The sequence below is a fragment of the Budorcas taxicolor genome, chromosome 19 (assembly GCF_023091745.1).
Source record: "Budorcas taxicolor isolate Tak-1 chromosome 19, Takin1.1, whole genome shotgun sequence".
In the NCBI taxonomy this organism is placed as follows: Eukaryota; Metazoa; Chordata; class Mammalia; order Artiodactyla; family Bovidae; genus Budorcas; species Budorcas taxicolor.
This window is the reverse complement of record NC_068928.1, coordinates 43,194,007-43,265,273: the sequence shown is the minus strand read 5'-3', so window position 1 is coordinate 43,265,273 and position 71,267 is coordinate 43,194,007. Positions and strand designations below refer to the sequence as shown.

Sequence of the window (71,267 nt, the reverse complement as noted above, 5' to 3'; positions counted from 1 at the left end):
GGGGCTAAGGGTCAAGGGAGCAGTAGGTTGGCCAAGTTGTTACAACAGCATCACAGAGAAGCTACCATCTAGCTGGGTCTAAGATACAATAGGTAGACTCAAGGCAGAGAGAAGAAAAGGAAGGACATTCAAGGCAGAAGGAACAGCATGTGTTAAAGCACGGAGGCACGACAACGTCAGAGCATGCTCAGGTCATCATGGCTGCCTGGGAATAAAGGGCACGCAGGTGGGCTGGGGGCTGTGTCAGAGATGAGGAAGCCTCAAATGATATGGCAATAAAAATAGCTACTCTTTCTCAAAAACTTAGTAAATGGCAATCTTTATACAAGACCCTTCCTATTTATTGGTTTTTCCCTGGTGGCTTAGACAGTAAAGAATCTGCCTGCAGTGCAGAAAACCCAAGTTTGATCCCTGAGTTGGGAAGATCTCCTGGAGAAGGGAATGGCTACCCACTCCAGTATTCTTGCCTGGAGAATTCTATGGACAGAGAAGCCTGGCAGGCTACAGTCCATGGGGTCACAAAGAGTCAGACACAACTGAGCGACTAACACTTTCACATTTTCACTTCATATTTATTACCTCCTTGAATCATCATGTTTGCTTGAAGAAACTGAGGGTCAGAAAAGTTAAGTGATTTGCTCAAGATCACACAGCTAGGAAACTGGCAGAACCAGGACTTGAACCAGAACCCATGTATCCACCACCGAAGCTGCCAGAAGTCACACGCATGTCCTGCCAGTAATTATCTTCCACAAGGACTTGTGGGATTCCCTGTCTACTCCATCTTCCCGTTCCATGGATAGTGACCTCCATAGTTCATTGGTTGTGGCTTGTCTTACCCTTTGCTCAATCAGGTCACATCAAGGAGGCTCCAGCAGAATTCATTCCTTTGCATCACGGTATTAAAAAGTCACTTTCCTATTACCACTTCTTAGTTCTGTATTCAAGGAAGAGGAACTGCCCACAGAATCTTTTGTGGGGAGGGGGGATTCTTGAAAGGAGAAAATACAGCCTCCTGCTTTGGTTGGGTCCTTTCAAGGTACTTCCAGACAGAGGGACAGATGCAGAGGGCATCTATCATGCTGGTTTTGTGCTAACCCAGCCACCTCATTTAATAGCATCATGACCGCAGGCAAGTGGACTTAACCTTTGTGCCCCAATTTCCTCATTTATAGAACAGAATATAAAACAGACTCAGTACAATTTAACGCACATCCAGTGTTGTTACCTCTGTGCAGAGCATGGCCAGAGCTGTGAGAGCAAATCTGTAAGGGCCAGGAAAAGAACAGGTCTGCCCTGGTTGAGGAATCAGGAAAATTTCTTCGATAAAGTAGAAATTGGGCCCAGCTTTCAAGAACATGTAAGATTGTAAAATTCTGATGGGGAAACATCAGTTCAGGTGGAAGAAATAGCAGATGTCAAGGACTGGAGGTAAGAGAGGGGAGAGCCCTTTTGCACCGCAAAAGAAGTCCTGATCATCTGACAGTCTCTAAATCTCTTTCTTCCCGATGCTTCCTGACAGCTGTGTGTTTGAACATAGAAAGATCAGAGAAGTTTCTTTCATTGACAGGCTGGTCTTATGAGTTGGGTGAGGGTAGCAGCCCCTCCATCCTGAGGCTTTCTCACCCAGGCTGACATCTGCATGAGACTTCACAGTACTGTATAAAGGTGCTAATGTCCAGTCCTGCCCTGGAAAAGTCCAAACTGGGGGCTGAAGGGAGGAAGCCATTTCCTAGGCGAGCCATGGATCTAAGTCACCACTCTTCTGCTCACCGTCTGTGTGGACTTAGACAAGCGGCTTCACAGCTCTGGTTTCCATGTCTATAAAATGCAGATGGTAAGAACTGTATCCATTCCCCAGCATCCCAGTGTGCCCTCACACTCTTTGTATTGTCTTGAGGAGTAGGAGACCCAGGTGCCTGCCCTTTGGGAACTTCCTCTTTCTGCCTCCCATCCTGTAGAGCCAAGGGGCCTCTACAGCTCAACGCCCAGGGATGGGGGAGGCAACCAGAGATTTTTGGTTCCTCTAGGGCACTCAGGAGAATGTAATGAGCAATTCCAGGTCCTGAGGCCCATGACTCTCACTGGGTCTGACTACTCAGAGCCTCTTCTCTAACTTCCCTCTCCATTCTATGAACTCCCTTTTGCCCTTCCAATAAGTTTCTAGTTGGCTTAAGTTCACTGGATCCCAGGTCAATGACTTTCAGTCAAACAGTCCTCCTAACATAGCACTTTTATCCAACTCATAGATTTTTCATAGAGATTAAAGATGAACACACATGGCTGGCACAACACAAGGGGGCCATAGATGGTTGTTGTCACCATGCGATTCTCAGTTAATCTCCATAATAACCCATGCATGAGGCAGGGGAGATATACCCATTAGACAGACGAAGAAACAGAGGCTCAAAGAGATGAAGTGGCTATCCTGAGTTTCCTCCCTAAAAGGTAGAGCAGGGACTCAATGCCAGAGTGTCTGATTGCAATGTCGCTATGCCATACACTGTCCTCCACTGCCCCTGGGCTCCTTCTGTGCTGGTATACCTCACCAAAGTATCGATATTACCCATAAACTGAAACTACATTGCTTTCCAGGATGCCTACTGCAGCTCAGGTATTGGCCCTGCAGAGCTTGGCAGGCTCCTAGAACATTGCTCTGGTTGGGGGGTGGGGGGGTGCGGCGGCCAAGCCCTCCACGTGAGTGTCCTGCAGCCCGGGGCTTGTCCCTGCTGTCTCAGGTAAAACTTTGGAAACTTCAACCCTTAATTACCGCCTGGCATAGGGCACCCAGTGGTTTCCGGGTGGCTTGTATTGACTCGCGCAGTCTTCATTGGACATGGGTCTGGGCTAAATTTAAACCCTGTCACAGACAATTTAACAGTTTTCTGTGGGGGGGTAATTTAATGGTAAACCATAATTACCGATACAACTGATACCTTAATTCCCAAAACAATCTGTGGAGGTGTGTGGAATTCAAATCAGTCCAATTAGAATTTCATCTTCTCATAATAAAATACAGCATAATTGCTAATTGCCTCCTGGCTCACCATATTTTAAGGCAGAAATTTGGGGTTGTTTTTTAATATGGCTTTTATTTTAAAGTGTTTGTTTTCAATTTTGGACCATTGCCCATGAGAGGAAAAAGATCCAGGTCGCTGTACTCGGGACTTCTGTGGAGCCTCGGTGCTTATTCCTCTGGTAAGAGAAGAGGCCTAGGAGAGAGCCAGGTACACACAGGGCTCCACAGATATCAGAGGTCCAGGTCTTAGCAAGGCTGAGGGAACCTCTGTTGATATAAGTCACTTGAGTTTTAGGGCACTTATGAGCTGACAAAGCAACCTGATGAGCACTAGAGTCGGACATGCAGAGGTTCAAAGCCAGACCATAGGATGTGGGGCAAGTTATTTACCCTCTGAGTGACTCAGGTTCAAGATCTGTAAAACTGGTATAATTGACCTTCCTTATGGAGTCGTTGTGAAGACTGACATGGCATCTGGCACGTAGTAAACCTTCTAGAACTGGTAGCTGTATTATTATAAATTCATTCATTTCTCCACTCAACACATACATGCTGAGCTCTGTAGGTGCCAGGCATGGTTTAGGTGCTGATATAGGATATAACAGGTCTTCCCAGGTGGTGCAGTGGTAAAGAATCCACCTGCCTATGCTGGAGATGCAAGAGACTTGGGTTCGATCCCTAGAACAGGAAGATTCCCCTGGAATAGGAAATGGCAACCTGCTCCAGTATTCTTGCCTGTAAAAGCCCATGGACAGAGGAGCCTGGCAGGCTACAGTTCATGGAGTTGCAGGGAGTCAGACACAACTGACCACACAAACCCCCCCACACAGGATATAACAGTGAAAGTACCAGGTCACACTACTGCCCTTGTGTAACTTCCACTGTAGTGAGAAGACAGCTGGTGGGGAGCAAATAAAGATAACACAATCTGACCCCTGCAAGAATGATGACTTGAGTTCACACAGTGTAGTCAGGGAAAACCTCACTGAGGAGGTGGTATCTGAGGTTATCAACCCTCCCTAGAAAGCTGAGTTTACAGATTAGGAAATGGAGGCTTAGAGGTGAAACCCTGGGTGGCTTGGCAATCCCCCCAAATTTAGGAAAGATGAGATGGGAGGAGCAATTTCTTAGTGAAAAGGAACTAGGTAGTCAGACTGCAAAGGCCACGGAGAGGTGGTGAGGACCCAAGGTGCTAAAATCTCAGCTGGAAGGTGTCCTCAAGATCACCTGGAGGTCACTGAGGAGGAAAAACTGCTCAGGCAGTGGAGTCTGAAAGACCTGGCTTCAGATCCTGGCCCTCACCACCCAACTAGCTGTGTGGCCTGTGACCACTGCCTCATCTCTGCCAGGCAGCATCCATTCCCCTATAAACTGAGAACAAGAAGGCTGTGTCACAAGGTAACTGCAAGGGCTTGTGTGGGATCATGCATGTCGAGAACAGGGTACATACTGGACACTTAAGAAGTTCCAAGTCTGTCCCCGTATTTTTTAAAAAATTGTTTATTTACTTCTTGCTGAGCTGGGTTTGTGTTGCTGCTCGTGGGCTTTCTCTAGTTGCAGCGAGTGGGGCTACTCTTCGTTGCCGTGCATGGGATTCTCATTGCTGTGCTTCTCTTGTTATGGAATGCAGGCTCTAGAACACAGCTCCAGTAGTTGCGGCACCCATGTCATGTGGAATCTTCCTGGACCAGGCAGCGAACCCATGTCTCCTGCACTGGGAGGTGGATTCTTATCCACTATACCACCAGGAAAGTCCCTGTCCCCCTACTTTTAAAAACTTAGGCCCAGAGAGGGGAAGTGACTTGTCCAAGATCACACAGCAAGTTGTGGCAGGGAGTAGGCAGGTTTTGGCCTGGTGTTCCTCTCACCTTTCCTGACAGCCTAGAGGCAGCTTCTCAGTGGCCCAGGAGAGGGTCTTTACGGGGCAATTGCTGACAGGCAGAAGGTCAGAGAGAGTTTCAAGGATGGGAGAATGAGGATTTAGCTAGGAGGCAGCCCAATCTGACATGTATCAGAGTTAGTACAAAATAAGCCGCCCTGATTTTGAATTCGGGCATTTGCTGGGTGTGTCAGAGACACCAAGGAGGTGCAGCGCCATCTTCTGGGTTTGGAGGAGGTTGGAGGGATGTGGGGGGGACTGGTCTGGAATGGAGACATAATGCTCCAGGACGACCCCCTTCTGCTGAGAAGCCCTCTGGCATTCCCAGACGGGCTCTCCCCTCCCCGAATGACAAACCCACTTCCCAGCTGAGATGCAAGGAGCCTCCAAGATTAAAAACCTGGTCACCCACTGGTTGTGGGGCAAGTGGCTCCTATTACGAGAGGGCTCCAGGGGCCTGGGAACCCAGCAGGGTTTGGGCAGGTGCCTGCTGACACCGTTTTATCCGGGGCCAGGGCCATTCACTGCCCACATGGAGGTGGGGGCCTGGGGGATCCACCTTAGCCCCCTGTACCTTGGCAGTAATTACCACTCGGGCTGGCCACTGCCAAGACCACCCCCTGGATGGGAATCGGGGTCCAGGCAGAATAGGGCTTGGCCTACTGCTTGGGGGCTCCCCTTCCCACAGCTGGGGCCTGGGAGAGGGGGATGGGGGACCAATTCAGACTTCCAGCAGTCCATGGGAGAAGCAGTGAGATTGAAGGACACGGTCCCTAGAGACAGGGGCTGAGAGGCTGGGAAGACTTGGGGTTTCAGACACAATTTTAGCCAAGGGACTCCCTCACCTCATGCTCCCATGGCCTCAGAGGCTTTTATGAATATAATTTTTAGACTCCCAGGTGCCCTCCTAACTTCTGTAATGGCAGATGTAAATGAAACACTGAACAAGCCCAATTCCTAGTATCATCAAAACACGACTTGATTTTTGTCCCTCATTTTCCTTTCAATTTTCTCTCATGAGAGAATCTCCCTTCTCTCTGAATGAAAACCCTGCAGGCCCATGATTTTTCTGTCCACTCTTAGGTAAGAGAGAATTCTAAGGTCACTTTAAGTCACAAACATAATCTCAGTTCACATGCTGGAATTTCTGGGTTCTGTGCAATATTACTGTAGCAGGAATGGCCCCCTGGAGTAATGTTAACTAAAATAAGACAGTGTCTACATTTGTTTTCTGACACATTCTCACATACTCACTCATTCTGCAAACTCTGATCCAGGGTCCATATGTGGTTGGCACTGGCTGGGAATGCTGGAATTCTGGAATTTCTGGAATGCTCCAGAAACACAGAAGACAGCCTCAACTGGCTGTTCAAAGACCTGTGCTCAGTCACGCATCTCACAATGACCAGAAGTTCAAAAACACCCAGAGTAAGGGAACCCCAACTCTATCGGTTGAGGCAACAATCAGGAAGCAGAGTGCCCTGTAGTTTAGAGAATACTTCAAAAGACCACATCTCTTTTAACTTTTGGCACTACCCATTTTACTGATGGGAAAACTGAGCCTCAGAGAGATTAACTATCATGCATAATAACACTCTGTTCATAAATCGCAAAGTTTAAACTTGAACCAAAGTCTTCTAGCCCCAGTTTTGGACTCTCTCTGCCTCACCACCAGCCTCTGGAATATTTAGGGCCATGATCTGACTCTCTCTTTTGTTACCTGTGTGGGAGAAGAGCAAGGCAGCGCACTGCGGTCTGAGAACTAACCGAGGAAGAAGGGCAGGTGCGCTAAATCCTTCTCCACCATCAGCAGAAAGCAAGCAGGGCTCAGACTGTCACTGTGACCAGGGAAGCCAGAAGGTGAAACTGAGAAACCACGTGAGCCCTTCAGTGCCATGATAGTTTTGGTGAAAGGAAGAATGTAGGGAAAAACTAAGATTTGGAATAGTTCAAAAGAGTGAAAACTGTTTGGAGGTTGAAACGGACGGTGGCTGTAGGAGTTCTTGGCTCACATTCAGTCTCCCAGACCCCCATCTTTAGGAGAGGTTTTCTTTTCCTAAGATTTCAGAGAGAAGTCCCGGAATAGATCCTCATTGGCTCTGGCAGGTCATGTGTCCCTCCCTACACCAGCCACTATGGCTGGGGGATTCTGTGACCTGATTGGCCAAGCCTGGTCACGTGATTGGTCTATGGCATAGCAAAGCAGGGTCAGCTTCCTTTAAACTCCCTGTAAGGGAGGGAAAAGGCTATTACCAGAAAGGGGAAAGAAGAAATAGGAAATTCAATAGGAAAGAGGGCTTTGTATGCCAGATCATGGATTTCTACTTTATAAAGTGACAGTAGGAGCTAAAAGATGCTTTGACCCCGGGAAAAGGCATTATCAACAGGGAGGTGAGTCCCTCCTGATTATAAATCATGAGTAGCAGCAGTGAAATTGTTGCTACTCATGACTTAGAATCATTAGGTGTCAGTTAAACATACATAGTATCTATTAATGGAAACCACTTAGTAATATGGCATAATGGCTAAGAGAATAAAACTTGGTTTTGTCACTTACCAATGACTTTGAGGAAGTTTCTTAACTTCTCTATGCCTCAGTTTCCTCATCAGCAAAATGGGTATAATAACAATAGCTCTTCCTAGGTTTGTTGTGCAGATTAAACGGATTGATACATGAAGGAGGGAGTGTTTCCGCTGTTCCCAGGAGCCAGGACACCTCAGAAGGTTCTGGAGAAGCCTCTGGCTCTGGCGGCACAGACCTGCCCAGACTGGCCTGGCAGCAGTAGCCAGCCTGAGCAGCGACCCACTTGCACACTGCCCTCCTCAGCCTCTCTCAGCTGACAAACAGGAAGGTGGCAGGGCTGCCCGGTTGCCCGCGCCGCCCCCACACCCCTGAGTCTGGCCCCAGCCCTCGCCTCTACTCGAGGCTGTGGTGAACTTGGATGATGCTACTCTTGCCGCAAACCACAGTCCATCACAAATTGTCCTGTGGTGAGTTGCAAGCACATTTATAATGGATGGAATCAGGGGGTGAGAGCTCATTGCTGAGTTGTTTAGTAAACAAAACTCTGGGCCCTTGTGTGGGGAGTAGGGATGCTTGAGAGAAAAGGACAGGACAAAAAAAAGAGGGAACCAGCTCCCTCCGAGAATATTTGAAAGGCTCCACCTGTCAGCTTTTGTTTTTGTTATCAAACTTATTTTGAAAATGTTCAGTCCTAAAGAAAAGTTGCAAGAATGTTGTAAAACGTCCAAATGCCTGTCACCTAAATTCTCCCATTCTTGGCATTTTGCCATATTTGCTTTTGTTCTTTCTTGCTGTGCATACATATATCTAATATAATAAAATACACTGGTATTCTTCTTAGTCTTTTATTTTGCTAAACCACTTAAGAGTAAGTTGCAGTGATCATGATCTGCCCCCTCCTCAAATACTCCAAGGACATTTTCCTACATCCCTACAGGAAAATACTCGATCTCGAGAAGTTGAATACCAACACAATACTATGATCTAATTTCCAGCCCATTTTCTAATTCCACTGATTGTTCAATACCATCCTTTATAGCAGCTCTTTGTTTCAATCCAACTGAACAAACTGTTCAATAGTCAAAGACCCAGGAAACAGATCCTCTTTGCCCCTTGCCTCACGGCCGGCCAGGACCGGCAGTCATATAGGAGGAATGAAGCTATGATCAGAAAACAAGGCCAAGCTTGGGAGGGCAAATGGGGCCAGATGTAAGACCTGGCTAAGCTTGGGCAGCCCTGAAAGCTTCTTCCAGGGGATCCCGGAAGATGGAGGTGCCTTGGGGGAGGAGAATACTGGTTCTCAAAAGTATTGGGAGCCTAAGGGAAACAGGAGGCTCTCATGCCTCCTGTGACAGCACCAATCCCTGGGCCCAGGTTGGTGGGCAGGAGGGGAGCTGTGTTAGGGAGATGGGGAGACAACCAACATTTAGGCACAGGAGCTGGCAGGAGATGGGCAGCCTTGTCATCTGAATGCTAAGCGGCTAGTTTATACATTCCTTCAACAAGTGTTTATTGCACCCTTGCTATATGCCGAGAACTATTCTAAATGCTGGGGATAAAACTTGGATTTTGCCCCAGCTCCAGCCCCTGTTTATGTTCTATTGAAAGATGTGACAGTTTGGGAATTTTAAAAATATATTTATTTATTTGGCTGCACTTGTCTTAGTTGCGGTGCGTGGGATCTTTATTGTGGCATCCAGGATCTAGTTCCCTGACCAGGGATCAAACCCAGGCCCCCTGCACTGGAAGCTTGGAGTCTTAGCCAGTGGACCACCAGGGAAGTTCCCGGGGGATGTGACAGTTTGAAGTATGGTTATGGAAACAGTCACTCCCCTCCCGCCCTCCCCCACCCACCACACCCATACATCCACATACTTGTTATGAGGGGTATATATTTCCTTACTTTGCTGATATTAGACATAGCCATGATGTTTCTTTAGCCAGTAGAATGTTAGCAGCTTGCTCCTTGGAAGAAAAGCTATGACCAACCTAGACAGCATATTAAAAGCAGAGACATCACTTTGCCAACAAATGTCCATATAGTCAAAGCTATGGTTTTTCCAGTAGTCATGTATGGATGTGAGAGTTGGACCATAAAGAAGGCTGCGTGCCAAAGAATTGATGCTTTCTAACTGTGGCACTAGGGAATACTCTTGAGAGTCCCTTAGACAGCAAGGAGATCAAACCAGTCAATCCTAAAGTAAATCAACCCTGACTATTCACTGGAAGGACTGATGCTGAAGCTGAAGCCCCAGTACTTTGGCCATCTGATGCCAAGAGCTGACTCATTGGAAAAGATGCTGGGAAAGACTGAGAGCAGAGGAGAAGGGCGTGACAGAGGATGAAATGGTTGGATGGCATCATCAAAACAATGGGCATGAGTTTGAGCAAGCTCCAGGAGATAGTGAAGGACAGAGAAGCCTGGTGTGCTGCAGTCCATGGAGTTGCAGAGTCAGACATGACTAAGCAACTGGACAACAACAGCACTGTGAGCATCCTTAAATATCCTGTGACATTTAACTTGGCTTTTAAGTTCCTGCCATTTGCCGCCATGGAAAGGCTAAGTCCCACTGGTCCAAGGACAATGAAGAGTTACTTGAATCTCCACAAGACCTACAACCTGGAGCTGTGCTGCCTAGAGGCCCCACAAACTCACAAATAAGAAAAAGAAATGCTGTTGTTTTAAGTCCCTGAGTACTGGGGTGGTTTGTTACACAGCATTGCTTCAGTAATAGCTGACTAAGATGGGCAGCAACAACAGAAGCCAGCCAACATGTAAATGCGCCATGTCAGGGGCTGATAGAGACAGGAAGAAAAGGAAAGCTGAAGAAGAGGAAAAGGGCAGTGGGTGCCGCGGAGCTAGGGCAGCCAGGGAAGGCTCTTTGATAAGGGGACTGGGGAAAGGAAGTGGGGATGAGTCATGTGGCTTTATCTAGGGGAGGGGATTTCAGTCATAGGAAATGGCAAGTGCATAGGTCCCAAGGCAGGACTGAGCTTCCTGGAGGAGCAAGTCTGAGGCTGGAGGAGCAGGAGGCAACGGAAGGGCAGAGTGGGGGTGACGCAAGACGGCTCAGGAAGGGTGCTGGGGCCAGACCCTGTGGGAAGGATGTGGACTTTTATTCTCATCATCTAGTATAACTAGTAAGCTGTCTGATGAAAGAGCTCGAGAACACGTGCAAAGGCAGAGGGGTTGGGAAAGTCACTGGCTGAGCCCCCTGCTTTGAGACCTGCAAGGAAAGGACCACTGTAGGCCACAATCCAGCCAGTGTCTGGGGGCCTTTTCCCAGCTTCATCTTCCCGATTTTCTGTGAGGCTCTCCCTACCCTTTGCCTCAGTGACCCTTCCCTACGCTTACTCCCCTCTTACACCTCCAGTGCCTTCTCCACTCCTCCAGCCTTTCACTGGGCCTTCCGGACACCCACCCCTCCACTTCCTGCTCCCCTCAGTCACCTCTCAAGGTGGGAATGACTCCCAGCTCTCCAGCCCCATCTTCTCTCTGGGACCCTGGGCATTCTGTCATGAGCTCCCTACTTAGCTGTGTCCCCCAAGGCAGCCTCACACTCCAGACTTGGCCTAAACTGAGGCCATCCCCAGGGGAGAGGCTCTCAGAGACTGTCTGAGACCTAGGAGATCCGTAGATCCCCTCCCCACCCCCAGAGTCCATTTAAGTTCACAGCTCAGCACCCCAGTTCCATTTTGATAAAATGCCAATTTCTAAATGTCACTCCTTAGCCCCCACCTTGGGTGGCTGCTCTCTCCCGGAGATGGAGAAACCCTCCTGGGACCAGCACTGAATAGGCTCTCCAGTTGGGTCTCAGGTCATCTTCGTTCCCTGGGTAGACCCTCCACTCCAGCCTAATGGGACCCTCTCCTCCGTCATGACCTCCAGCACATTTTCACCTCTGTTTTCACCTTGCCTTGAGCGCAACAGGTATTTACTGAGGGCCTACTGCGTGCAAGGCACTGTCCAGGGTGCTGAGGAGCAGAGGGGTACCCAGCATAATCCACCTCCTCCTTCTTGGAGCCTACAGCCCCTGGAGCCCCCCAGGGGGCCCCCACCACCCTCCCTGATCTTTTCCTTCCCACCTCTCCCTCCAGGTGGGGCCACTCAGAGCCTCAGTGACCAAGTGGCTTCTCCTTCCACTTGACTGCTTGGCACTTAGGCATATCTTGCCTTGAGTCTGACTGTTCCTTTAGATGAAAATTTCCTTTTTAACTGTAAAAGTAATGCATGTTTTTACTTTGTTTCAAAGTTTTTAGTTACGGATTCAATTTCCTTAATTGATATTAGGCTATTCAGATGTTATTCTTTGAGTTAATTTTTATAATTTGTCTTTGATATCATTCAGCTTAATTAAGTTGTCAAGTTTGTTGGCAAAATAAGTAAATAATGCATACTCATCGTGGGAAAGTGGAAAATACAGAAAAGATAGAAGAAAAAAATCTTATTATGTAAAAATAGTTAAAGCTTCCCTTTAAAACAGACATTGACTTCCCTGGCATTCTGGTGGTTAAGATCCAGGCTCCTAATGCAGGCTGCACGGGTTTGATCTTTGGTCAGGGAACTAAGATTCCACATGCCACATGGTGTGGTTAAAAAAAAAATCAGATTATCTGGAACAAAAAAGAAGTCTTTAACAGTTGCCTTCCACACCCCTTCCTAACAGAGAAGGGCAGCCTCGATTTCCCCAGTGGGAAATGGAGCCTGGGTTGTTGTTTAGTCGCTCAGTCGTATCTGACTCTGAGACTCCATGGACTGCAGCACGCCAGGCTTCCCTGTCCCCCACCATCTCCCAGAGTTTGCTCAGACTCATTTCCATTGAGTCGGTGATGCCATCCAACCATCTCATCCTCTGTCACTCCCTTCTCCTCCTGCCCTCAATCTTTCCCAGCATCAGGGTCTTTCCGATTAGCTGGCTCTCCGCATCAGGTGACCAAAGTACTGGAGCTTCAGCTTCAGCATCAGTCCTTCCAGTGAATATTCAGGGTTGATCTCCTTTACGATCTCCTTTAGGTTTGATCTCTCTGCTGTCCAAGGGACTCTCAAGGGTCTTCTCCAGCACCACACCGAGTTTCTTGAGCATGTGGGACCCCACAGTAATTTGGGCATGAGCTGTGATGCAAACAACCAAACCAAATCCTTTTCTGGGAGCAGGAAGAATTTTCCAAGGGTGAGAAGAGAGAAGAAAGAGCGTAAGAAAATTGAGTTCTTATTGGAAAGCAGGGAGCCTCACAGAGGGGAGACCCAGCATCCAGAAGTTCCAAGAGAGCATGTTAAAATGGACAGCAGAGCCCTGAAAAGGCACCAGGAGGTCTCGGCCCCTTCCCCACTTACCTCCCCACTTGCCAATCCTCACCCCTTCTGACATGCAGTGCTTCCCGCGAGACTGGGCATGGCCCCCACGTGCTGCAGCTAAAGAGTCTGTACGCTGCAACAAAGATCTCGTGTGCCACAACTAAGACCCAATGCAGCCAAAGAAGGAAAGCAAGAAAGGGCATGGCCACACTTCATAGGGAGTGGCACGTGCCACAAATCCCTCTGTGAATTGCAATGTCCAGGACAAACATGAGGGCTGCTCTGTCCTGCGCATGTCCAGCTGAACTGTGCCCCACCTCTCAAGGACAACAACCACATTTATTCATATTTCTTCTCTGTGTGCCCTCATGCCCAGTACTGGAGAGGGTGGGAACACCAACACATTTATTATGCACCTGCTGTGTACTAGACACCTGCTGGAGTCTCACACGGATAGCTAGAATGACCCTTGGAGCTCAGATCCACCTTCTGCACCGATGGGGAAAATCAAGGCTCTCCAAGGTGACCTGACGCTCCCAGGTGGTGATGGAGCTGATGCCCAGGCCCTGAGAGATGGGGGAGAGAGGGAGTGAATGGAGTGAAATGGGGTAGCGATCAGCATGAACAAGAGTGGATCTATAATGAGATTTAACCTTGACTTTGCTCAGCACTCATGGCAATACCTCTGTCTCTCCAAGGCTCTCAGGACTCTCCAAAGAGCCTTGGATGTACAGGGCACAGCGGGCAGACCCCGGGCCCTGGTATGGACTTGTGCCGGTGGGCCTTACCATAGGCTTCTCAGCTTTGCCAGTCTGCTCCAAGAGCTCCAGCCTGTCCCCAGGGTGCAGGATGCCACCCCCAGCCACTCTGGCCCAATTTCTTACAGGCTGCTCTGGGATGGCGTCCCAGTGCCCTATAAATAGCATCTCTCCTGGGCTCCAGACGGCCAGTTGGCAAACACTGTAATTTGCTGAAAAGTTTGGAATGTGTCTAAAAATGAAGAAGGCAAATGAGACCAGCCTGGGGCGGGTGCGACCAGTGTATCCATTTCAGAGAAGGGCTGAGACGCTCTCCTGCGCCTTGCCAACAACTTCATGAGGGTGCCACAGGCAAGGTTTCGGGCAGAGGGGACAAGTGTGAGTCTAGAGAGTCTGTGTTATCATTTCCGGCAACAGTGGCTGCCTCTTGTATTGGCCTCACCCCTGACCTTCCTGCCCAAAGAGGGAGAGGGGCTGCCACCACTGGGAGGGGACTGCCATGGCTTAACCTTTTCTTGGACTAAATTGAAGAGGGCATGGTGAGCACATAAGGATTATGAGAGCCAGAAGGAAACCCCCCAGATAATTTCATTCAACTCCCCCAGCTGAAAAACAAGGAAGTGATTTGACAAAAAGCAAATTGCAGTAGAACCAGATTTAGGCTGAGGTCTCTGGGATCTCAGTTTGGTGCCACGTCTTGGGTTCATGGCCTCCTGAGAGGGTCCACCTCTCTTAGGGATGGGGGAGGGGTGCAGGGGAAGGGTTGGGGGCTCCCTGATCACACTGAACGTTGACAAGTCTTTTTGATGTTCTGGTTTGATCCTCATTGCACTCCTGGATGGCGCAGCCACTATGCTTCTCATGGTCCCAGGGATGGAGATTCATTCTCATCTGCAAACCAAAGAAAGGCCAGAGGGGAACTCACCACTCTGTCCTCAAGCCATGATCAAGGCGTTCCCCCTCTTCAGGTAGAACTCAACTCCCTCAAAAGCCGTCTTTTATTAGCCTTCATGCCACCTTCTGGGCTTCCCTGTGGCTCAGTGGTAAAGAACCCGCCTGCCAATGCAGGAGATGCAAGAGACGCAGGTTCGATCCCTGGGTCAGGAAGATCCCCTGGAGAAGGGAATGGCTACATGCTCCAGTATTTTTGCCTGGAGAATCCCATGGACAGAGGAACCTGGAGGGCTACAGTCCACGGAGTGCAAAGAATCACGATCTCCTGGGGTTTTGACTTTTCCCCAAAGGAAGGATCAGAGGACTGAGAGAAGTGGTAGAATGAGAAACAGGAATTCTGAGCTGGAGCCCCCAGACCCAGCGCACCCTGACTATGTCACCTTGGGCAAGTCACCTCCCTTCAAGGAGCTTCAGGGAACCCATATGTAAAACTATAGTGACAACCAAAGCGTCCATTGATGGAGGCCATGACCATGTGCTTTACGTGCATCGTTCTCTTTGTCCTCATATCCACTATACACACAGTGTATATTCTTATCCCATTTTACAGAGGAAATCGAGGCAGAGGTACAACAATATACAACCAAGTATATTAGTCAAGACCACATCTTCTAAGTTCAAAACCCACTGCACTGCTCTGAGGTCCCTTTTAGCTCTAATATTTCTGTCTTTGGTGGCTCCGAACACAATTTTGTTCTTGTTTAGCCATTGTGTCTGACTCTTTTGCGACTCCATGCACTGTAGCCTACCAGGCTCCTCTGTTCCTGGGATTTCCCAAGCAAGAACACTGGAATGGGTTGCCATGCCCTTCTCCAGGGGACCGTCCTGACCCAGGGATCGAACCCAGGAGTCTTGCACTGGTAGGTGGATTATTTACCAGCGAACCACCAGGGAAGCCTCAAACACGATGAAGTGAAGTGAAGTGTTAGTCACCTGGTCGTGATCGACTCTTTGCCACCCCATGGACTGTAGCCCGCCAGGCTCCTCTGTCCATGGAATTCTCCAGGCAAGAATACTTGAGTGGGTTGCCATTCCTTTCTCCAGCCCAAACAAACACAACAGAAACTAGTAATAGCTCGGTTGGTTGCTCCCAGCTCTTGTCTGCTGAGAGTCTTTGTTTGAGGCAGGGCAGGCTGGCAGCGAGGACAGTTCACATCCATGGAGAAGCTGTACTTTGAGAAGGAACCAGGACATCGAGGCCTTGGTCCTTCGGGGAGGGCCACCATTTCTCCGCAGAAGGCACCTGCCTCCCTGCCCGGTCACACGGTGGGGAATTGTGGCTGAAAAGCGACATCTTGTGGCCAGTTTTAGAACTGCACTCCAGCAGGACAATTTCCAGCGTGGTTTAAAAGGACAATGAAGAATGAGGGGAAATATTATAAATATTAGACTTGGATGGTCATCTAAGATCTTTGTAAAGTTTTTCAAACACAGGCCTCAGGGTCTCATACCAGACTTAGAGAAACAGAACCTCAAGGTGAGAAAGGGGGGAATCTGGTTTTTAGGCTCAGGGAATTCTACAGCAGTCTAGCTGAGAAACAGGTGCCAGAGGGCTGGTCAGAAGACCTTGTCCATTGCAGCACCTCCAACTGGTGTCTCACTCCTGTCTGAGCCAGTGGAACTTTTTAGGCTGCTGGCAAAACTAAATCCATTGGGTCCTATTTACAAAAGTAAATCTACCTGCACCTTAAATTTGATTTGTTGTTGTTGTTCAGTTGCTAAGTCATGTCTGACTCTTTGGGACCTCATGGACTGCAGCACGCCAGGCTTCCCTGTCCTTCCCTGTAACCCAGAGTTTGCTCAAACTTACGTCCATTGAGTCCATGATTAGGAAATAAAATGGCAGCTAATAGGCACTGCCTATTGGTCCAGTGGGTAAGACTCTACACTCCCAATGCAGGGGGCCTGGGTTTGATCCCTGGTCAGGGAACTAGGTCCCACATGCCCCAACTAAGAAACCTGGAGCAGTCAAATATGTATATGTATATGTATGTATATATATATATAAAATGGCAGCTAATAAAGAAAATGTTCATATGGAATTGGTTATTTTAGATCAATTTCAATGAAGTTTAGTCCAGGAGCAGAAGATACAAACATCTTTCTTTTCTTTCTTTTTGACTGCAGTGGTTCTCAGCCAGCAGAGACTAGCTCAATGAGTCCCTCAAACACTAGCAACAGAACTCACACTGTGGTTTATGCTTTCCAAAGCACTTTTCATGTTATTTACCTAATCAGTTCTTCCCAATCACCATAACCTCCCTTTAAACAAATAAGCCTGAGTCTGAGGCTTGGGCGGTTATGACACCTCAAGCCACAAAGTGCGTTGACAGGAGCATCTGTGTAGGGTCCTCATGTGACCTGCTGCCACTCAGTTCCCCCCTTGCCCCCTAGTCGGGACTGTCATCCTGCCCTTTCCCCATTCAGGAAGCTTCTCTGGCTCCCCAGCAAGTTCAAGTGCACATAGGCCTGGTATCCAGGCCCACCCAGCCTGGAACCATCTTCTCTTTCCACCTGTATCTCCTGGCTCTTCCCAGCTGGCTCTATCTCACCCTCCCCGCCTCCCTGCTGGTATTCGAGCTGTTCCCCTGAGAGCGAGCACCCCCTGGAGGGAAAAGAACGAGGGGAGGAGTAGAAGGAGTCCTCTTCGGGGTGGGGGATGCTAGCAGTGGGTCCCCTTCACAAGACCCTCCAAACCCTCACAGCCGGCCTCACTTCTTCAGCCTCTACCAGTACCTCCTCCTCCAGGAAGCCTCCTCAGCCTTGGTTGAATATCCACTGTCCAGCAGTACAGTCACAGACTCTCACTGCCTTCCCTACGCATACCTCACACATACACCCACCATTTTCCCCTTTCTGCCCAGCACCTTAAACTTTTTGAGATATTTCTGTTCATCCCTTCTGCCACAAGAGGGGGTGGGTAGATAAGAGAGTGCCAGCATCCATGCTGGAACCCACTGTGAATTCATGAACAAAATGGGGGTGACTGACAGAGTCCCCCTCCTGCCACCTTACATGCTGGGGGGCATCAGCAGAAATCACTGCAGGCTACTGTGACCGCTAAAGGCGCTCACTGGTCAGCACTACAGAGTGACCACGGGTCTGCTTTCTGGCTCCTGGAGCGAAATAACAGCATCACTCTGGGGTCAGGAGGGCCAGCTTGAGTGGAAGGCTGACATGAAGAAGGGCCAAGGGGACTGGAGCACTGTGGCCACATGCCACTCTCATGCCATCCTCAGGGCATGAACGTAATGTTTTTCTTTTTTGGCTGCACCCCGAAGCATGCGGTATCCTAGTTCCCTGACCTGATCAAACACATGCCCCATGCAATGGAAGTGTGGTGTCTTAACCGCTGGACTGCCAGGGAAGTCCTGGAACCAAATATTTAAACCCACATCTTGCATCTTACAGGTGAGAAGATGGACGGTAGAGGGGCAGCAATGAAATTCTATGGCAGTCCTTTCTGCCTTTAACACCAGAACTTGGCCCTGAGGCTGGTCTTCTCAGTCCTCATGGTGCAATAGCATCACGGGTGGGCCCTTTAAACACTTCCAAGTCCCACTGTGCACCCAGACTCTCTGTAGGTGGGACCCAGCTGACCATATATTTCAGGTCGCCAGGGGATTCTGGTGTGCAGCCAAGGGAAGAGTGGACACTGAGGACTGAGACAGCCTTTGCAAGCTGTCCCTACATCTCACTGCGAGGCTCCTTGTCCACCTGAGCCAACTCTTTCCTCATCTGTGAAATGGGAATGATTGCAGTCCCCTGGGTCGATGAGTTGACGCGCTTCCTTAATGAACACTATGACCTGCACGCTTGGCTCCCTTTACTCTGCTTTATGGCAAAGCCCTTATCACCTGCAAACATACTATATATTTTTAGATGTATCATATTCACATTTTTCTGATTAGCATCCCCTACCTCCGCTAAGCATCATCCACATCAGGGCCAGGATCTTCGTCTTTGCTTCATTTTGTCTTTTGCTGGACCCCAGTCATCAAGCAACTCACATAGCACTTGGCACACAGTAAAGGCCCGATAAATATTTGTCGAATGAATGAATGAATCACTGTGCTTGGCACCAAGGCTGGCCTCTGCTAAATGTCACTGGCATCACTGCAGCTGCTGTGGTTGTGGTCACAACTTTCCAGCCTGAACTGCTCACGTCTTTAGCTGCATCCAACCCTGAAACCACCCAAGACTTCCCTGGTAGTCCAGTGGTTAAGAATCTGCCAGCTAATGCAGGGGGCATGGGTTTGATCCTTGGTCAGGGAAGATTCCACATGCTGCGGGGCAGCTAAGCCCATGTGCCACAACGACTGAAGCCGCATCCCTAGAGCCCACGCTCCGCAACAAGAGAAGCCACGGCAATGTGATCAAGAGGAGCCCCTGCTTGCCGCAACTAGAGAAAGCCCATGCGCAGCAATGAAGACCCAACACAGCCAAAAACTAATTAATTAAAAACAAATAAAGTCATCCAAAGTCAAGCTGACTGTCCCTTCTTCTGAAACTTGCCTGTGTGCCCTGCTCCTCAGACCTCCCCATCCTGGACACCAGCTGGGAGAAGCGACAAAGTGTCAAGATTTCATTTGTAATTCTTGGCTGATGAAGTGTCAGAAATATTGGAAAGGCAGAGTCATAAATCTGATCCTAATATAGCATTGAGCTTATTAATGAAGAATAAATCACCGAGGGAAACCTCCCCGGAGTGCTTCGCCGGGGCCTGCGGGGAGGATGGCATATTTATGTGCAAGCGTATCAGGTCTTTTACTTTTTCAGATATATGGCCAAGGCAGATTTGTCAGGGCAGTCGCCTTAACATCCACCAATTATATTTTTTCTAGTAAAAATTAATCTCTTCTGTAGAAACCTCCTAAGCATTTATTGGATTAGGACCACATCCAAATATTAAAAATTAAACATATACACACATGGAACAGCACGCACCACTGTGGGCCTTTGGCAGGTCTTGAAATAGAATGACTATACCCCGGCACCCAAGGTACTCCGCCAGTGAAAAAATCAGATTGAAGGGGCTGGAGAGGTCCACCTTCATTGCAATCAGGTGGGGAAACCAAGGCCCAGACAGGGGACATGCCTTACTCATGGTCATAGTCAGCAAAATCGGCCCAAGGCCAATAAATGAGACAAGAAACTCTGGTCTTTATTCCAACCCCTAAAAGATGTCCACATCCTAAGGACTAACCACTGGCCGTCCAGAGGTTAGGACTCCACTCTTTCACTGCCAAGGGTGCCGGTTCAATTCCTGTTGGGAAACTAAGATTATGTTGGGAAACATGCAAGCCACATCAGTGCAGTTCAGTCGCTTAGTTGCGTCTGACTGTTTGTGACCCCGTGGCCTGCAGCACGCCAGGCTTCCCTGTCCATCACCAATTCCCGGAGCTCGCTCAAACTCCTGTCCCTCGAGTCGGTGATGCCATCCATCCTCTGTTGTCCCCTTCTCCTCCTGTCTTCAATCTTTCCCAGCATCAGGGTCTTTTCCAATGAGTCAGTTCTTCACATCAGGCTTCCCCATGCAAGCAGCATGGGTGGCTGAAAAAAAAAAAGTTCAGAAGATGCCCTAATCCCCTCATTGCCCTAATGAGCATATGTTACTTACTACATGGGAAGAGAGACTTTCCAGGCGTGATCAAACAAAGGATGGGGAGAGTATCCTCACTGGGTGCAATATCCAAAGGATCCTTGTAAATGAAAGAGGGAGGCAGGAGAGTTGAGAGAAGTAAGAACAGAAAAGAGGTTAGAAAAGTGCAGGGGCTTCTAGAAGCCAGAAAAGGTGAGGGAGTAGAGGCTTTTTCTTTTTATTTAAATAACCAAGGTTTATTTCTCACTCATGGTACGTGATCTTCTTGGGCTGACTGGGGATTCCATCCTATGCCTTCATCGTTCTTCCTGCGAGCTCAGTTGCTCAGTTGTGTCTGACTCTTTGCGACCCTGTGGACTGTGCCTGCCAGGCTCCTCTGTTCATGGAATTTCCCAGGCAGGAATACTGCAGTGCATTGCCATTTCCTCCTTCAGGGGATCTTCCTGACCCAGGGATTGAACTCACATCTCCTGCGTCTCCTGCACTGCAGGCGGATTCTTTACAACTGAGTGACTTGAACGACAGCAATCACAAACCGACCTCAGTCTTAGGAGAAGAAGCCACTCTCCTCCAAGGGTTATCACTACATGCCCCCCATCCCCTCCTCTTTTCTGAGAAACTAAGGAAACAGTGACTGTTTCCAGGGCATCCCCCCTCCCCTAAAACGCACCCCCCGCAGGGTCCCCTGTTCTCAGCCACCAGCCCCCACCACCCCTCCTGGCTTCAGGAGCCACAGAGCTGGAAGGCTTCTTCTCGATGGCTCTCTCCAGCCTGGGCCCTCAGGGACAGGGAGGTGGCTCAGGGAGCTCCCAGGAGAGCTCCTGGGAAACAGACCCAAATTGAGGGGAAGAGGGAAAGTGAAAATTTGTGCAAAAGAGGTGGGCAGTGGCTGTGCCGGTCATTCTCGAAGTCTAGCTGGTGGCCTGCCTAGCCTGCCTGGCAGCTTACTGAAGCACATATTCCTGGACTCCTCTCTTTTGTTAAGGAAAAGGTGTGAGCTCAGCCACTCCAGGCTGAGCCCTACCAGTTTGGGGAAGTTACGCGACCTCTCCACCTGCCGTGTCCCTGCCATAAAGTGGGAGTTCTGATTTGCACATAATGGGAATGCTGAGGATTGATATACATACATAAAGCATGGAGGCAGAGTCTGTGGGTACCCTGCCCATATCCCTCAGGGTACCATCATCTTGGAGCCCAAAGGACCTAACAATTTTTAGAAAACTTGAAAAAAAAATTTATTTGTTTTAGGCTGTGCTAGGTCTTCGCTGTTGCACCGGCTAGTTTCGCTGCATGGACTTCTCATCGCAGCGGCCCCTCTTGTTTCGGAGCAGTAAGTAATCAAGGCACGAGGGCTTCAGTAGTTGCAATACGTGGGCTCTAGGCACAGGCTCAAAAGCTGTGACACACGGGCTTAGGTGCTCCAAGGCACATGGAGTCTTCCAGGACCAGGGGTCGAACTCATGTCTCCTACATCAGCAGGCTGACTCTTTATCACTGAAGCACCAGAGAAGCCCCAAAGGACGTAACCTGTGACTGTCTGAGGGCCCAGAAGTGCCACAGCATGAATGCTCCCAGCTCCCTCAGCACGCTCATCCAAGGACAGAATGGACTTGGTGTATAAATACTCCAGCTCCCTTGTCCTTCAGGCAGATCGCTCTGAGGTATGGCTCTCCCACTGGCTCCCTGAGTCCCCCAGCGAGATTAAACCCCCACCACCCACAGCGTGATAACATTCTCCAGGTGAAGCTGCCTTCCCTTCCCTGCCTCTCTTTTCCACTCTCCTGCTGGAACTGGCTGTGCTGCTGCTGCTGCTAAGTCAGTCAGTTGTGTCCGACTCTGTGTGACCCCATAGACGGCGGCCCACCAGGCTCCAGTCCCTGGGATTCTCCAGGCAAGCATACTGGAGTCGGTTGCCATTTCCTTCTCCAGTGCAGGAAAGTGACAAGTGAAGTTGCTCAGTCGTGTCCGACTCTTCACAACCCCATGGACCGTAGCCTACCAGGCTCCTCCATCCATGGGATTGGCTGTGAGCACCTCTCAAATAAGGGCTTCCCTGGTAGCTCAGACGGTAAATCTGCCTGCAACTCAGGAGACCTAGGTTCAATCCCTGGGTTGGGAAGATTCTCTGGAGAAGGGAATGGCTACCCACTCCAGTATTCCTGCCTGGAGAATTCTATGGACAGAGGAGCTTGGCAGGCTACGGTCTATGGGGTCGCAAAAAGCGGGACATGACTGAGCAACTAACATACACACACACACACAACTCTCAAATAAACAACTTGCCCTGATTCTACTGGCAAGGAGTCTCTGGGGGACTCCAGGTGGAGATAAGCCCTAGAATAGGGTCTGGCAGCCAGGAAGTGAATTCTCCTTGGCTCTCAGTGTGGAGATCAGGTTAGACCAGACCAGGAAAAGTCAGTGTAGGGCCTTGGGCTGTGCTGTGGCCTGGAAGAACAAGGAGAGGCTGGCTGGAGGAAAGCCACTGTGGTCCCCACACTTTCCTTTCTTAGATCTGAGAATTTGCCTGCCAGCGAGCTGAGCTATACTCCCAACTCCAATAATCCCTTCTCTCTGGATGCCAAACCCCCTCCATCTGAAATTACCCTTAACCAGCACTGTCTCTTGCCCCATCTCCTTTCTTACTTCCTCCAACAAAGCAAACACTCCTTAGAGACGTCTCGCCTCCAAATCTTGAAACTACCACGTGAAGCCCCGGCTGCCTGGGGCCCCAGCCACATGAATCCTAGTCCCAGGGGCACTGAAGTCACCTCCCCGAGAAATCCCTATGATTTCATCTTCTACTTAATCTTTATTTCACCTCATACTTTTTAGAACTTCAAATAATTTCTCATTTGTAGTAACTAGGAAGCCATAAATCGTCCCTTTATGTCTGAGGAAAATCAATTGTTATTTGACATTTTACCTTAATATTCCCGACTTCCTTCAACTGTAATAAAGCTTCCATCTGCCTTTTATTTTACAGGCAATTAGTAAGTCACCTTTTAAAAATTTCTCCACATTTTCTATCGAATGAATGCCAGGATCGAAAGGGGAGAGCTGTTTTATGGGATTGAACTCACCGAGCAGAAGGGGTTTATCTGTAGCCTTCGAGGTACCAACACTCGTTAATGGGTTTTATTGATTCGGGGGCTTTTTAACCCTTAGCAATAATACAGGTGTCACCCGCCTGTGGCACTCAGGAGGGGGGTGGGGACCTGGGGCGGGCAGGGAGAAGCCAGCACTGTCCAGAGAAACCCTTTGAAATGGGATCTCTCCCGGCCCAACTACACTCTCAAAGGTAAATCACAGCCCAGACACCCTCTATTTTCAAGAGAGAAAGTTTAGGGATTTTTTCCCTCAAATTACCCAGGGGAATGTGAGGCTGCTGCTGTCCACCACACACCGCCCCCCATGGGATCAAAGGAAAGAGACCTATTGTTGGGTCTGAGGACCTGGGCGTGGTTCCCAGGGTGCCTCTTAGAGCCTTGGGCAGGTGATGCCAGGAACTCCTGAGGCTCAGCTTCCCCAGCTGCAATGTGGGGAGAAGACTCTCTTCCCTGCCCCCTCCCGGGGCTGCCAGGGTCTGCCCACCAGACCTCGTTGTGAGAAACACTTGGAAGAGCATGGAAGGTGGAAGAAACTATACAATTAACTAACCAGAACTATGGGCACAAGTAGGAAATCTCAGTCCACAAACCCCAGAATGACACCTTCCTTGCCTTTCCAACCTCCCAGGTGGCGCTAGTGGTAAAGAATCCATCTGCCAATGCAGTAGATGCAAGAGACGCAGGGTTTGATCCCTGGGTTGGGAAGATCCCCTGGAGGAGGAAATGGCACCCCACCACCAGTATTCTTGCCTGGGAAATCCCCTGGGCAGAGGAGACTGGCAGGCTACAGTCCATGGGGTTGCAGAGGGACACAAGTGAGCACATGGCTGCTTTTTGCTTTTCTAGAACTTGCCCTAATCGCTGCTGCACCTCCTTTCTACAGGGCCTTTCCCCAGAAGATTCTCCAGAACCCCCAACAGCTTCCCCTCTCACCCCCAGTGTCCTTTCCTGCAGGCCATCCTCGGACCCCGAAACCCAAGAGGCCTTTCTTGGTCCAGACTAAAAGCTAGAAGCTTTAGCATGGTTAACAAGAAATAATGAAGCAAACAGAGGAAATGCTCTTGGTGGCAGGTTCCGAGTGTTCACTCTAAAATTATTTCAGCATTGCTAGATTCTTGAGACCTTTCCTTTAAAATGTTGCAGGGGGAGAAAGGCTCCGTCTGAGGCAAATCTTCCCCAGGTGGAGGGCCTGCCTGTGATGGGAGGAGAAAGAAATTGGTGTGAGAAGAGGAAGAGGAGGGCAAGAGCTTTCTGCATTCAAAGGAAGCTGCTTGCAGGAATCACTATGTTATTTGCAAGATCAATGCAAAATGAAACTGCAAAGTCCTTTCTTCATGCTTGACTAAGACTATCAAGACAGCAACAGAAGAGCATGAAACGAGAAGGCCCTTTAAAGGCAGGGCCCACCCATGAAGCCCTGTCTGCTGGGATGAGAGTTGTATTTCAATCAGCTCTTTTCTACCATCTCTGCATGTCTGATCTTTCTTTTACATTTTTCTTATTTTTATTTTTTATTATTTATTTAAAAAGACCCAGCTGTTCTGGGTCTTCATTGCTGCACGTGGCTCTCTCTAGTTGCAGCAAGCAGGGGCTACTCGGTAGTTGCGGTGCTCGGGCTTCTCATTGCAGCGGCTTGCTTCTCGTGCTGTGGAGCACGGGCTCCAGGCGTGTGGCCTTCACTAGTTGCAGCATGTGGGCTTAGTTGCCCCGCGGCATGTGGAATCTTCCCAGACCAGGAATCAAACCCATGTCCCCTGCATTGGCAGACAGATTCTTATCCACCGTACCACCAAGGAAATCCTCCATGTCTGATCCTAAAAGAACAACACTCTGACCTAACATGTAATGCAAGTGGGTAAGCTGGGGCCTCTTCTAATAATAATAAGAGCTAATACTCTCTCAGGCCTTGCCATGTGGCAGACACTGATTTAGCACTTGGCATTGTATTAACTCATTTAATCCTCCCAACAACCAGAAGAGATTGGACTCCAATTTCACAGATGAGGAAACTGAGGTGAAGAGAGGGTAAATCTTGCTTCAGTTCTCAGAGCTGATAAGTGGTGGAGACAGACAGACTTTGGCAGCTTGGCTCCAGAGTCATGCTTTTAATAACTCCCCTCTGCTGCCTCTCTGAAAAGATACCAAGAAAATCTCAACAGTGACAACCTCCTCACTGGAGTTTTTGCTTCTCAGCATTTCTAGCCCAGTGCTTTTCAAATACAATGTCACCACACACCATCTTGAAGTATGTCATAGGTGTCATATTACTAGTTCTAAAGTTCCTAAGTCTGTGAAGAGTTGAACTTGCTCTTCATAGTCCTTGAGGTAGATTCTTAGGGATGCCAGTAAATGTCATCACCAGGTGTGGCAGGGCAGGAGTAGCAAGAATTGCAGCTCTAGCTTCGTTACTACAGGATGGGAGGAGTGCTAAGAGGAAGCCGCTCTCAACACTCAAGCTATGCTAGGGACACCACTGACACCTGGTGGCCACCAGTGGAATTACAGGCCTAGTGTCCGGGAACGACAAGGCAAGTTCTTCCTCCATCCACTAGCCAGGGAGGGGAACTATATTCCTAACTCCAATAATTACATCTCCCTTAATCCCAAACCCAGTAGTCTGAAATGTTCCCCAACCACTACCTTCTTTAATCCATCTCCCTTTTTCTAGTTCCTTAAACACAAAGCAAATACAACCGTTTCCACGCTTCAGTTATCTTGCCTTTAAATCTTAAAACCACCATGTGAAAGGGCCGTAAGTACAGTCGAAGAAGGAAGCAGGCTATCGGCTCTGTTTGACTCGGAAGGACCTCCTGGGGAGGGGGCCCTTAAGGATGGATTAAAAATTAGCCAGGAAGACAACAGGGGAAAGAAACCCCTGGCAGAGGGGACAGAAATGAGCCAGGCTTTGTAAGAAAAAGATACAAGGTATATTTTGTACCAGGATGCACACTGTGATTATTATATCATTTCATCCTCAAAAACTACCTTGCTCGCCTTTTAATACGAGGAAATAAAGATTCAGGGAGATAAGCTTACCTTCCCAAAGTGATCAGATATCTAAGTGGCAGGGCGAGCTTGTCTGATGTGAGTTGTAGAGGATTTGAGCTAGTACAGATCAGGAAAAACTCCAGATCACGCAGGAAAAATAATTAACATTCAGTGTGGCTTTCAAGTGCCCTCATAGTCCTTGGTTCTGAAGCCTGCCCAGTCTTCAGAGGCACTGCCAAGACCATGAGAATCCCACCAAGGCAGCTGGCACTGGCTGTGCTGTGCTTCCATGCAGGACAGAGGAGGCTGCAGACACTGAGATTTACGACAGCCATGGCCTTCGTGACTTAATGGTCAGGAGTTGAGCTATTTCATCTCATCACACCATTTTGCCTAGAAATGGCTGCAAACCTGCCTTCCAGGATGGCTTTCAGTCATGAGAGGGTGACCTGTGTATCTACTAAATCATATTAATACTCAGGGCAGCAGGGCTGCGCTTCCTTCCCTCTGCAGTAGCTTTCGCCTTCTGCCAGCCATGTTCTTCTCTGAAGGAGAGTCTCTTTGGACCAGCAATGCTGAGAAATGCAGAGGAAGGGCAGTTCGGCCACTCTGGTGTGACCCAACCTTGGGCCGTCTGGCCTTCAACACACCCAGAGCTAGGGAAACCCTCGTGGAGCAGCAAATTGCCTTGCAACCCACCCCCCACCATCTCTAGACCCCTCAACTCTCTGTCAAGGATTAACATAAATCCCCCCCCTTCCCTCTTTTTTTCCTCCTTCTCCCCCTCTCCACCTCCCCCAGCCTCACCCAGCTACTCCCCCTCACCCTCCAGGCCCTCCCTGGGGTGGGACCACTTGTGGAGCAGTTCAAATGAAGGCATGACCCCTTCATCCCAGGGGGCTCAGTTCTTGAACAAGACCCTCCAGAAGATCTTGTGTATAAGGGGGTTCCCTGTGAAGTGAAAAAAGTGAAAGTCGCTCAGTTGTGTCCGACTCTTTGTGACCCCATGGACTATACATTCCATGGAATTCTCCAGACCAGAATACTGAAGTGGGTAGCCCTTCCCTTCTCCAGGGGATCTTCGCAACCCAGGGATCGAACCAGGATCAACTGCGTTGCAGTCAGATTCTTGTCAGGGGGTTCCCTGTGTTCCCCTTAAACTCCCTCCCAGGTACAAGCGTGAGAACTCTTCTCCACACCTGCCTAGGGGTCCAGAGACTTGCTTTAGCACTCCAAGGGTCCAGGTAATGGGGTGGAGATAGAATAACTTCCCATTCTGGGTGCAGCATTGGTGATCCAATGGCAGGTCCCTGGGCACAGACTGTGGGGCTGTCTCTGCTGTGGGCATTGGCTGATGATGACTCTGGTAGACAGTGTCCTCAATGACTCTTCACTGTCCACTCAGCAGCACTTGCTGACTCAGGAGCTTCATGAACCCCTTCCCCAGATTTGTCCCTAAATCTGGGGTCCGCTAGCATCCCCTTGCTTACTCCTCCCCTCACTCACCCCTGAGGTCCCACCTTACACTTGCTCAGTCCTTCACAGAAAAAAATTTCCTTCATTTTTCTTTCATGATATATCTTGATGGCCCATTAAAAATCAAATCTAAATCACCAGCTACAGACAGCTGTTGATTTTGTTTAGTTTTACTCAGTTATGTCTGACCCTTTGCGACCCCATGGATCGTAACCTGCCAGGCTCCTCGGTTCTCCAGGCAAGAATACTGGAGTGAGTTGCCATTTCCCTCTCCAGGGGATCTTCCTGACCCGGGGATTGAACCCACCTCTCCTCCATCGCAGGCAGATTCTTTACTGCTGAGCCACCAGGGAAGACCTGAGACAGACAGTTGCTCTTCTAAAAATAGAGAGGACTGGTCTTCAAATCCTCCCTGGAAGGAGAGAAGCGTTTGCAACCAACTTTGTTGGACTCATGCCTTCCTTTCACCTTCAACCCCCCAAATAACCAGTAAATTAAAGGAAGGAAACTAAAACAGGCCAGTTTCCATAGTGAGACAGAGGATGGTTCTCCTGGTACCAGTGGGCACTTCCCGCTGCTTTCTGAGGGGTTTGCACTCGGCAAAGCGGGTGATGTAGTTCTGGGATTGGTCAGCAGGGGGAGTACGGAGCCCGTGGGCGGCCTGCGGGGCCGAAGTGGGACCAGGCCTAGGCTTTCAACCCCCAGAGCCCTGGACCAACGGGACCCGCGGCTCCTCTCCCTTCAAGGCTCCTTGGAGCCAAAATTTGTAGGCAGGTGGGGGCCAAACATTGCCAGGGCGTTTCTCTTGCTACGGGGAACCTGGGAGTCCCTGGACAGCGCCACGGCGCTCAGGCTGACTGCGGAAAACGGGATACCTTCCCTGTGCCTGCCTCCAGAGATCTGGTCCCAGTTGGTGATGGAAAGGCTATTTCCTCTGTTTCCCGATCTGTGAAATCCCAGGGTTAGCACGCCTGAGATCCCTGGATCCCTGAAGGCGGTGTGTGTGGAGGGGAGGGCGCTTGTCCTCAGCTGTCTCAGAAAACCCAATGGAAGAAGTTCATCTACTCTCTAGACAGTTGCCCAGAGTGACCCACGTGCCAAGGGCTGCCCACCTGGCAGACGTTGGTGCTTTCTGTGATCCCGAACTAAGAGAAAGGTCCCCAATGATCAATACAGGAGAAGAAATTAAATGCGAGTACATGGAGCTCCTTTGATAAATGTCACCTCACAGAGTCCATGGGAGCTGGGGGCGGGGGCGGGCGCTGGTGTTAGTGGTCAGCCTTCCCTTCTAGCTTTCCCAGTCCTGCTTGTGTTTCATGCCTGGCTTACTCCTCCCGCCCTAAGGAGAAATTGTCACGAGTCTCTCTTAGCTTGGTATTCTGTATCCTCCCCACTCCTCCCCCGCCAAAGCCATCAAACCTAATTACCGGAAACAGGGCTTTATTCTAAGAAGAATGAAATGGGGCTGGAGGGTGAGGCCTCATAGGTTCTGCTTCCTCTGGAAAAAAAAGTCAGAGTGCTTGGGACACGGTGGCAAGGGCCCCCGTGGCTGTGACTTTGACCAGCCTCGCCTGGTCAAGGAGGGACTCTTGGTGCCAACTCTCTTCAGGGCAGGGACAGGGACCCGGGCCTGGAAGAGGCCCAGTGCACAGTGGTGGGAGCTGGAGGGACCACGTTGTGGCCTGGGACCTGAGCGTAGTCACCGCTGTGCCCTCGTTTGGTGAGGAAAGAGGCACAGACGTCCCCCACCGGGCCCTGGGGCAGCTCTGCACCGGCTGCCTGGGGCCTCAGAGCCTCCCCGGAGTCGGGGGGTGGGGGAAGCCGCCTGGGAATCCTGTTCACCCCAGGGAAGCAGCAGGTCTCGGGACCTCTCACCTTGACCTTTCACCCCAATCTGACCTCTCTGAGGTGAAAATGAGTGCAGGGGGTGGGGTTCCCTGTCAGAGGAGAAAGGGTTTTAAACCAGAGAAGTCAGCGCCCTGAAGGTAATGTTGGCAGCCATCTCCTCGAATGGCGGGCTTACAGGAGCTAGGAGGCTCCGAGGTGACCCCTGTCCCAGAGCAGCAAGGGGGCAAAGCCAGGCCTCGAACCTTCTTTTCTGATCCCCAAGTGAAGAAAGAAAAGCAGACGCATTAGCTGCATCCAGAGAAGCACCAGGCAGACACTCATCCCTGGGGCGGTGGCAGAAGGAGGGTCTGCTCTGCCCTCCAGCCCCTCCTGCCTGGGGTCTGATTGCTCTGCAGTTCAGTGACCTGTCCAGTGACAAAAGGCAAGGGGGCTGGGCTGCTCCCCACAAACACAGGTGTGCCCCACCGCTGGATTTATGAGAGCCCCAGACGGGGGCGGGGGCCTGAGGCACTCATTCAAGGGGCTTTCTGCCACGCCGCAGGAGCGTTCCAGCAGCAAATCCCAGAGATCCACTGAAGCCAGAGCTGCTTCCCGCGGGAGCGCGGGAGTGTGAAAGGACACTGGCCTCCCCGCTGCCATCCCCTCCTGCTCCTGCCACCACCCTCCGCCTGGATTCTGCCATAGCCCAGCCCCCCATCATGCCCCCTACTCTGCCACACACACACACACACACAGCCTGGATTCCGCCATAGCCCAGCACCCCATCTTGCCCCCTACTCTGCCACACACACACACACACACACTGCCTGGATTCCGCCATAGCCCAGCCTCCCATCATGCCCCCTACTCTGCCACACACACACACACATACACACACCCACACAACTTCAGCATCTTCTGTGCCCTCTGATTCCTCCTCCCACCCCACCCCAAATTCTCCATTCTGACTCTCAGCGACTCTTCCACCATTCTCTCTCCTTGTTTTCCACCAGAACCTTCCCTTCCGGTTTGTTCCTGTTCCCTGTTGCCCTGACTGTAGGATGCCCAGTGCATATTCTTGTTTGTTCTTTCCTGTCCCTCCTGACAGGCAGCTCCACCAATTCCTGCTCATACACTTGCCTCCCTCCTCCGAGCTTCCCGAGTCCTACATCTCCCTCCAACCCCAGTGGGCTGGGGTCCCACTCCAACCCCAGCCTCCCTTCCCCTTCCCAGGCCAGCCCTGCCCCGAGACCTCTCTCCTCTGAACAAAGGTCCTGGCACCCTTTCCTCACCCCCTTGGCTCTTCTTCCTCAAGACCTGGCTGGATCCCCCAAGAACCCTCTGCAGGAGCTCCCAGGCCAGGTTCTCTTCTCTGATCTCCTAGGGAGGTGCTCAGCACCTGTCTGTGGGTTGACAAGTCTTCTCTTATTTACAGTCTTCTCTGAGCAACACAGGGAGAATGAGCTAGATTCTTTGAAATTTTCACTCTTGAATTTTTGGAGGCACAAGTCTGCTTCGAAAGTGTGTTTCAGGAGAGGCAGGCCCTTCATCCTGAGTGTGGCCCCCAGCCCTGTCCTGCTAGGCCATTTGTCCTTCCACAAGGCCCACTCTGCTCACCCATTCTCAGCAGCAAGTCTCAGTCTCCACCAGAGACTTGTGAAGGCATAATCTGTACTTAACAGAGCTGCCACCTTCCCTCCTCTGGACTATGAACTCCTTCCAGGCAAGCCTCCTTACCCCCACCATAACCCCTGACCCGTCACTGTGGGCCCCACGTGTGCACCTGGCTTTGATGGTGGTGTAGCTACCATACTGCCTTAAGGTTCAGAGAGATTTGGGAACTTGCCATGGGCCACTCACTCAACATGTGGCTCAACTCTACAGGGCATGGCTCAATAAATACATGTTAAATAAATGATCAAGACACCATTGTTCCTGAAATGTGGCACATTTACTCTCGGAATGACGCTTCCTATCCCCTGCCATCCTTTGCCAGGACCGTACCCGCTCCTGATTGCCCTCTTCCCTCTCCTTCATATGGCCATGCCAGGCTCATACCTCCATGATGACTTCTGGGACCACTCCAGGACCAAATGACCTAGCAGACATCCAAAGCCTATGGGTGCCACACTGTTTAGTGTGTGTCTTATATACTTGTGTGTCTTATGTCCTTTGTTATTGTTTTAGATGTGTATGTCTCATCTCTGAAATCAGACTTTGTGGCAGGCAGTCGGAGGGACCAGACTAATCATTTTGTATCATCAAGTGTTCAGGATGGTACTGAGTCCCTGGCAGCTTCTCCACGGAGAACACCCAGAGCAGCCTTGATTTCCATTTTGGAACAAGACAGGTCGCAATGTCTAGTGGCCTGCCCTGTGTACTCCTTCTTTCCACCAGCTATGTCCCTGACTACGTTTTCCCACCTTGCTCACTCTGTTCCACCTTCTTACCATTCCTTGAACTCTCTCTGTGCTCCTCTGCCTCAGGGCATTTGCACAGGCTGTTCTCTTGCCTCTGATTGCTCTTCTCCTGGATTCAAAACCCTCTCTCCCCCTCTCATTTCCATCAGGTCTCTGCTCATATGTCACCTTTTCAGGAAGATCATCCCTACGCACCCCTTTGTAAGACAATCAGTCAGTTCAGTCGCTCAGTCATGTCCAACTCTTTGCGACCCCATGGACTGCAGCACGCCAGGCCTCCCTGTCCATCACCAACTCCCAGAGCTTGCTCAAACTCATGTTCATCGAGTTGGTGATGTCATCCATCCTCTCTCATCCCCTTCTCCTCCTGCCTTCAATATTTCCCAGCATCAGGGTCTTTTCCAATGAGTCAGTTCTTTGCATCAGGTGGCCAAAGTGTTGTAAGACAATACAAGTCCTCAAATGCCTTCCCGAGTAAAAGCAGAGCAAGCCCAAAGTTTAGGACATTCCCCATGGAATTTCAGGGACAGCTAGAGTGACACCCTGCTCAAAGCCTGTGTGGCCAGTGGGGACCACTGTGCGGCCTGTGAAATGTGGGGAGAAATTGTTAGCTTAACCCATGTCTATACCTGTCGGTTGATAAGATCTAAGGAAAAGTCTAGTAACAAATAAACACCTTTAAAAAGGAGAAAACCTTCATAATTGTACACAGTTGGCAGAGCACTTTTCCCCACATGATCTAACCTAGGTTTTAGCCGTTATCCCCATTCACCAGACAAGAAAACTGACCTTAAATAGACTAAACCACAAACCCAAGTTCAGGTGGCTTGCCTGAGGCAGGCCAAGCATTTGCACACAGGCCGACCGGCTCCCGGTCTGGTGGCCTGTGCACATTGCCTGTGCTACCCACACTTGCCCTGACATGCTGACCATCTGGGTGATTTAGTTATTTGATCGTTTCAGATTCTTAGTTGGATCAGGTCCTGAGAATTCCACACCCCGACACAGAACACTGGACGTGTTGGCTCACGGCAGCATGATGGTTATCATCACCTTGCTGCGTGGAACCGCTCTCGGCCACAGCACCAAAAGGGGTTTGTCCAACACAGAGATCTGACCGTGCCACTCCGGTCCTTACAGCCCCTCGGTGGCTCCCCGAGTCCTGCCTGTCCCCTGCCCAACCCCACCTGGCCCTGGAACCTAGTAGGATGCGAATTCTTTGCTCCATGTTAGAGACTGCACCTGAGGCAGGTCCTGTGCCTGGCGCTTTGTTGGGCCTGGGCAGGTGAACAAGGCAGACGCAGGCCCTGAGCGCATCTGCCTCCCAGCTCTGCCACTGGAAGGGGACACTTGGGCCTGTAGAGTGGACAACTGCCCAGCCCACTGGCTTTCATATACCTTCTATTTAAAATCCAGAAAACAGAAGCTGGGACCTACACTAGCCTGGGCTGCTTTGAAGGGGAGAGGTTCGGTAACCCACGGGGAGCTCTCTTCCCATACTCTCTGTCTTTATGCAGCTGTGGGGCCACAGACACCACAGGCACCATAGGTGCTTGACATCCCAACCCTCTCGTACCAATCTAGGGTCAAAAGCAGGTCCTCACACTCTGGAAGAGTAGCTTAAGCTTGAGCTCATTGTGTAGAATAGTCTTCCCTCATAGTTCAGTCAGTAAAGAATCTGCATGCAAGGCAGGAGACCCAGATTTAGCTCCTGGGTTGGGCAGATCCCGTGGAGAAGGAAATGCCAATCCACTCCAATGTTCTTGCCTGGAGAATCCTCTGGACAGAGGAGCCTGCCAGGCTACAGTCCAGAGGGTCACAAGAGTTGGGCATGACTAAACCACCACCACCATTGTAGAACGGGGCTTCCTTGGCGGCTCTGAGGTAAAGAATCTGCCTGCAGTGCAGGAGGTGCGGGTTCCCTCCCTGGGTCAGGAAGATCCCCTGGAGGAGGAAATGGCAACCCACTCCAGTATTCTTGCCCAAGAAATCCCATGGACAAAGGAGCCTGGCGGACTACAGCCCATAGCGTCTGACGCGACTGAGCGTACCTTGCAGAATGCACTGCAGTTCTGCTTATAACCACCAGATGGAGCCCTAATGACCAGAGTTCGTTCCTCTGCGAAAATGTTTCAACCTTACAAAGCCCTTGAACCAGTTTTTTTTTAAACTTCCTTTCCTTGTAGGTGTAAGCTCCTCTGGAGATTATAAGGCAGGACCCTTTGACCCAAGTGTGAGATGTTTTGAAGGTCTAAGAACTGGGACATTAACTGTTTGTGTGCCGAATGTGGGAGTTGGGCCGTGGGTTAAGCTGACAGAGGAGATGAGTGGTGTCACTGTCTCAAAATGAAACCAACGAAACTAATTCAATGGCTGAGGACATGCATCACTGTGTGCTTGTGTGTGTGCATGTATATGTGTGTGTGTATGTATGTGTGACCAGAGAGCCCATGTACTGTGCTTTGGAGTTTCAGAGCTCATCTCTGTATCCAACCATCTGAGAGCGTGGACTAATAAAACTGTTCCTTAGAGGGGTCGCGGAAGGCGAACATTCATACGTAGAAAGGGAAACAAATGTGGGGACACTTCCGTCCTGATGTGCCTTCTAGTGCATCTAGTTGTGTGTGTGTGTGTGTGAGTGGGAGTGAGTCGTGGCTCAGAGGTTAAAGCATCTGCCTGCAATGCAGGAAAACTGCGTTCGACCCCTGGGTCGGGAAGATCCCCTGGAGAAGGAAGGGGCAACCCACTCCAGTATTCTTGCTTGGAGAATCCATGGACGGAGTATCTGGATCAAGTGTCTGTGGCTGTGCTGTGTGTCTGTCCCTGCTTTGGTATTTCTGCTCAGATGACGGGGGCTCTGCCCTAAGTATGTGTGTGTGTGTGTTCTCAGTCCCATGTGACTCTTTTTGACCCCATGGACTATAGTCCACCAGGCTCCTCTGTCCATGGGATTTCCCAGGCAAGAATACTGGAGTGAGTTGCCATTTCCTTCTCCAGGGGATCTTCCTGACCCAGGGATCGAACCTGCATCTCTTGTGTCTCCTGCATTGGCAGGTGGATTCTTTACCACTGTGACACCTGGGAAACCCCGTAAGGGTGAGTATGTATGTCCACTAGCTGCTCTGAGAACACCTGTCATGAGCACACATGCGCTGAGCCGCTCTAGATTGGATGTTGTGTGACAGGTGGCTGCATGTATGTGCTCCTGTCGGGACTCAGGGCCTGGGCAGGAGGTGTGCATGTGTGTCTGCATGTTCATATGTGTGGCATACCCCCTGTGACCTGCCTCTCCTGGGGCTCAGGGCAGGCCAGCTAGCTCTCTGGCCATTTGACTTCTTCATGACACCATGTCCTCCCGGGCTGCCACTGTCCTCAGTCAACATTGCACCTGCCTTTCCCCTGGGCCAAGGATTCCTTAGGGGAGATTGTTTATTTCTCCAATTAAAAGAAGAAGGGCCCTGGGAGACTACATACTCGAAATTACCAAATTTTAATATTCATAAAACCATAAACCTCACAAGATGATGATGTCTCAGCTACCTCCCCAGCCTAGGTAACTCCCAGCCCTGAACTAAGGAGTTCACTGCCTCCCCAAACTGGGCTGGGGAGATCTGAACTTCTCCTCTCTGTGGCCAAAGAGACCTCATGTGTCTTTGTTTGCAAGTGTGATTAATCTTTCAGTTCCTATAGGTCTTTTCTGCCTCAGTGTGGTATTTGGGAAAGCCCCTTGGACTGCAAGGAGATCCAATCAGTCCATCCTAAAGGAGATCAGTCCTGGGTCTTCATTGGAAGCAGTGATGCTAAAGCTGAAACTCCAATACTTTGGCTACGTCATGCGAAGAGTTGACTCATTAGAATAGACCCTGATGCTGGGAGGGATTGGGGGCAGGAGGAGAAGGGGACGACAGAGGATGAGATGGCTGGATGGCATCACCTACTCGATGGACATGAGTTTGAGTGAACTCCAGGAGTTGGTGATGGAAAGGGAGGCCTGGCGTTCTGCACGTCATGGGGTCACAAAGAGTCGGACATGACTGAGAGACTGAAATGACTGACTGACTGAGGGCAGGAGGAGAAGGGGACAACAGAGGATAAGATGGTTGGATGGCATCACCGACTCAGTGGACATGGGTTTGGGTGGACTCTGGGAGCTGGTGATGGACAGGGAGGCCTGGCGTGCTGCGGCTCATGGGGTCGCAAAGAGTCGGACATGACTGAGCGACTGAACTGAGCTGAACTGAGGAAGCAGAGAAACCGGATGCCAACACCCCATCCCTGGCTGTGTGATCTTGGACAAGGCCGCTAACCTCTCTGGGTCTCAGACTCCTCCATGGTAAAATGAAACTGCTGTATCCTATGATCAGAAATGCTTTCTTGCTCCGATGCTGTGAGATCTGAGATCCTTTCATTAGGACCTATACAGTGAGTATAGGAGTCAGTATTATCCCCATTTTATAGGTGAAGGGCAGCAAGATCCCTCATGAGTCACTGCTCTTTCCACAAAGCTGCCCTGAAATGGGCAAAGAAGGAAAGAGTAACAGGAACACAGACATACGCTCACCACCATGGGCTGCAGTCTTCTAGAACATCCCCAAATAGCCAGGAGGAAATTGATGAGAACTCATCTCACAGCCCTACACGGTAATTATTGGTGTTCGTAATGATGCCCCAAGGCATTACGTTCCCCTGAAATGCCTTTGGAATCATCAAAGAAAGATTTAACCTTGCTTGTGTAATTGCTCTCTGAAATATCTTCTGTTTTATTCGCTTGCTTGGAAAATTGATAACCTATGGATTTTCAATTAACTTTAAGTTAGGAAGAATATTCCGTTTACCCAAGTATCCCATCCATTTACTGTTCCCTTTTAGGAGTTTATTTTCTATCTCAGGCTGAATCTCCCAAACATGACAGAGTTTGGGGGTAGAAAAATCATAGAGGGGTTACTGGAGTCCCTAACTCCAGCCCTTTCTAAGACTGTTGACCTTGCAATCATTCAGCCTCTCCCAGCCTCAGTTTCCTCACCTGTAAAAGAAAATGGATTAATGCCAGCCCTGCTCCCTCATGGCCATGGCTAGAATCAAGTAGGTTATGAGTGTGTTGGTAAACCTCATGTCTGGGCAAACGAGAGATACACGGGAAGCACTTGAGAATTGCTTGTTAACACCTCGGGCTCAGCCAACAAATCTGCTATCTTGGGCAAGGAGCACTAGACAGGCTTCCTGGACCCATGGTTTTCCCAACAGTGACCTGTGCAGCCCTGGGCAGGTCACTAGGCCTCTCTGAGCCTCAGCTCTACCATCTGTAAAATGGAGAGCAGGCAGACTTGGAGGACACCAGAGATTACAAATTGGCAGTTTAAGAAACAAATTGTGCCCACAGGACTTTTTGTTTGTTTGTTTTTTGACTGAATCACTCAGCTTGTGGGATCTTAGTTCCCCAGCCAGAAACTGAACCTGGGTCGTGGCAGTGAAAGCGCCGAGTCCTAACCACCGGACTGCCAGGGAATTCCTGGACTAGGAGTGTTTTAAATTTATCACCAATATTTAAAAACTGAGAGATCCTACAACTATCTCATCAAAAAAAACCCGAACAAACTTCCCAAAAGTGAGAAGAGGACCTGAATAGACATTTTCCCAAAGAAGACATACAGATGGCAACAAACACATGAGAAGATGTTCAACATCATTAATCAGCAGAGAAATGCAAGTCAAAACCGCAATTAGATACCACTATACACCCATCTTCCCTGGTGGTTCAGACAGTAAAGAATCCACCTGCAATGCAGGAGACCTAGGTTCAGTCTTTGGGTTGGGAAGATCCCCTGGAGAAGGAAACAGCTACCCACTCCAGTATTCTTGCCTGGAGAATTCCATGAACAGAGAAGCCTGGCAGGCTACAGTCCATGGGGTCTCAAAGAGTTGGACATGACTGAATGACTTTCACTTCACACACCTGTCAGAATGGCTCTCAACAAGAAGACAAAAAATAACAAGTGCTGGTGAGGGTATGGAGAAGAGGGAACCCTCATGAACAGTTGATGGAATTGTAAATAGGAACAGCCACTATGGAAAACACTATGGAGATTCCTCAAAAAATTAAAAAAAGGACTGCCATATGATCCAGCAATTTCACTTCTGGGTATTTTCCTGAAGAAAATGAAAACACTAATTCAAAAAGATACATGCACCCCATTATTCGTTGCAGCATTATTTGCGATAGCCAACCTGTGGAAGCAACCAAAGTGTCCATTGATAGATGAATGGAGAAACATGTGAAACACACATATATATATACACATAATATATTCATATATATAGCTCTTCCCTGGCGGCTCAGTGGTAAAAAATCTGCTTTCAATGCATGAGACACACGTTCACTCCCTGGGTCAGGAAGATCCTGGAGAAGGAAATGGCAACCCATTCCAGTGTTCTTGCCTGCGAAATCCCATGGACAGAGGAGCCTGGCAGGCTACAGTCCATGGGGTTGGAAAGAGTTGGATACAATTTCGTGACTAAACAAGAACAACAAAAACACACATATATATGTGTGTGTGTATACACACAGAGAGAGAATATTCAGTTCAGTTCAGTCGCTCAGTCGTGTCCAACTTTTTGCAACCCCATGAATCAAAGCACGCCAGACCTCCCTGTCCATCATCAACTCCCGGAGTTCATTCAGACTCACGTCCATCGAGTGTGTGATGCCATCCAGCCATCTCATCCTCGGTCGTCCCCTTCTTCTCCTGCCCCCAATCCCTCCCAGCATCAGAGTCTTTTCCAATGAGTCAGCTCTGCATGAGGTGGCCAAAGTACTGGAGTTTCAGCTTCAGCATCATTCCCTCCAAAGAAATCCCAGGGCTGATCTCCTTTAGAATGGACTGGTTGGATCTCCTTGCAGTCCAAGGGACTCTCAAGAGTCTTCTCCAACACCACAGTTCAAAAGCATCAATTCTTCGGCGCTCAGCTTTCTTCACAGTCCAACTCTCACATCCACACGTGACTACTGGAAAAACCATAGCCTTGACTAGACAGACCATTGTTGGCAAAGTAATGTCTCTGCTTTTCAATATGCTCTCTGTGTTGGTCATAACTTTTCTTCCAAGGAGTAAGCGTCTTTCAATTTCATGGCTGCAGTCACCATTTGCAGTGATTTTGGAGCCCAAAGAAATAAAGTCTGACACTGTTTCCACTGTTTCCCCGTCTATTTCCCATGAAGCGATGGGACCAGATGCCATGATCTTCGTTTTCTGAATGTTGAGCTTTAAGCCAACTTTTCCACTCTCCTCTTTCACTTTCATCAAGAAGCTTTTTAGTTCCTCTTCACTTTCTGCCATAAAGGTGGTGTCATATGCATATCTGAGGGTATTGATATTTCTCCCGGCAATATTACTCAGCCATTAAAAATGAAATCTTGTTGTTTGTGACAACACAGATGGATCTAGAGGGTATTATGCTAAGTGAAATAAGTCAGACAGAGAAAGACAAAACAGAATCTGTATGATCTCATCTATATGTAGAATCTAAAGAGCAAAACAAAGAAAACCAAATGAAAAGAGACTCATAGGTACAGAGAACAAACAGGTATTTGCCATTTGTTTGAAATAAGTACAGGGGATTAAGAGCTACAAACTTCCAATTATAAAATAATTAAGCCATGGGGATACGATGCACAGCATAAGGAATATGGTCAATAATATTGTAATAACTTTGTATGGGGCTAGATGGAGACTTATCATGATGATCATTTCAGAATATATACAAATGTCAAATCACTATGTAGTGCACCTGAAACTAACATGATATTGTACATCAACTATATTTCCATTAAAAATTAATAAATATAGGGACTTCCCTGGTCCAGTGGCTAAGACTCCTCTCTCCCAATGCAGGGGGCCCAGGTTCAATCTCTGGTCAGGGAACTATATCCTACGCACTACAACTATAACCTGGTGCAGCCAGATAAATAAATAAGCACTTATAAATAAATAAATATCAATACAAACTGAGAAATTACCTGTAAGATTTAGAATCCTGACTTTAAAAAAAATAATGGAAAGATCTGGTAAAACTAAGTTCTTGCAAGGCAGAATTGGCCAGTGTCAAGCGGCTCTTCCCTGGAGAAGGAAATGGCAACCCACTCCAGTATTCTTGCCTGGAGAATCCCATGGACAGAGGAGCCTGGCAGGCCACTGTCCATGGGGTTGCAAGAGTTGGACATGACTTAGCAACTAAACTACTACTGCTAAGCAGCTCTGGGCCCCCTCTGTCTCTCATTGTAGCCTGGGTATCCCAGCTGGCTTCTCTAGCTAGTGTTTACTTGCCTGGCCCCTTGAGGGTTCATGACCCCTAGACCCAGAGGTCTCTAAGGCTTCAGGCCTTGACAGTCACGGTTCCCCCAGGGATGCTGGCGTTTGTCCTAAGGAGAGAGAGTGATCTGGAGCCTGCCCAGGGCTGCCCTTCCCACCTGGCCCCAGGCTCTGGAAGGACACATTCCTTTAGCAACTTCTAAGCCGATGCAGAGCAAAGCACCTTTGAGGAGACCCTCTCCACTCTCCTCAGCCCTCAAGGGCCTTGCAGCCAGAGCCAGTAACTCACAGCTGTGGTTACCCGCGCTGATTTCTGTTTTAAAAAATACTGCTGGATAAACAGTGAGGGAAACCCGAGCTGTTCCCACACCACATAAATCCCTGGTTTGCTGTCCTATCTGGTTAGCTGGTTTTTTCCCCAAATAATGGCCCGGCTGCCTTGCATCAGGGGCTGGAAAGGCGCGCCCAGGGAAGTGGGCCCGGGAGTCTCCCAGGCTGGCGCCCTGCCCGGGCCTCCCTCCTTCTCCCTTTCAGCACTTCCTGCCCAAGGGCACTCACCTTTGTCCTCACTCCTTCCACCTGCACGCCCTTCCTCCTCCTGCCTCCTGTCTGCTTTGTCTCATTCCCAAGGCCTCCACAGGAGAACTTCCTGGGGGACCCTCGGCTCCTCTTGCAACCAGAAAGCCCACAGACAAAGTAAAACCTGCCCGACCACCACCCCTCCCTCTGGAAGTTCCCCTTGAGAGTGTCCTGCCAGAGCCTTCTGTCAAAGTGCAGATATCCTGGCTCAGAAAGTAAGGCCAGAGTCTTCTCCATCTTGAAGATTAGTTTTGCCTTGGATGACAGTTTCCAGACTTAGCGGGGCGGGTGGGGGCGGGAAACAGACACCCAGCAGAGTGTTTATTTCAGATAAATAAAAAATTCCTTTTTAGCTTAAGTGTGTCCCCAGTATTATATCTGAGTGGCTGTATGCTAGGTCGTGTCTGACTCTTTGCAACCCCATGAACTATAACCCTCCAGGCTCCTCTATCCATGGGACCTTCCAGGCAAGAAGACTGGAGTGGGGTGCCATCTCCTTCTCCAGAGGATCTTCCCGACCCAGGGATCGAACCCACATCTCCTGTGTCTCCTGCATTGGCAGGCAGATTCTTTACCACTGAGCCACCAATATTACACAGAGCATACTTAACTGGGCTGCCTGTATTTTTTTTCCTGGCTGCCCTAACTGAGAGCTTGCCCTTGAGATTCACATGCTTCTAGCTCCTACAGGCACAGAAGCTCTAGAAAGGGCACGTTTATTGAGCACCTACTGAGTGTCTGCAGGTCGTCTATACAGAGAGCTGCTACTTTTCAGTTGAGGAGACCGAGGTCAGGTGACCTTCAGGAGCTGGAGCTCAGAATCAGGTGACTCAGTGCCTCAGATGACTGTGTTTTCCAGTCCTCTGCCCACAGTCTCAGTGCAGATAAGTGATGGCTGCACCAAAAATTTACGCACAAGAGAGGAAACTCAGCTGAGAAATTGTCTCTAATATTAACACAGTGTTTTCTGGGATTTAAAGCAAGACCCTGTCATTGGATCCTTCGCGTGGAATGTCGTGCAAACTTCCTGGGAGCATCTGTGATCGTCGTGAGGACAGTATTCTGTGGTTTACTCAACGCCAATCTGTCCATCGAATTGGTTGAGCCTCATAAAAGTCCTAGAGGTCAGTAGTGACCCTGGTACCTCAAAGACCTCCAAGAAGCAAAGGACATATATATTCCAAATGAATCCGAGGACCAGCCACAAACATTCTGGTCCAAAATGGTTTCCATCCCTGGAAGACAGACAGACAGCTTGTCGGTCTCCCCTCTCAACCCTACATGGTCTTGCTGGGGATCAGGTGTCTCATTCGACTCTTGTTCTACTACGTGAGTGAATGTTAATGGCCTTCTCCCTCTCAAGTTGCCTTTTGAAGTTGTCCTCAAGGCAAAAACCTCAGGTATTTCCATCGTCGTCATCCAGACTTTACCACTAAACATGGTACACTAAGCTATGGCACGAGATTTCCTACTATACCTCATTCACTTCTCAGCAACCCAACTGAGAAAGAAGGGAAAGAAGAAAAAACTTATTCCCATTTTACAGATAAAGAAACTGAGGCTCAGGAATTCCCTGGTGGCCCAGTGGTTAGGACTCAGCGCTTTCACTGCTGGGGCCCAGGTTCAATCCCTGATCAGGGAACTAAGATCCTACCAGCTGCGCAGCACAGCCAAAAAAGATTTACAGATTTAGCAGAGCCAAGTGTGAACCCACACTGTCCTGATTCCCAAGGCCATGACCTCGACGCTCTGTTATATTACCATAGAAGAAGGTATGGGGGTCAAAGGGCAGCTGGGATGTGCTGTCTTCATCCTCTATGGAGCCGTGACCTGCCCCATAGTCCAGCAGAATAAGGAAAGGGGAGATATAGTAATTGCCCACATGCATCGCCCTTTATGGTCAGCCAGCTCTTTTCGCAGACATCAGATCGCGGATCCTCTTAACAGCCACACGAGGTGAGTACTGTCATCTCTGCTTCAACAGCGAGAAAACTGAGGCCCAGAAAAGGGATGTGTCATGTCTGAAGCCACGTAGCAGAAGAAGGACAAGGCCACACATCAAACTCGAGCCCCTGTCTCCAGGCCCATGTTCTCCCCTGACAGCCCCGCAGTTGCAGGCACAGGTCAAGGGTGGGGAGCCGTGGGGGATTCCCAAGGACACGCCCACGTGTTGAGCACAATGGGGGAAATTCCAAAAGCTCCTTGGGATGGCTCAGGTGTGGCCAAGCCCACTGTCCTCCTCAGGGACCCTCCTCCTCACGCAGGCTTTTCCTCTTCCTCCTCCAACTCCCCCAACAACAACCAGAAATGGGGTCCCCTCCCTTCCTGGAAACCCTGCTCCCCTTGGCCCTCAGGGCTTTTTTCCACAAACAGCCATGTCCATCCATCTCTGTCTTGTGGGTCTCGGGGCCTTGGCGGGGACACGCTGACTTTGAGGAGGTTAAAGGTGCCGGTGTCCGGCCGTCATCTAACAAATGGGTTGCCGTGAGGGGAGGACCGTTGTTGTTCTTTCCCGGCCTCAGAAGAGGAGCCTGTCAGGAAGATGGAGAGGCCAGCAGGCCCCCGGCCGCGCCCTGCGGGGAGGCTGACAGACGCTGGCAGCTGTGCGGCGCCAGGGTGCCAGGGCCCTGCCTCCTCAGCGCAGAGGGCCCCCTGTGCCCCTCCCCGAGCCCCTTCTGACCTCTCAGCCCCTTCCACGACCCAGGACCCAGCCTTCCAGGGGCAAAGGGCCAGGCCCTGGGCCTCCCTGGGACGGGGTCCCTGGCCAGATGGGGAGGACAGAGCCAGAGTCCGGTTACAGCCTGTGAGCCAGACCCTGGGAAGGTTCCTCTCCTCCCCAGCCTCCTGTGGATTCTTTCCAGAGCCCCCACAGCCTGCAGCCCCTCAAGGAACCTCCCCAGGCTGTTCTCTGTGGAATTCCCTCAGTGCCCATTCCTCAGTCCCATTTGGAATCATCCTGGTAAAGGAAAACTAGATGGACTAGGAAGGGAGCCACTTTGATCCATTACCTACTTCGCACTTTGCATAAATGATTTCATTTCGAATTCTGCAACATCCGTGGGGCGGGCATTCTGAGGCAGTGGGGCCAGGCTGCCTGGGTTTGAATCCTGGATCCTCCACTTCCCAGGGGTGTGACCTGGTGCAGGTTATGCAGTCTCTCTGTGCTTCCTCCTGTAAAAGATGGCGAAGGTGAGAACCCAGTGGGCTTCTGTAGCATCCACTGGGGAACGTGGTTGAGGCACTAAGATCAGTGGCTGAGTAGAAGCTGTAAGGACCATCCCAGGTTAGGGGAAATGGAAGCTCAGAGAGATGAAGTGACTTGTCCTGGGGCACACAGCTGGGAAGTGACAGATTCCGGATTTGAACTTTGAACTGTCTAACCCCAAAGTCTGTGCTCCTTCCTCAGCATCAAAGTGCTCCAGACTGGACAGCTGGCCACCTGAGGGCAATGCCTGCTTCTGCCATTTCTTAGTTGTGTGATTCCGAGCAGCTCACATAATCTGTTTGAACCTCTACTTCTTCATGTGTGTAAATGTAGAGTGTAATTCTTTCTTTACCCAAAATAGGAGGGTTGTAAGCTTCAGAGGAGAGATGTACGCTCAATGGGCAAGTCCTGGACAAAGTGAAGAGGGGACTCTGGTTTGTGGCTTTGACCCCATCTCCTCCACCAGCCTGCAACACCTTGGCTGCCTGTTCTGGAAGATGAGATGCCTGTTTAATTAACATCATGTGTGCTCCCTCCAGACCTCAGCGCTGAGACCCAGGGCCCCTCCTCAGGGAACCTTGGGCATCTTTGGAACCAGCCAGCATATACACTGTTCTTACCATCCATTCCCATTTCAGCCCCAATCCCGCTGCTCTGGACTATGTAAATAATTCAGTGGGCAAGGAGCTCTGACCCTATATGCTTGGAATGTCATTCTCCAAGAAATTATATTAACCCTCCAGAGAGACAAGCAGGCCATGGTGACTGAGTAGACTGACTGGCCAGTTGAAATGGCAATAGATCCTCCTGTGATGGGCACCAGCCTATAAGACTCTGAGAAAGTGAACGTCACTCGGTTGTGTCTGTCTCTTTGTGACCCCATGGACTGTAGCCCATCAGGCTCCTCTGTTCATGGAATTCTCCAGGCAAGAAAACTGGAGTGAGTTACCATTTCCTTCTCCAGGGGATCTTCCCAACACAGGGATTGAACCCTGGTCTCCTGCATGCATTGCAGGCGGATCCTTTACCCTCTGAGCCACCAGGGAAGCTCTTAGACAATGAGACTGTTTGTCAAAGAGAACTCCTTGGGGACTTCCCTGGTGGTCCAGTGGCTAAGACTCCACGCTCCCAATGCAGGGAGCCTGGGGTTCATTCCTTGGTCAAGGAACTAGATATCATGTGCTGCAATAAAAATCGAAGATCCCCCATGCCGCAGCTAAGATTTGGTGCAGCCAAGTAAATAAATATTTTTAAAAAGAGAGAGAGAGAGAACTTTTTGGGGAACGAGAAGCTCCTGATTCCAATTTCCATGCACAGACTTCATGGAAAACTTGGCCTCTGGGGGTGGGGAAGACAAAGCAGGTGGGCGAAGGTTACAGGGCCAGAGAGCAGGTGGGGGAAGCCAGGAGAAACTTCAAGGAACCTACCTAAGTGTCTTTCCTTTGCCTTGGAGAAAAATGACTTGAAACCCCACTAGACAAGAGTGTGGCTAATTGGCATGTAAGTTGGGGGTTAAAGAGCGGAAGGAAGAATCTGATTGTTTTTTTAAGTTACTGAGAAAGTGAGACTATCACTGTGGGCTGAGAGAAATAATTTTTTTTCTGGAGTGTGTCTCTCTTTCTACTACAGACCGTAGTGGGCCACTGAGACTTGCAAAAAAAGATTGCTTTTAATCCACCTTCCTTTTTGCAAGCAGCAGTAGAAGGGCCTTTAAATCAAATGCAATCAGCAAACTTGTCTCTTGCAGTTATTCCCCGCTTCACTCCCTGGAATTTGGCACTTGATGGTTTCTGGATCTGACTTAAGGCTTTTTTCAAATCCAAGACTTGGGGAATTTTGTTAACAGTGCAATAAAATAACTTCATAGTGTTATAGGAGGCACATTAAAGAAAGCGTGTGTGCGCTGCTCTCTTTCCTTAAAAAAAAAATACAGACAATGTTTCTTTAAAAGACTCCATCTGCAAATCCCATTAGATGTGCATATAAGGTTTCTGATGATTAATAGTTGCCTGCTCGGGTTTTGGTTGGAGGGGATCGTGTGTGTGCTGGTTAACCCCTCCCTCTCCTCTCTCACATTTCACTTCAGAAATTTGTCACTCTCTCCCCACCGCAGGATTTAAAAGTGTGTCTCAGCAGCCCTGGACTAGCTCTTTGCAGGCATTTGCTGCGGGCTCCAGGACAAGCCCTCGTCAGCCGGTGCGTCTGGGCTGGGACAGTGAAAATGTTTAGTGTCATCGGCGACAAATACACGTATAGGGGACCCCACTAGGCAGGCTGGTGGGTCAGGGGGAACAGGAAGCCAGGAGCCAAATCCAACATAGGTGCGGGCACACATATGTGTGGCTACCCACACGTGTGCGTACTCTGAGGAGCAACTTTCGTTTTGGTTTTTGTTTTGGTTCCTGGGGCAAATTTTCTATTGAACACTTTTGCCCTCCTGTTCATTAAAAAAAAAAAAAATTTTTTTTTTGGTTGCCTTTTTAACAATTTGAATATAAAAAGTGTAAGAATCCAACCTTTGAAAGGATTGAGGCGGGCAGCAGACGCAGATGGATCCAGCGGCCAGCAGCTGCATGAGGGGTCCCCACCCCCCGGCCCCTGTCTGGGGCTGCCTTCGAAACCCCCACTTGGAAGGCACTGGAGCCTCAGGGCTCCCCCACTACCCGCCAACCCCATTCTCCTTCCACCAGAAACCAGACTTCCCAGCGACAGCGACAACTGCATACCCCGACTTCTCAGCTTCATGCCTGGCAGCCACCCCACACAGCCTGCCCCGGGAGGAGCGAGGCTTTACTGAGCAGCACCCTGCCTTCCCACAGCCCCCCGATTGGCACTTCCCTGTGTCAGAGGCCCGGCGTAGGCTCAACCCAGGCCCCGTGGGGGGCTCCAAGGAGATAGGGGCCAACAGCCCAGGCCTGGTGGACACGACGGGAGGCCCAGGCGAGGACTATGAGGTCCTTGGGAGCACTGCCAATGAGACGGAGAAGAAGTCAACCAGACGGAAAAAGGAGAATTCAGGTAGGTGGCTGAGGAACAGATGACTGTTCCTTTACTGTGTGACTTTGAGGAAGTTGCTTGCCCTCTCTGAGCCTAGGTAGCCTGATGTGAATGGGGGATAATATAATCTAACCTCCCCAAAGGCCGGAGACTTAAACCAGTTACCTTTGGGGGTATTTCTGCTCAGAATTCTAGGATTCTCTGGTAATGGGGGCTATGTCTGTGTCCTCACCTCTCCTGGGTTCCGAGAAGGATGTGCTGGAAAGAGAATGAAACAGGATCCACAAAGATTGGAGGGCAGGTGGGATGGAGCCTCTGGGTACAGGTTGGCACAGGCTGGAGGGACCTTTTCTGAACTGGACTGTGTCTGGGTCACAGTTCTCCCCAGTATGCCCCAGCCGGTTCCAAATGGCCCCGAGAGCCCCAGGGCTTACTCCCCAGGAGAGTTAGCTTACTCCCCAAGGCTCAGAGGGCTAGGACCAAGGCTGGGACCCTGGGCAATCAAACAGAACCAGGACTCTGTGTCTCTGGAAGTCTAGAGGCAGCAAAGCAGACATAGGGCAGGGATGCGAGAGGCAAACGCTAGGGTTTGGGGCAGACTGCCCATGAGGAATGCACTGCCCTGCTGGGCTGTGTGCACAGGCCGAGGGGCAGCACAACCTGCTAAGGTCTGGGTGATCTCCCAAAGGCCACTCCTCAGAGGAGCCCTTCTGAGGAGTCACTGATCATGGGGAGAGTCAGAGAGGCAAGCAGCAGAGGGTAAGCCCTGGTGGAGTATCAGAGGCCAGAGGATGGAGCTGACCTGCTTGTTCAGACCCCATTAATGTCCATCTGCTCCTGGTGGTGGGGACTGTTGTTTCCTCATCTCCCCGTGGGATCTCCCAGCTTCTCTCACCACCCATTCACCTTTTGTCTCGTTCCCTGTCTCTATCTCGACCAGAACAAGACAGTGCCCTTGCCTCCTGCACCCACTGCCCGACTATGTCCTCCTAATGACTGCCTTCAGGGTACATCTATCTGTCTGAACCTACAGAAGAGTTTTCATGGGGCTAATGAGGAGCAGGCAGCAAATGAGAAGACCAACCAAAGAGAACACTCTCTGCTTTAGTTTACAAAGTGCTTTCAAAGTAGCCCAGATTTCCCGAGCATCTTTTGTTTGCTGAGTTTTGGCAGAGGCCCTGGGTCTGCAGGGATGAATAAGGTGTTCTCACCCCTAAACAGCTCAAACTGAGAGGGAGGGGAGGCCAGCAGAAGCCACTGGCAGTGGATATGCTATGACTGAGGGGGTTCAAGGTGCTGTAAGAAACATATGATAGTTCTGAGTCGCACAGGTTCAAGTTTGGTCTATCAGGTCTTATCAGTGCCTCGATTCTTTATGCGTGGAAAAGAAGAGACCAAAAAGCTTGAGAGGAGTTCTGCTAACATGGAGTTAACAGAGAGTGACCCACTCATCCCAATGTACCCAGCACTTTGCTGGTTTTAGCACTGAAAGTCCAGTGTCCCCAGGACAGTTGGTCACCCTGGAAGAAAGCTCAAACCTCAGACTTCAGACCCCAAGCCCCACACCCTTCAGTAGATCTCAAACACAATTCTCATTTTGAAATATCTGGTCTCCATGCTTGAAGAAGTTCCTCAGTGTGCTCACAGCGGATGATAAAAACCACAGTCCCTGGTGGTCCAGTGGTTGAGACCCTGTGCTTCCCCTGCAGGAGGCAAGGGTTCAATACCTGGTCAAGGAACTAAGATTCCAGGTGCCATGCTTCAAGACCGATAAATAAAATAATAATTTCTTTGAGTTAAAAGCAAAGCAAAACAAAACATAGCCCTCTTGGATGCTATGAATAGAAGGGCTCTTTAAAGTCTCACCCGGTTAAACCCTGAACTGTTCCTAGGCCTGGCTGGAAATTTGCTGAGAATGGGACACTTTCTGCTTCTCCTCTCCAAGGAACTCTCAGCTCCTTGGCTCTGCGCCTAGTTGAAGAGTTCGCCCCTTTACAGCGCCTGCCACTGTAACTCCTCAATCTCTGCCCACACCCACCTCAGCTGCATCCAGCCACTTTCCAGGGAGCTGTGAGCCAAGGGTACTGGGAAGGCATGGACACAGCCAAGGGCCAGGCTTAGACAAGGTCATTCCATGTTTCAGCTGGACCCAAATGCACCATCTTTCCTTTTGATGAGTGGCCCGTGGATGGTGCTTCTCGCATGCCAAGCAGCTGGCCACCCCAGGGCACCCTCTTCATAGGGTCAATTTCTGGTCAGGAGAGGTTCCCACCCAGGAGGGGCCCTGAGCTTTCCCTCAAGGTCCTCTCAGAAGCAGCACTGGCAGCAGCAGTCACACAAGGCAGGGCACAGCTAGCTGACTCTCATTCATTCTCTGGGGTTCCAGATACTCTCTGGTCAACATGGAAATCTTTATCCCCCAGTGGCTTGCATCGTCCTTTGGGATTTAATTAAAGAGGCAGGAAAGATCAGCTTTGTAAGAACCTAAAGAAAAGGGAACGCGATGGGCAGGTCTCACAACTAACTCCAGGAGTCTGGAATTCAGATCACAAGAGACAAATCCACAAAGAATCACCACCCTGGGACTTCCCTGGTGGTGCAGTGGCTAAGACTCCACACTCTCAATGCAAGGGACTGGGGTTCGATCTCTGGTCAGGGAACTGGATCCTGCATGTCCCAACTAAGACCTGGCACAGCCAGAATAAATATTGAAAAACAAAACAAAGAACCCCCACCCACCCTGTCAATCCTGATCCACTGGTTGGACTGTCTGTTTTAAACTTTGATATCCTGTTCATCATGGACTTTTTGTAAGAATTTTGATTTTTTTAAACATTGCGTTAAAATATTCTTTCTCTTCATTACTGTGGTTTTTGGCACTCCTTGCATGTTGTACTCAATGTGAGTGTCTCGCCCCAGCCCCTGCTAGGCCATCTCTGGACGGTTAACCAGCACTGATCAGAAGTGTGTTTTCCATCATGCTTCACCATCAGGCAGACAGGTTGCAGGTTGACACTGCCACTTCCCACTGCTTGACGTTGGGAAAGTCCTTAATTTCTTAGAGCTTCTGTCTCCCCAGCTGCAAAATGGGACTATAACAGTATCATCCTCCCCATAGAGTCCCTGCGAAGGTTAAACACTGTGATCCGTGAGATGAACCCTGTGCCTGGCACATGAGTTCGATAAATAGTGGTTGTGAATGGTATCAGGCCCATCTACAGAGCTAGTCTCCAAAACATAGAATCTGACAAATAGTCCTTTGTTTTGGGGGAGAGTGGAATTGAACATTTCAAACATGCTGTCTCAGAAATTCCTGAGCCTGGGGTATAAAATGCGGAAACTTCTCAAAATCATTGTTGGTCCTGAAATCCAGTTGCCATCAATTAGGAGCCTGAAGCTCAGAGAGCCACCAGAAAAGCCGGGGGAGGGAGTGAGTCGTGCCTGGTAAATGTGTCCCAAGCTGGTTGGCCTGGCCAGGAAGGGTCCAGTAACAGAAAGTTACTGAAAGTTCGTTTTGAAAGGAACGTTCTCTGCTCCCCAGTCTCCTTCAAAGCTCTGCCGGTCCCAGTTGCTTTCCCGTCACTTGCCATCACTGGGAGTGAAGCTGATTGGCTCAAGTAAATGGTCAGGAAAGAAGAGCTCCCTGGACCCCACTCTGAAACTTTCTGTTGGTTCACAGCACAAAGCTGATTTAGGAGCTGGCTGTGATGTTAACATGCCCTAACCACCCCCACTCCGGGGGGGCCAGGGAGCATTAAAGACCCCTGCTGGCAAGGACAGCTGCCACTCCTGTTTGCCCCCCAATCTGTCACGGCTACCACGGTTGTCTTTAATTTATGGGAATGAAGGATTTCACGGTGATTTCCTGACGGGGTTCAAGGGAAGGTCGCGTGTGATCAGCCCGGTGGCAACAGGTGAATCTGATCAGCCGCCTGGGAGGGCCTCCTTGCCTGGGATCCCCGCTGCTGGCTGATGCTCTCACATAGTCATTCTGTCTTCACCAGACTTGCTTTGTCCTCCACCCCATACTCCTGAAGCTCCGACATGTGTGCCTCCCAGGGTTCCTGCTTCCCTGTTTTCTCCCCTGTAAGGTCTGATGTCCACCTGCCCTGCCCCTGCCCAGCTATGCACACGCTCAGTTTCCCCTGAGGTTGAAAAACTCTCCACAAAGTGGCCTCTTTCCCACCTGATCTCCTTCTACAGCCCACCCATTCCACTTCTATCACCACGCAACAAGACACCAAGCCAATTTAGTTGCCTTGAAAAGGCACCCTACTTTTTCTCCCCACCACCCCGATTTGTTCAGTGCTTCCCCTTGCTTCCCCTTGCCTCAAACACCCTTCTCTTCTCACACCCTTCTGCCTTATTTTAACATCCAGCTTGAAAGCCATCTAGTCTAAGCATCCTTCACTCCTTCCATCCTTCCTTCATGATTCCACTTGTACATGGCATCATTTCAGTGAAAGTTACAGTTTAGAAGTTTCAAATGACAGTATCACTAGAACCTGTGGCTGATTTTATAAATACAGTTTGTAACCTCATAAAGGAGCTCTCCTGAGGTTTCTTACCATCAAATATCTAATATTTGAAATCTGTTTTTTCTTTAATATGATCAAAAACACATCATGTAAGCTTGACCATCATAACCACTTTTAAGTGTGCGGTTCAGTAGCATTAACTATATATATATAATTGTGCAACAGATCTCTAGAACTTTTTCATCGTATACAATGAAATTCTACATCCTTTGAAAAACAGTTCCTTTTACCCTGTTGCCTGCACCACCCTGCCCCCCAGGCCCTGGCAACCAGCATTCTACTTTCTGTTTCTAAGAATTTGATTACTTTCAGTTCAGTTCAGTTCAGTCGCTCAGTCGTGTCCGACTTTTTGCAGCCCCATGAATTGCAGCAAGCCAGGCCTCCCTGTCCATCACCAACTCCCGGAGTTCACTCGAACTCACGTCCATCGCGTCGGTGATGCCATCCAGCCATCTCATCCTCTGTCATCCCCTCTTCCTCCTGCCCCCAATCCCTCCCAGCATCAGAGTCTTTTCCAATGAGTCAATTCTTTGCATGAAGTGGCCAAAGTACTGGAGTTTCAGCTTTTTACCTCATATATGTGGAATCAAGCAGTATCTGTCTTTTCATGATAGATTTAGTTTACTTAGCCCAATGTCCTCAAGCCTTATCTGTGCTGTAGCATATGACAGAATGTTTTTATTTTGTTTAAGGCTGAATAATATTCTGCTGTGCGTATATGCACATTTTCTTTATTCATTCATCTGTAATGGCCATTTGGTTTGTTTCCACCTCTTGATTATTATGAATGATTCTGCAATGGACCTGGATGTGCAAATCTCTTTAAGATCCTGCTGTGAATTCTTTTGGATATATACTCAGAAGTAGAACTGTTGGATCATATGGTAACTATTTTAATCTTTTGAGGAACCACTATACTGTTTTCCCTATGGAATGCTTTTGTTGACCATACTTTTGGGGTCATATCCAAGAAATCATTGCCAAATCCATTCTCTCCATGTTTTCTTCTAGGAGTTTTCTAGTTTTAGGTCTTGCATTTTTAGGCCTTTAATGTATTTTTGAGTTAATTTTTATGTGTGGTGTGCAGAAAAGATCCAACTTTATCATTTTGCTTATGGAGATCCTGTTTTCCCAGCACCGTTTGTTTAAGATTGTTCCTTCCCCATTGTGTAGCCTTGGCACCTTTGTTGAATATCGTCTGATCATTTATGTAAAGGCTTACTTCTGGGCTCTCTATTCTGTTCCATTGATGTATGTGTCTCCTCTTATGCCGGTATCACATTGTTTTGATTACTGTCACTTTGTAATGTGTTTTAAAATCAGGAAGCAGGAAGCCTGCAGCTTTGTTTTTCTTTCTCAAGATTGTTTTGGCTATTCAGGGTTCTTTGAGATTTCCTATGAATTTTAGGATGATTTTTTTCTATTTTTGCAAAAAATAATGCCATTGGGATTTTCTTAGGGATTGCATTGAGTTTGTAGATCACTTTGTGTAGTATGGACATTTTCACAATATTGCCTTTCAAAATCTATGAACACAGGATGTCTTTCTTTTCATTTGTGTCTTTAATTTCTTTTAGCAATGTTTTGTAATTTTCATTGTACAAGTCTTTTGCCTCCTTAGTTAAGTTTATTCCTAAGTATTTTATTCTTTTTGATGGTATTGTGAATGGGATTATTTTCTTAATTTCCCTTTTGAATTGTTTATTGTTCGTGTATAGAAACACAACTGAGTTGTGCATGTTGATTCTGTATCCTGCAACCTTGATGAATGTATTACTTCTAAAAGGCTTTTGCGGAATCTTTGGGGTTTTCCACATACAAGATTGCACTATCTACAAAGAGAGATCATTTTACTTCTTTCTTTCTGACTTAGATGCCTCTTAACTTCTTTTTCTTGTCTGATTGCTCTGGCTAGGACTTCCAGCATTATATCAAATGGAAATAGTAAGAATGGGCATCCTTGCCTAGTTCCTGATGTTAGAGAAAACTATTTTAGTTTTTCACCACTGAGTATGATATTAGCTACAGGCTTTTCATATATGGCCTTTATTATGTTGAGGTAATTTCGTTCTCTTCCTGGTTTGTTGAGTATCCAAGAATCCTTTGGTGGTGACCTCTCTCTCCACACACGTGGAGCATGCCCTGTTGACAACTCTATTTTAGCATCAAACCACAGTTGACTTATATCCAGTTATAGATGCATACAGCAGCCTTTTTCCTTAAAACGGAAGTGTCTAGATGGCTGGAATGCTATCAGATTCACCTGTGCAGTATCACTAGCACCTACGGTAACATTTGTACACAGAAGCTGTGTGTCTGACCAATAGCCTCTACTGTAATCTGGCATTCACTCATTCATTTTCTCACTTTCTGAGAGTGCCTTCACTGCCTGGTATGGGGTTTTCACCATGTGTGCTGTGCTTCTGTAAAATGCATCAGGACTTTTATAGTCTCACTCATGAAAAAGTGTGCAGAGAGCCAGACTTAAAACCAGTGCAGGGTCAGGGTGAGTGCTGGGGTCAGAAAGATGTGTAAACATCCACATGCAGGCTGGGCTGACTCACAGGAATCCCCTACAGGGCACTGGGGTTGGGTCCAGCAGGGGGAGCTGCTATGGCTGAGCAGTAAAGGGGACCCACCATGGTCAGGGCACTTAGGGGGGCTCCTGGCTGGGCAGTTAAAGGGCCCAACTGCCACGTGAACAAGTGGCTGTGCTCACCAGTCTAGAGGAAAGCACACCTTTTTCTAATTTGCAGAGAGATCCCTATGGTCTTGCATCAGCTTTGTACCCATCATGGCCTTGTTCCCTCTCTCTCCTCAGTGGTAAGCACAGCTGTAGGGAGTTAGGTGGGGGGCATCTTGGCTCGCTTGGGTATATCAAATACCATAGACTGGGTAGCTTAAACAACAGACATTTATTTTCCCACAATTCTGGAAACTGGAAGTCAAAGATCAAGATGTTGGCAGTTCGGTTTCTCCTGAGGCTTCTCTCTTTGGCTGGCAAATGGCCTCCTTCTCGTCATGTCTTCACTTGGTCATTCTTCTGGGGGTGGTCATTCTCTGTATCCTCATCTCTTCTTATGAAGACACAAGTCAGATTGGATTAGGGCTCACACTAACAGCCTTCCTGGAGAAGGGAATGGCTACCCACTCCAGTATTCTGGCCTGGAGAACCTCATGGACTGTATAGAACATGGGGTCGCAAAGAGTCGGACACGACTGAGCTAAAGCATTTAAAGTACTTTCGTACTCTGTACTTAAAGTACAGAAAGTACTTCTGCGAAAGTACTTAACAGCCTCATTTTAACTTCATCACCTCTTGAAAGACCCTATCTCAAAACAGTCGCATTCGGAGGTACTGAGGGTTAGAATGTCAACATATTAATTGATAGAGGGGACACGATTCGGCACATAAACAGAGGAAATGGGGACAAGATTCTAGCAGTGGCACAAATGTTCCAGTTATAAATCCCTTTCAGAGCTTCCCTAGCCCGGAGTCCAGGGTCTGTTGGCCACTAGAGCTTTTCCATTCCTATAGGGTGTTGCTTCTGGCCACAAGGAGATCCTGTATTCTTTTTTAAGTTTTTTTTTTTCTGATGTGGACCGTTATTTAAAGTCTTTATTAAATTTGTTACAATATTGCTTCTGTTTTATGTTTTGGTCTTTTGATCACAAGGCATGTGGGACACTAGTGCCCCGACCAGGGATCAAACCTCCATCTCTTGCATTGGGAGGTGAAGCGTTGACTACTAGACCACCAGGGAAGTCCCCATCCTGGCATTCTTATCTTTTCCCCACAAACAGAGAAGAAAAAGTGAAGACTGTTTAGGAATGAATCCCTAGAGAAGCAGGGTGTTTGACAGACAAAGAAGGAAAGGACGTGATAACAAAATAAATGGACAACCTCAGTAAGCGCCACCTGGGTCATGAGCATGACTCCTGAGTATCACACCCAGTGACTGCAAATCCATACCCACCTCCGGGGGGGCAAGACTCGAGGTCCCTGGAGACCCCTAGAGACAGCTTCCTCAGTGCCCACTCTGCCCATTGAATCAGGCTGCCCTGGCCTCTCCCAGCTCCCACCCCTATTCTAGCCTTTTCTATTTCATGTTTTCCCATCTTCCTTGAATTCAATGATGAAGGAACCGTGTGAGCAGTGGGGCCTGGGTCCTAAAGCCTACACTTCCTTTGGTGACAGCTGAGGGTGACACCTGGAACTTATAAACACAAAGCTCAACGGTACCTGCGCCTTCCCCAACCATCTCAGAAGCTCACTGCAGCTCCTACCTCTCATTTCCACTGCCTCTCCCCACTCCAATTCTCTGCTGCAAACCTCCATGGTCCCCACACCCCGACTCCTCGCTCAGTCCATTCCACTTTCCCTCATCAGAGCCCACCATCACTGCCTGCCCCACCACCAACACCTGGGACTCTCTGCAAACATGACTCTAGCCCTAGGCATTCCCATCCCAGAGAACATAACCTAAATTCCCCAGGCCCACTGCTGGGCTCCTCAAAGAAGCTGAGAGCCCTACCATGTCTCCTCAGGCCCCCATGGGAGAGGAAAAGGGTCTAGACACTGAGGTGGGGTGGGGCCCAGAGAGAGAGGCTGACCAGTTCTAGGAAGACAGAGAGGTCTGGATGCAAACACATCTGGGGAATGGTTCCATCCAGGTCTTGTCTATTTTGAGGGCTTTGACTCCTCTCTCTGAAGCTGAAAGTATCAAAACTAATGAGCAGGGGATTTCCCCGGTGGTCCAGTGGTTAAGACTCCATGCTTCCAGTGCAGGGGGCGTGGGTTCAATCCCTGGTCAGGGAACTAACATCCCACATGCTGCACTGTGTGGTCAAATTAAAACACACACACACACACACACACACACACACACACACACACACAGAGCTAATGCGCACATTAAAGGTCTGGTCTGTAGCCCAGGAAACTACAGGCACCATTTTCAGAGGATATGCCAAGGTCTCACCTATGGAGAAGGCAATGGCACCCCACTCCAGTACTCTTGCCTGGAAAATCCTATGGACAGAGGAGCCTGGTAGGTTGCAGTCCATGAAGTCGCTAAGAGTCCAATACGACTGAGCGACTTCACTTTCACTTTCCACTTTCATGCACTGGAGAAGGAAATGGCAACCCACTCCAATGTTCTTGCCTGGAGAATCCCAGGGACGGGGGAGCCTGGTGGGCTGCCGTCTATGGGGTCGCACAGAGTCGGACACGACTGAAGTGACTTAGCAGCAGCAGCAGCACCTGGGGAAGTCCCTGGGAGGCCAACCTGGATACAGATTCAGATTGCCATCCTTGGAGTAACCACATCTCCATACTCACTGTCCCGCAGCCCAGGGTGACCTAGCCTGGATGGGTCCTGGGGGACTTTGGGCAAGCCATTTAACCTCTGGATCTCAATTTCCTCATTTGTTCTATGGTCTAATGTGTACCTTACCTACCTCACAGAAAAATTAAGAGGATCTAATAGGAAGCAACCTAATAGCAAGGAAATAGCTTCCTCTCAAGGAAATCTGGGTTCTCAGCCCACTTCTGCCACTAACTTGCTGTATGTCTTTAGGCAAGTTTCTTACCTTAACCTGTAAGGTAAAAAGGCCACATCAGATCATCTCTAAGTCCCCTTCTAGGTCTGCTGTTCTATGATTCTGTAGTACAGAGGAAAGCCCAACAGAAGTTTATCTCTGGGGGAAAGAAACCCATTGTCAATCGTCAATTGCAATGTGCTATTTGAACATGGGGCATGTGACCATCTATCTAGTCTTGGATAGAAATTTATGTTAAATGGCTGTAAGAGTTGGGGAATAGGAATACAGGACTCCAAAAAAGGCACATTCCCCAAGGTCTGTCTGAGCCTCCCTCTAGTCCAGATAAAGCTGTCTGCTGACTATAAGAAGGCCTGCCAAACGTGACAGCTATTTATGAAATAATTTACCTTGGATGGTGTGAAAGCTCGTGGTGGAAACCGCAGTATCACACACACACATCCTGTTTGTATTTCTCTGGGCACTCTGGACCATTCCATCATGGCCCTGCTCCCTCTGAGGGTGTGCAGAGGATGGGGTGGGGTCACATGGCTCCTCCATAGACACAGAGGCAGCCTGCTAAACGCCAGCCTCCTCCCTCTGCTGTCATGGAAGAGGCATCCTTTGGCCCTGAGGAAGAATCAGGACCAGGAGGATTGATGTGGATCCTCATGCAGATCAATTCTAGTTACTGTGCCTGGAAGCAATAGGTACAGATTCAAGCACAGATACGCAAAAGTACTGGGAGAAGGGAAAACAGTTACAAGGCCAGACGTTGAAAAGGCATCCTTTTCGCACAGTTCTTGAGACATGGTGCCCCGAGAAGCATTGTGTTTTACCTCTGCCTGCGCTCCCTCTCCAGCATCATCCCCAGGAGAACCTCTTCTGGTGGTTCTTTCAAAGGAGTCTCAGCTGAATGCCACGCACTGTGCTGGGTTAACACACGTTTCCCATCTCATTTTACCTTCGAAGCAGCCTTTTGATCACAGCGGTTGCGATAGCTACCTTGATATACTTCTAGTCCTTTTGTCATTTCTAACATTTCTAAAAGGTTCTTAACGCCTGTGGGAAGCTGATGAGGGACAAAGGTCCTCCCAGTGCCACCCTGTTTAGCCAAATGTTGCCTTGAGGTTCACATACGGGTTCAGACACTGGGTTCCCAGCTTATCCTGAGGCCCCAGTGCCCAAATCAGGATAATAAGAGATGAGAGAGGAGAGTGGATAGGGAGGGGTTACCCTGGTTGTTGCCCCACCACAACCAGTCCAAGACCAGCTACAAAGGGCTCGTTTCCCAATCTCCCCTCTTCTCTCTAGAAAAGATGATGTGCAGGACTCTGTATGTGTGTGTAGGATGGGTATAACTGTGGGGAGAGGTGTCCATAGGGCACCTATGCACACCTAAGCAGGCCTGGGAGAAGGGGAGGGTGGGGTGTGAGCATCAACCCAGGACAAAGCTTCTGGGAGCCCTGGAGGTGGAGATGCACAGAGCTGCCCCCAGCCAGCCAGCCAGACACCAGGGCTGCTGATGGCCACAGCCCTGATCAGCTGGATCTGGATTCAAATCTCAGTTCCGCTACCCAAAGCTGCCCGGCCAAGTTCCCGGGCCTCTCTGAGGTTGCTTCTGCCTCTGTATACTGAGAAGGATTTAGCAAACATTTAGCAAGTACCTCCTATGTGCCAGGTTCAGTAGCAAGTGAGAAAAGCAGTTACATCCCTGGGGACAGAGAGCTATGAGTCAAATTATCACACAAATCCACATGACAAAGATAAAGGGATAATAATACTGCCTACTCCTTCCGGTGTTATGTGGGGACGATTAAAGCCGTGACTGCATCTTAGCATAGGGAAGACTTTAAGAAGTGACAGCTGCTATTACCCCAAGCCCTCAGATGGCATCTCAAGGAACTGAAGAATCAGCGCTTTGAAGTTTTAAAAGCATCTTCCACCTACAGCAGCTTGTCCAGGCTTCCCAATAACGCTGGGAGGTAGATTTCTGGATGAGGAGTCTGAAGCCCAGGGAGGTTAAGCGACTTCCTGAGAGGCTCCAGCAAGATCGAGGATGCACACCTCGGCGCAAGTCCTCTGGGTTTGACACACCCGCTGCTGTGAAAGGAAAGGACTGGGAAACACGGAGCCCCAGGGCAGGAGCGGATGGGAACCGCGCCAGGTTTCGCGGCCTCGCTCCTCCTCCGCGGCGTGACCGTGACCGCCCCTCCCTCCCTGGGCCGCGACAGCCAAGGCTAAGGACTCCCGGGGGACCCCGGCCGGGCGGCGCGTCCTTCCCCTCCAGCCCCCGCTCTGCTTCCGGAGAGGTCTGGGCAGGCAGCCCGGCTGGAGAACTCGCCCCCTTCCTTCCCGGCCCCCGGGCGCGGGTGGGCGCGGGTGGGCGCCCCACCCGGACCCGGCGCGGACAGCCGGGCATCGGGGCTGCAGGGAGCCCAGGAATCGAGGCTGTGGGGATCCCCGGGGGCGGCCCTCCTTCGCCTTCTCCGCTTCCCCCAGACGCCCGGCCGGGGGCGGGAGGCGCCCCCATCTCTGTCCCGCGCGCCTCCCCACTTCTGAGCCGCCTCTCCCCGCCCTTCTCCCGGGCTCCCGGCGGGGGACTAGCCGACTGAAATACAAGGGACTGCGTGGAAAGAGCTGGAAAGAACCTGCAGGCTGAAGTTCCCTACGGAACGCGGAGTGGACGAGGGGGCTCTGTATCCCGACCCCGCTTGGCAGTCTGGCGGTTTGGCCAGCTTCCCAGTCTGTAAAACAAGGACAGTGAGTTGAAAGACTTCGTATTTTTAGAGCCCTGCGTAAAACGTGCTTCCTGAAGCCCTTTCCCAGCCACGTGGCACGCGTTGGTAGTTCATTGCGTGGGTGTGTCGGTCTCCTTCCTTTACGCCTCTCCACCCACCACCGTCTCTTATCCTGCTCCGGGAGGTCAGGATACACTCCCTTCTGTGTATACAGCACTTAACAGTCTGTAAAGCCCTCCTACATGTATTTCATTAGAACAGTATGTTAGTCAAACTGCCTGAGTGGATTCCAGCCCCTCCACTCACTGGCCAAGAGAACAATTTACTTCATTTCTCTGTGCTTAGTTTTCTGTTCTGTAAAATGGGTTTCGTCCTAGAACTCACCTGGCTGAATTACTGTGAAGATTAAGTGGCTGATACACCTGAAGTGCTTGGTCCCTGCACCCCTGTTAGCAGCTGCGATTGAGCCCCTGCTATGTCTAACTCAGAGCCTCCTTCATAAATGAACTTTCCAGACTGGGAACCTCCTGGTGTCAAAGGTAAAGGCTAGGGTAGCCAGGTCTTGGAAGCCAGGAAGAAACTTAAAGCAGCGCTTCTCAATTTACATGTGCACACAACTCCTAAGGTAGTAATAGTGTTAGTCGATCAGTCGTGTCCCAGATTCTTTGGAACCTCATGAACTGTAGCCTGCCAGGCTCTTCTGTCCATGGCATTCTCCAGGCAAGAATACTGGAGTGGGTTGCCATGACCTTCTCCAGGGGATCTTCCCCATCCAGGGATCGAACCTGGGTCTCCAGCATTGCAGGCTGCTGCTGCTGCTACTGCTAAGTCGCTTCAGTTGTGTCCGACTCTGTGCGACCCCATAGACGGCAGCCCACCAGGCTCCCCCGTCCCTGGGATTCTCCAGGCAAGAACACTGGAGTGGGTTGCCATTTCCTTCTCCAGTGCATGAAAGTGAAAAGTGAAAATGAAGTCGCTCAGTCGTGCCCAACTCCCAGCGACCCCATAGACTGCAGCCCACCAGGCTCCTCCATCCATGGGATTTCTCAGGCAAGAGTACTGGAATGGAGCAGTCTTTACCATCTGAGCCACAAGGGAAGCCCTAACTCCTAAGGGGATCGTGCTAAAATGCAGATTCTGATTCAGGATATCTGAGGCTGGGGGGTGGGCAGCAGGAGATCATGCAAGTCTGGTCAGTGCCCAGGCTCTGCTGCTACTGCCACCAGATCATCCTTTAAGAAGCCAGGTCTTAGAGCAGTGGTTTGTAACCCTGACTGCGTGTCTGAATCATCAGAAGCCTTGTTAAAACAGATCACTGGGTCCCACTGCCAGAGGTTTTCATTCAGCAGGTGTGTGTGTGGTGATGCCCAAGGATTTGCATTCATAATGAGTTCCTAGATGGGGCTGATCTCCCCGAGGACAGAGAACCTCAGTTTTAAAGCATCTTGCCCCACAAGCTCACAGCCACTACCAGTGTCAAGTTGAGGGTGGCTCAGGTGGTAGAGGTCATTCAGCAGCCAAGGGCAGCTTCTTGTGCTCTGGATATTAAAAATAGTTGTTTGAGGGGCAGGGCACTTGAGGTTGGGATCCTGAATTCTTTCCATTTCTCTTAGGGTTAAGACATTAGAAGGAATGATAAAGGGACACGGTGGGATCTTTCTCAGCATCCTTTAGAAATAAGAGTGACAGGGAAAGGCTGCGCCTTTGCTTGAAGACAAAAGAAAGGAAACCAAGGTCCCTATGGTTCATGTCTTCCTGTTTGGGGTCCTCTCTCCCCAGACAACCAGGAGAATCGAGCGAAGCCAGAGGGCGCCAGCAAGGCCCGCAAGGAGCGGACAGCCTTCACCAAGGAGCAGCTGCGGGAGCTCGAGGCTGAGTTTGCTCATCACAACTACCTGACCCGGCTCCGCAGATATGAGATCGCGGTAAACCTGGACCTCTCCGAGCGGCAGGTGCAACATGGAGGAGCCCCTCCTCTTCCGGCCATCCCTCCTTTTCTGTGCGCTCTCTTCCCCCCCTTCCCTGCCCCCTTCTCCTGGAGTCTTCTCCTTCCTCCTCTCCCTCCGCCCAATCCAGACATTCTGGTTGTACCTGACAATCACCTGCGGAGATTCTAACAAGGCCGATGTATGGAGCTCACCCCTAAAGATTGTTTTCACTGGTCTGGGGTGGAGTCCAGGCATCAGAATTCTTCAAAGGTCCCCCAGGTTGGGACTTCCCTTGTGGTCCAGTGGTTAAGACTTCTGCTCCCAATGCAGGTGACGGGGTTCAATTTCTGGTCAGGGAACTAGAGCTCATATGAGGCAACTAAGACTGGTGCAGCCAAATAAATAAATATTTTAAAAAAGTAAAAAGTCCCCCAGGTGATTCTCACATGCAGCCAGGGTTGAAACCTCTGCTCTGCTTATCCCCAAACGTGAGTGTGCAGTGGAATCACCCAGGCCCTTGTTTAAAATGCAGATTTCAGGGTTCCACAGTGTGATAGTGCAATAATAGAGGGAATCTGCATTTCTAGTAGGTTCTCCAGGTGATTCAGACATGCAGCTGGTTCCTGAGCACATTCTGAGAAAAACTTCCTCGCCCTTTGTTTTGGCCTTTTCTTCAGAGCATTCCACCCATGCTCTTGCTCTGATGTGGTGTAAAATTTAATAATAACTGATAGCAGCTTTCAGTTGAGAAAGTGATCTGTTGGAGTGCTGGATTTAGAATCAGAGGACTTAGATTCAAATCTTGCTTGTACCACTTCATAGCTCTGGGACCTCGATCACATCTTCTCCTAACTTCTCCGGTCTCCAACTGGGTCATAATCCCACCCTAAAGGTTTACATGCAGGTAAATGCTGAAGCTCAGATAAGAAAATGCCCACACCGGAGCTACCTAAGCTGAAAAATGCTTTCCAAATGTTCCTAAGGGAGAGGCTGGTGATTCTGTGTTCCCAGATCCTTGGGTAATATAGAAGCTTAAGGGAGGGGTGTCCACATAAGAGGGGCGGGGCTTGTGAAGGGGGTGGGGCCAATGCAAAGTGACATTTAGTACCAGTTCTTCTGTCTGTGAGGTTTTCTTTATCTGGAGACATAAGACAGGTCTTTGAGCAGATTGATGAGTCTTACCTTTGGTCTCAATACCTGGAGCCTTTGGAGGCATGGGGAGGGGCAAGCAGAGTTTCGAGCTGGGCTCCCTGGAGCTGCACCCCAGGTACCTTGAGCATCAGTATTGGTGAGGTGGTCACGCCTGCCCTGAAGTGACCAGGCTCCTCTGCTTCCTTCATCAGGTCAAAGTGTGGTTCCAGAACCGAAGGATGAAGTGGAAGCGTGTGAAGGGGGGTCAACCCATCTCCCCCCATGGGCAGGACCTCGAGGATGGGGACTCTGCCGCCTCTCCAAGTTCAGAGTGAGATTCTCCAGGGAGAAAAAAAAAGACTGAGGACTGAGCCCCCCACCAATGACCCCCACCCCAACCCCACCTTAACCTCCTCCTACTCTCCCAGGGGAGCCTCTCCACACTTCACAGTGATTCCTGGATAGGAAGCTGCCCAGGGTTCCTGGGAGCCTTGAAGTTTCTAGAAAGTTCTGTCCACCATTACTCTGTCTTTAGCAGCCCCTTCCCCAGGGCCTTCGCTTCCCACAATTCTCATGGAGTCAATCATATAGCGCCCAGATCCGACCCAAGTGAATTTGGAGAATAGCTCCAGGGACACTGTTTCTTCGGGTCTAAGGTGCCACCCACGCCTCCTTCTCACAACCTTCCTCCCACACCGGCCAGACCGCCTCCAGTTCTGGACACCTGGCCTGATGGGAGAGGAGCCTTGAGACCAGCTGTGAGTCACTAAAGCAGATGCCCCCAAAGAAAGGCAAGGAGACACACACACACACACCCTAGACCAACCACCTCTCCTTCTGGGTTTTGTTCTGAGGCTTTGGGGGACCTCAGTTGTCCCAAGCCCCAGGAAAAATCAATGTGAGGAAGTCTGAAGACAGAAACTTAGCTGCTACAAATCACAAGCCATCCATGAATCCAAATTGGCTGGCTCCATGGGCAAGTTCATGAGCGCTGGGTGGAAGCAGACAGTCAGGAGGACAGATTGGTACAGGTCTCTGTGGTGCCCACACAGGCTTTTCATGCTGGCTTGACTAGGTGGGTGAGAAGGGACCCAGGACAGCACCTGCTTCTTCAAAATCAATTCAGGGACATACCTGGGATTGTTGAGCTGGACTCCAAGTCTCTGGAACAGCTATTCCTTTTAAATCAGTAATTTCTGGATGGAAAAACTATCCAGATGCTCACATTATTGAAGTGAGGGCTGGAGAGGGTCCCTGTGTTCCAAGGATGGAGCAGCCATACTAGGGCTGCTTACTGGGCGAGGGCCTAGAAATGTGGGACCCTGGCATGGTTTCTTTCTCCAGCTGCAGGGTCTTGTGCTTTCAAAGAACTCTGGCTGCAAAAGGACCAAGAAAATGTCCTACTTTCTCCATGGGATGCATCTGAGCCCCTCCGAAGTGTGCATTCCACAAATGCTGTTATGATGGGAGGAGCTGCCACATTTATGTGTGGACTGCCCAACCCCCACCCCAGGACTGTTGGCCCAGCAACCTGGGGCTACTGACACCTTGAGAGAGGCCCCTGCCTGCCCCAGTGCTCTGTCCCCCAACACCAGCTGGTGTTGCAGAGGGAGGTCAGCAAGAGTTTGAGTTCTTGTACGTAGATGTAATCATTCATGTGTAAAAAAAATACAAAAACAAAAAGCCCACCTCCCTATCTTGAAAGGACAGACTCTGTGGAAAATGATTGCCAAGTGAGATGGCTGGTTAGAGCATGTGTAATTTTTTCTAAAGTATACTTCATCTATTTTCTTTAGATTACATCAAGTTAACTGTGTAAGATCAATTCACTTAGTAAGAAAAATCTTCAAGAAAGAAAATCAATAAAAAGAAAAAAAAAAAGAGCAGAGTTTCCAGGTCGTTTTTCCTGGAAGAGCTAGGAACCACATGTCTGTATGTGGTCTTCTGATACTCATGTGAGCATCAGCCAGACAAGATCTAGAAAAAAGAAGAAAACAGAAATCCTCTAAACCAAGGTATCCCTTGGTTCTTCAAAACATAGGGGTGCAAATATAATGGATTTTTTTTTTTAAAAAAGTCTTGTCTTCCTTGACTGTATTGTCTTCATTTCCCATTGGAGAATTTTCGCTTTCAGTTTCCCTAACCTGTGGCTTATCAAATAGACAAAGTTCTGTAAACAAAAGGTGAACTCTTTTGTTAATAAAGGAAACTTGACCATAAAACTAACCATCCCTAATTTTTAAATTCAACGTTTGGAGGTTTTTGTTTTTCAGGGTGCAACAGTATACACCAACAGTAATAAAAATGACACGAGAAAAAGTGTCCCCAGTTCTGTGTCTTTTTAATTACAAGGGATTTGTCTCACCAAGATGTCAGCAATGGACAAAATAGGCCTGGCTGGACAGAGAGGAGGGAGGGAGCTCAGAGGAGAGTCCTGGCCAGGATTTGGCTCTGAGGCCGTTTGGCCCCGGTGTGGGTGGTAACCAGAAATGACATCATCAGGGGCTGGCAGAAGAAAGCAGACCCACCAAAATCAAGGTGCCAAAGGGAAGGTTCAGGTTCAAAGCCAAGCAAAGCAGACACCCCAAGCATTCCAACACCCGCTGCTAACTCAATTCCTGTGGCTTCAGAGGACATCAGCCTCTCTGTTGGTTTTCTTGTCTGTCTAGAATGTTCCTTCTCTGTTTCCCATGCAGACTTAATCTCCCTTTCTCAATGCTTTTGCCAGCATTCCTAGTTACAAGATTTTTATCTTTCTGTCCATTGCCCTTTTCTCCCTCTTCTTACCTTCCCCAGATGATCCCATTTACCTACATTTGTTTAAATTGTGGTAAAATGCCCCCAACCTAAATTTTAAACCATTTTCAGGTGTACAGTTCTGTGGCATTAAGTACTTTCACACTGTTGTGCAACCATTGCCACTTTCTCCAGAGCTTTTTCATCTTCCCAAACTGAACTGCTACCCATTAAACGGTAACCCTACCTTCCCTCTTCCTTCCATCCGCCTACATTTATACAGCATTTACTCTCTGTCAGACACTGTTCTTTCTGTCTCCTTCTCTCCTTTTTAAAATACTTGTTTATTTAATTGGCTGTGCTGGATCTCAGCTGTGGCATGTGGGGTCTAGTTCCTCGATCAGGGATTGAACCCAGGCCCCCTGCATTGGGAGCTCGGAGTCTTAGCCACTGGACCATAAGGGAAGTCACTTGGGCACTGTTCTAAGTGCTTTACATGGACAAATTAAATTATTAATTAATAATTCTCTTGATAATTCTGAGAGGTAGTATACTTCTGTTCCTGTCTTACAGATAAGGTAAGCAAAACAGAGAAGTTGAGTAAGTCCCCCAGGGTTTACAGCCCATTAGTGCTCATCACAGATCATATGTGTGCTGTGCTTAGTCAGTCGTGTCTGACTTTTTACAACCCCGTGGACTGTAGCCCGCCAGGTTCCTGTTCATGGGGATTCTCCAGGCAAGAATACTGGAGTGGGTTACCATGCTCTCCTCCAACAGATCTTCCCAAGCCAGAGATCGAACCCAGGTCTCCCACACTGCAGGTGGATTCTTTACCCTCTGAGCCACCAGGGAAGCTCATTATCATATGAAAGTGAATGTGGCTCAGTCGTGTTCGACTCAGCAACCCCCTGGACTATTCCTTGGAATTCTCCAGGCCAGAATATTGGAGTGGGTAGCCGTTACCCTCTCCAGGGGATCTTCCCAACCCAGGGATCGCACCCAGGTCTCCCACATTGGAGGCAAACTCTTTACCAACTGAGCCACCAGGGAAGCCCCCATAATCATATGGTTGGGTCCCAATTTTCTTTCCTCCCCTGTAGATGAATATGTCTCCCTGGCCGTTGCCATGAGCTGTGCTCTTGTGAGAGTGGCGTGTGGCCCCTCCCCATTGACTCCAGTCTTGCGCATGCCGCCTGCTCCAGCTAATAGAATGCTCCCTGCTGGGTGCCCTGTTGATGCCGAAAGTGGAGAGTCATCCTGTGGCTCTGACATTGCTATTTTCCTGCTGCTTGAGGCTGAGATGGAGGTTCCACCATTACCTTGGGTTCCAGAATGAGAAAGACAGAGCAAAACCAAAGCCAGCCCATAACCTTCATCTCTTGTCAGTGAGGTTATGAATATTGGCTGTTGTAAGCTGCTGGGATTTGAGGGTCATTTGTCACTGGGGCACCACCACATGGAGACCAGCCACTCCACTGATGACACTGAGATTTGCATCCTGGCATTCTGGCACCACATCAACATTCTCCACCCCTGCTCTGGGAGCTTCATGTTTCATATTCTGCTGTCAACTGCCCTTTGCCACATACAGGTACCTCAGACTCAAAATACCCAAAGGAGAACCCTCCATTCTCTGGATTAGGCTGGCTTCTCTGCCTACATTCTGAATCATGTATTTTAGTTGGCAACACCACAACCTACCCATTCACTCATGCTACATACCTGCGACACATCCTTGAAAATAATGTCTTTACTCTGCAGAACCAATCAATGACCTGATCCTGTTGATTTCAGTTCACATGTAGTTTCTCTTACACCTGTGCATGCTTTGCCTTCCAGCCACCATTGCCTTTGTTCAGGCTGTCAAAGCCTCTTGAAAGTGAAAGAGGAGAGTGAAAAAGTTGGCTTCAACTCAACATTCAGAAAACAAAGATCATGGGATCCGGTCCCATCACTTCATGGGAAATAGATGGGGAAACAGTAGAAACAGTGTCAGCCTTTATTTTGGGGGGCTCCAAAATCACTGCAGATGGTGACTGCAGCCATGAAATTAAAAGACGCTTACTCCTTGGAAGGAAAGCTATGATCAACCTAGATAGCATATTCAAAAGCAGAGACATTACTTTGCCGACTAAGGTCCGTCTAGTCAAGGCTATGGTTTTTCCAGTAGTCATATATGGATGTGAAAGTTGGACTGTGAAGAAGGCAGAGCACCGAAGAATTGATGCTTTTGAACTGTGGTGTTGGAGGAGACTCTTGAGAGTCCCTTGAACTGCAAGGAGATCCAACCAGTCCATTCTGAAGGAGATCAGCCCTGGGATTTCTTTGGAAGGAATGATGCTAAAGCTGAAACTCCAATACTTTGGCCACCTCATGCGAAGAGTTGACTCATTGGAAAAGACTCTGATGCTGGGAGGGATTGGGGGCAGGAGGAGAAGGGGACAACAGAGGATGAGACGGCTGGATGGCATCACGGACTCGATGGACGTGAGTCTGAGTGAACTCCGGGAGATGGTGATGGACAGAGAGGCCTGGCGTGCTGCGATTCATGGGGTCGCAAAGAGTCGGACACGACTGAGCGACTGAACTGAACTGAACTGAACTGAATAGCTCTCAAAGTCCATCCCCTAAGGAACTGCACACACAGAAATTCAACCTTGTCACCTCTGATTTAAAATCTATCAATGACTTCCTATCACCGACAAAATAATTCAAAATCTTTTGTATGCCTTCCGGGTTCCTGTGCTCTGGCCCCTGCATGTCTCTACAATCTCATCGTACCCCGTGCCATAGAACCCGTGCTCTAGCAATACCAAACCACTGACTATTCCATATGCGTGCACATACAGTGTGATTTCTTGCCTATATCCACTGCTCATTCTTTTCTGTTTGGAAAGATCTCCCGGACTTGGACCCCATAAGGACTTAGGTATTCTACTAGCACTTAACAGCACAGCTTGAAAGGAAGACAGAGGAAGTTTTAATTGGACAGTATGGCCCGATTTTCAACAGGAGGCTGATGCTTGACATCAGGCAGCAACATTATCCAGTTTCTAAAGTCAACAGAAGAAAATCTCTTTCGATATGAGAATTTTAATTTCTTTAATAATAGTTAATCCATTGAAGAGAGTCTGATCATGAAATTAAATGTGCAGACACACATCAGAATATTCATTGGAAGGACTGATGCTGAAGCTGAAGCCACCTGATGAGAAGAGCCAACTCATTGAAAAAGACCCTGCTGCTTGGAAAGATTGAAGGCAAGAGGAGAAGGGGGCAACAGAGGATGAGATGGTTGGATGGCATCACTGGCTCAATGGATATGAGTTTGAGCAAACTCCAGGAGATAGGGAAGGACAGGGAAGCCTGGTGTGCTGCAGGCCATGGAATCACAAAGAGTTGAAGACGACTGAGCAACTGAACAACAACAACCACACACAACAGTCAAGTTTTCTGGTTTCTTTTGAATACCCCCTGACTCCTCCCACTCTTCAGTACTGGCATTTGATTGGCCAGTGCTGGATGAACAGTAGCTGGGACCAACTGTTCCTCAAGTTGGTAAACACCTTCTGCTTTTTTCTCGAGTGCAAAGCTATATGAGGGAAGCAAGGCCACCCACTGGCGACTCCCTGATGGGAACCAGTGACTGTGACCAGAGTTGGTGGCTTGGTAGGAATCCAAACAACCAAGAATTCTCCAAGAGTAACTCTTCAGTAATGGGTTTCTCCACCCTTCAGAGAGCATCAAGGACAAGCAAGTGTGTGACTGCCCTTTGGAGAGAGGGAGAGAGAAGAAAGCAAGATAAAAGAATCCATTTCCAAAAGAAAGAGCTTGGAAGGACTCAGGGCTTCAGAAATCTACCCACCTGCCTGGCACAAACCCTGTGATGGGTGCATTCCTAACAGTTCTTCTATTCAAAGAGGAGAACCAGTATCAGGCAGGAATCCCTTCTTTTCTGTCTGGAACCCTAAAGTGCCACAGCTCCAGTAAACAAGAAAGCCCATGGTGGGTGAATTTCTTTCCTTACATTGAGTAGCAATATCTTCCACTAAGAGCTATATATTCCCCAGCCAGACAGAGGGGCCTGTGCCAACTAATCCCATACAACTACCAAGGTAGCAATTGCAAATGGTGTCCTCTCTTTGCCACTGTAGCACTGGGCTCTCGTCACGTTCTTTCTCTCACAGTTGTGACTTCTCAGTTCCATTTGCTACAAACCCTGAATATAACTTCAAAAAATATCTCACATCCATGCCCTTCTCTGATGCCACCATCATCTCTGGCCACCACTGTCCTTTGATCTGTCTTCTCACCTTATGTGTGTACCTTTATAGCTGTTACCACAATTTATAATTCTTTTACTTGTTGTTTGCTTACTCACTTGTGGTCTGTATTCCAAGCTGGAGGAAAGAAAATGAATTATGTTTCTCTGATCACTTATTCCCACCTACTAGCATGATGCCTGAAACATATTAAATGTTCAAGAGATACTGCATGAGTGGACAAGATGGATGGATGGATGCAGGGATGGATGGATGGATGCAGAGATGCAGGGATGGATGGATGGATCCAGGAATGGATGGATGTATGACTGGATGGACAGAGGGCTCACTGGCTAGCTGGATGGGTGAATGGATGGATGGATGGGTGAATTGTTAAATTAGTGGTGTCAACTGGCTTCTCAGTTCACAAGTGCCCATTGCTGGCCACATGGACCACATAGCAGAATCTCTGGCCAAGAGGCTGATTAAACCAGCTGGCTTGATGCAACCCAGACCTTTAGCACCCACCAAGTCTGGCAGGCAATACCCTTTCCCAAAAGGGGGACAGTAGACACCCACCTTGTTCCTGCAGCTCAAGGGAACTGATCTGGCCACAGGACCAGATCCTCTGTCACTCACTCCCCTACTCCCTGCCCGGAGCCCTGAGATCTAAAAGACCCGCTTCCTTTGACCTGCAGTGGACAAAGAAATAGTGTCCAGGGCCAACCACTGACAACAGCAAGACTCAGAAGCACGCCTGATAAGAGGTCTGTGAGCAGCTAATGTGAGCCTCTGAGTGTGATGCTTAATAGCTTGAAGGTGACATCAGGGTCGGGACTAATATCCGATTGAAAAGAAAGAGACATGACCTAACTCGTCTCTCACCATGGGCCTGGCTGCAAGAGATTCTCTTTCTTTTTTAATTTCCTAACTGGAGCTGCTGGCTCGGGACTCCAGCCTAGTCCCCAGCGTTGGGGCCTGCGGCTGGGCTGAACTCCGGCATCACTGGGAAAGGAGCAGGCTCGGCTGGGTCTGAGAGCCCTCCTGAAGGGCGTCTACCATCCAGCCTGTGCTCATCTGGCCCAGAGCCTGATGCTGGGTTTTCTCTCCCATCCAGCACGTTTACCATGCTTTGAGAAAAGCCAGTCAAGCGATTTTAAGTCTCTGAAGAATTCCTGATGGTACCGAAGGAAACGTGGCTGCAGCCTCCTAGCAAGCTGCAGGCTTCCCCAGCGCCTGTAAAGGATGGTTTTTATTTGCTTTTTTAAAAAATGATTTAAAACCAGTTTTCCAGGAACACAAATCCTTTCTAAGGCACCCAGCACACCTGGCCAGGGAGCTACAGACCTGTGTCTGAGCTGGCCAGCTGCCTGTCTGGTGAGACCAGGCTTTCGTCAGACTGTTTTCTTCTAATATGCTCTGCATTGCAGGAGGAGAAATCTCTTACTTCTTA

General features: G+C 49.4%; 1 protein-coding gene and 1 non-coding gene across 2 annotated transcripts; both read left to right on the top strand.

The window, feature by feature from the left end:
* Positions 1–42,305: 42,305 nt before the first annotated feature.
* On the top strand, positions 42,306–42,377 carry TRNAE-UUC (transfer RNA glutamic acid (anticodon UUC)). The gene has a single exon. It is a non-coding gene; the product is annotated as a tRNA-Glu (tRNA).
* Positions 42,378–46,489: 4,112 nt separating this feature from the next.
* On the top strand, positions 46,490–64,950 carry MEOX1 (mesenchyme homeobox 1). The gene is made up of 3 exons (XM_052658481.1): positions 46,490–46,958; positions 61,537–61,709; positions 63,029–64,950. Exons 1-3 carry the CDS (start codon positions 46,490–46,492, stop codon positions 63,149–63,151), a joined length of 765 nt encoding a protein of 254 aa, XP_052514441.1. The 3' UTR covers positions 63,152–64,950.
* The last annotated feature ends 6,317 nt before the right edge of the window (positions 64,951–71,267 follow it).

Coding starts and splice junctions, on each gene's coding strand:
- MEOX1 (XM_052658481.1), top strand. CDS start 46,490: ATGGATCCAGCGGCCAGCAGCTGCATGAGGGGTCCCCACCCCCCGGCC. Junction 46,959..61,536: donor ACGGAAAAAGGAGAATTCAG/GTAGGTGGCTGA, acceptor CTCTCTCCCCAG/ACAACCAGGAGAATCGAGCG. Junction 61,710..63,028: donor TGGACCTCTCCGAGCGGCAG/GTGCAACATGGA, acceptor TTCCTTCATCAG/GTCAAAGTGTGGTTCCAGAA.